This window comes from Cucurbita pepo, chromosome 19 (assembly GCF_057944985.1).
Source record: "Cucurbita pepo subsp. pepo isolate OVF chromosome 19, ASM5794498v1, whole genome shotgun sequence".
Taxonomy (NCBI): Eukaryota; Viridiplantae; Streptophyta; class Magnoliopsida; order Cucurbitales; family Cucurbitaceae; genus Cucurbita; species Cucurbita pepo.
The window spans coordinates 668148-733323 of record NC_141816.1 but is presented as its reverse complement, the minus strand read 5'-3'; the positions used below and the strand labels follow the sequence as shown (position 1 = coordinate 733323).

The window sequence follows — 65176 nt, the reverse complement described above, 5'->3', positions numbered from 1 at the left end:
TAAACTTTTTTAAAAAAATTAAAACATCTTTAAACTTTTTTAAAATTGCAAAAATACTTTGAACGGTTATCGGTACATCGTTTCAAAAATACTAATGAACTCTAAAAAAAAGAGATAATCTATGAACGGTCGATAGATGATTTTCATCCATACATTAAATAAAAATATTTCGAACTTTTTTACCAAGGTAATTTTTTAACTTTTAAATTTTCACGAGTAATTTTTAAATATAGTATTAACGACAATGGTATTTTTTAACTTCTTTACAAAGTTGAAGGGTATAAATTAAACTTTTTAAAATTCAAGGGTATTTTTGAAATACTATTAAAAGTTTAAGGATATTTTTGAAACAAAATATTAACCCTTGGGTAACATTTTTTAAAATTTTAAAAATATTATTGAAACTTTTGAAATATTAAGAGTATTTTTTTTATTTATTAATTTAATCATCGTATGTTTTAGAATAGCACAACCGACAATAATAATAACGACAATAGACGTTCAACGCGCATTGTCCTAAGAAGGAAACCTCGTCTAACTTGATATCTCTCTTTCTTTTTGTCACTTTCTGTCTCATTCAATTATATCTCTTTCAATGAACTTACGTGGTTCTCCCTACCCGAAGAACTTTGTATTACTAAGAAAAGACCTTAGTTCAAACATTCGAAGACTTTAACGATCTGAAAGGTTTGAAGACTAATCCGTCGTAAAAACGTTCAAAGCGTTTAAATATTCAAACACTGCAACTTTGTCCACTTAAGACGTACATTTAGAACACACATGCGGAAGGTCAAATTGGGATGGTTTGTAACCCTATTTCCGAGTAGGTCAAATTGACCTAAAGACAAAATATCAACTCGTAAACCTAATTGAGATTTATATAAACAATTTTTAAATTTATAAATCTATCGAACAAAAATATAAAAATTCAAAGACTAAACCGCAATATAACTTAACAAGATAAGAAGCGAGAAATTTCTTCAGAAATTTATGAACATACGTAATTGAGTTTATAAAAAATTTAATGCGTCACATTAGTCAACACCATATTTATGTACGATGGGTTTGAAATATAAATTATGCAATGTTTTTGTCGAAAGTAAATTAAAATCTTTAACTTTACTGAATCATTAATGGCTACTTCAACCGATTTAGTCTACACATACCTCGATTATTCAAAATATGAATTCAAATCTCTATGCTTCGGTTCAAAATGTTATTTATAAACGAGCGAATTTTTTATAAGGACGTGGCAACTTCTCCCTACAAGACGTGTTTTAAAGTTGTGAGACTGACTACAATACGTAACGGGTAAAAGCGAACAATATCTGCTAGCGGTGGAGTTGGGTTGTTACAAAATGGTGTCAGAGTCAGACATCGAACTATGTGCCAATGAGGAAGTTGGGCCTTCAAGGGGTGGATAAGATCTCACATCGGTTGGAGAGGGGAGGAAAGCATTCCTTTTAAGTGTGTAGAAACCTCTCCCTACCAGACGCGTTTTGAAGCCGTGAGGCTGATGACGAGACATAACGGGTCTGACGCGTTTTAGATATCGTTAAGCTTTTATTTGATCGATTTTCATAGATTAAGTTAGTTCATGTTTTCTGCTCAAATTAGATCACGTTGAACTTATCACCAATTTATTGTTAATTTTAAAATATACATATTTATTTACTGATGTAATTATATATTTTTATTTATTTAATTTAATAATTCTTTAAATTATTTTGTTCTCCGACAACTCTTCAAAATATATATTGAAATTGAGTTGCAGATTTTAATTAAACGTTTGAAAATAAGTAAATAGATGTTTCGAGAACTAACATTTTATTTTTACTAAAAACAAAAATTTGAATAAATGACCCAAACAACTCGAACCAACTCAACCCAAAAATTTGATGGTAGGGTTTGTTCCACGACACCTTAAGATATTGATGATACGAGAAATATTTCCTATAACTTAGTTGTAAACAGTCTAATATATTTCATGTTTTGTACGAGACTTAACATGTGTTATGTAGGACGCTATGTCCCGAAAGGCGATGCATTGTGAGATCCCACAGCGGTTAAGGAGGAAAATGAAACATTCTTTACAAGGGTATGAAAATCTCTTCTTAGCAGACGCATTTTACAAATGTTGAGGGGAAGCCGAAAAGAAAAGACTGAGAACGATATCTGCTGGCGGTAGGCTTGAACAATTACCAATGGTATCAGAGTTAGACAATGAGCGATGTGCTGGCGAGAAGGCTGAGTCTCAAAGGAGGTGGATACGAGGCAACTTGCCAGCAAAGACGATGGGCCCAAAAGAGATGAATTGGAGAAATTGGAGAAATGAAAATTACGAAAGTACCCTCAAGAGATTCTTGGACCTTGTCTTGTAAAACAAACAAGAAAACATACACAATTGCTAGATTCTCTGCATGTTTGGGCAATACAAGACAAATTTTATTTATTATTATTTTTATTTAAAAAAATTAACATTAAGACCTTCTAGAAGGTCAATCTTAACGTCTAAACCAACCAAATCACGCCACGTAATACATTCACCAGCCGGCTTTCCGGCTTCCCGCCATCCCAAGACGACTTGTCGACATTATCGTTGACCAAGACAAAGTCCGCTCTTCTTGTACCGAATATCTTTTATTTAATTACATTTTCGTCCACCATTTTTTAAAATTAATTTTCTAAAAATACTTTTAGGTAATAATAAAATTATTATTTCGGTTTATTTATTTGTCTTTTTATATATATTTATTTAAAAAAAATTAATGGACAATTTTCCTTTTTTAATATAAATTCTATTAAAAACCTATAAAACATTCTAATAAATCTATTTTAGAAAAAAAAAATATAATAATAATATAATGTATGATGTTTATTTCTAAAAATTTAAATTTAATAATTTTCACCTCTTAAAAAACATATATACATTTATTCATTTACTCAAAATATATTTATATATAAAAATCGGGTAACGATGAAATTAAGTCAAGCTAGAGAATATAATCTCGTTTCCACTCTCATCGGTTGACTATTATTATTAAACTTAATTATATTATAATTATAAGTATGAACGTATCTAGATTTGACATAATTTATATTTGTAAAACACTTGTATCAGTCATTTGACTTTTTATTTAGAAGTTACAATTTTCTCGTACACGGTTAATGATTTGCCTGAAACTCGTAAACTATATTGAACTAAGCTCAACTCAACTGATTAAAACGTCCTCGTTGGGATATCCCACTACTAATAAACACTAAAATCAGCAATATCACTAGGTCAATAACAGCTCATCGAGTAAAAATTTCAATGGTCGGTTGATTAAAATTAGGATCCCAAATTGCATCCGCCATAGATCTTACATGTAAAAGCTTCAAAAGTGTCTTTCGAAGCTAATATGAAATAGATTTCTCGAAGTCAACAGAAAAATTATTGTCTATTGCTAATATTATATCTTCGACCAAATGCTTAAACGTTCGATGAAAACGATCATTATAGACAATTTTAAATGGATTATAAAGAGAGCATGAGATCATTTCCTTAGTTTTATGATGATGCTTTAGAAATTTTTGACCCATGTGGAAATTGTGACCAAAATGATTGATAATTAAAACATATTTGACTAATAATTCAATATCAACACATACCTAAGTGAAGCATTACCTAAACGGTTACTAATTTGATGAAAAACTATAACAGCTCGAGCTCATCGCTAGTAGATATTGTTTGCTTTAGCCCATTATGTATTGTCGTTAGTCTCACGGTTTTAAAACACGTCTACTAGAGAGAGATTTTCATACTCTTATAAGGAATGTTTTGTTTCCCTCTCCAACCGCTAACAGATATTGTCTACTTTAGCCCGTTACGTATTGTCGTTAGTCTCACAGTTTTAAAACACGTTTGCTAAAGAGGGGTTTCCATACTTTTATAAGCAATGTTTTGTTTCCCTCTCCAACTGATCATGGCAGTTTTAAAATGTGTCTACTAGGGAGAGGCTTTCACATTCTTATAAAAAATGATTCGTTGTCCTCTCCAACTGATCCTCACCGTTTTAAAACTCATCTACCACGGAGAGATTTCCACACTCTTATAAGGAATGTTTCGTTTCCCTCCCAATCAATGTGAGAGCTCACAATTCACCTCGTTTAGGGGCCCAACATGACTCACCAAACAACAGTTGCTTGTTCCCCTCTCCAACCCACATGGGATCTCACAAAAACAAAAGAAAAAACTTCACGAAGCTTTTAAACAACGTACACTCAAAAGACATAAAATTTCTCAAAAAACTATACTTGTTGATAGTGATATTCCCGATCTTAAATATTAAACGAACAACATACCGGTAGAAGGTGTGGTAGGGCGAAAGGCCTATGCAGTGATGGTCCACTTTTGGTTTAACATTCTAACAACTTTTGTACGCTAATATTTTAATTTATTTTAAATAAAAGTGTAATTTTGGTGATGTTTATATATATATATAGATAATTTTTTTAGGTTATTTGAATGGTTAGGGAGGAGGAATAGGCCACTTTCCTTTCAAATTCCATCCATTGCTGTGGCTTTGATTACAAGCGGCAGGTTTGTGTTCCCTTTATCGTGTGTTTATTTCACGCCTGCCCTTATAAACAGCCTTCCTTCCCCTTCTTCCATTTGATCTCCTCAAAAAGCTAGAACAGAGAATCCTCTGCTCCTTCTTCTTCTTCTTCTTCTTCTTTTTCCCCCCATACCCATCTCGATTCAACCATTTCCGCTTTAATTCGACTCCTGATCTTCATTTCCCCAATACCCATTTCGTATTTTTCTCCAATTTGTTCATAAACTTCGCCCAATTTCAAGATCGTCGTTGATTCATGGGGAACTGTTGCGCTGCACCACCTCGGGACACTGAGGATCATCTCAAAGGGAAGAAGAAGAAGAAGCCGAATCCCTTTTCAATTGATTATGGCGTTAACCACTTCGCCTGCGGTAACGGCGGCACCCATAAGCTCACCGTCTTGACCAACCCCACCGGTCGTGAAATTGGGCTTCAATACGAACTGGGTCGGGAGCTTGGCCGAGGGGAGTTTGGGATTACGCACCTATGCACCGATAAGGTCACCGGAGAGAACTTTGCTTGTAAATCGATTTCGAAGAAGAAGCTTAGAACCGCTGTGGATGTTGAAGATGTTCGGCGGGAGGTTCAGATTATGAGGCATTTTCCGAAGCATCAGAACATTGTGAGTTTGAAGGATACGTATGAAGATGACAACGCTGTTCATTTGGTTATGGAGCTTTGTGAAGGCGGTGAGTTGTTTGATCGGATTGTGGCTCGAGGGCACTACACAGAACGCGCTGCTGCTGTTGTTACAAAGACCATTGTTGAAGTTGTTCAGGTAATGAATTAAACAAATGGTTTGGATTCTTTTTGGATCATTCTGGTTGTGATATTTTGTTTCTTTGTATGTAATTGGTTTTTGAAGAGTGTTTTGATCTGCAAAATATGATTTAAGGATCAGAATTGATTATCTTAATTTAGAAACGCTAGAGAAGCTAGAGGATATTGTCTGTTTTGGCCCGTTATGTATAGCCGCAACTTCACGGGTTTAAAACCCGTGTACTGTGGAGAGGGTCTAGCCCTACTCCGATCAGTGTCTTGCACCATCCGTAACATTTGTAACAGCCCAAGCTCACCGCTAATAGATATTGTCCTATTGGGCTTTCCCTTTTTGGGTTTCCCCGGAAGGTTTTTATAACGCGTCTACGATGGAGAGAGTCTAGTCCTACTCCGACTAGTGTCTCGCACCGTTTGGTAACTTGGCTCTGATACCATTTGTAACTGGCCAAGCCCATTGCAAATATGTTCTCTTTTGGATTTTCCTTTCAGGTTTCCCCTCAAGGTTTTTGACTAGTGTCTCACACCGTCCGATAACTTGGCTTTGATACCATTTGTAACAGCCCAAACCCACCGCTACCAAATATTGTCCTCTTTGGGCTTTCCCTTTCGGGATTCCCTTCAAAGTTTTTAAAACGTGTCTGCTAGGGAGAGGTTTCCACACCCTTATAAGGAATGATCCGTTGGTTGGTTGGTGTGTTACTTATTACTTCTCTTGTGGTTCAGATGTGTCACAAGCAGGGTGTTATGCATCGAGACTTGAAACCCGAGAACTTTTTGTTCGGAAACAAGAAGGAAAACGCACCGTTGAAGGCAATTGATTTTGGATTGTCAGTGTTCTTTAAACCTGGTATGCTTTCCAATGGCCCCTTTGCATGTTTTGGTGTATTTTGCTCTTCATTTGTAGCGTATGTTTTCTCTTGATCGTGAACGTGATCGTGATCGTGACCGACTCTTTCAGGTGAAAAATTCAATGAGATTGTTGGAAGTCCGTATTACATGGCTCCCGAGGTTCTAAAACGAAACTATGGCCCCGAAGTAGACGTCTGGAGTGCTGGTGTTGTACTCTACATTTTGCTTTGTGGTGTGCCACCATTTTGGGCTGGTAAGTATTGATCTAACATATACAAATGTTTTGTTGTATATGTTCTGCTTAACTTTTGGTCGTCTCGATGCAGAAACCGAACAAGGAGTTGCGCAAGCAATTATACGATCAGTTCTCGATTTCAGGAGAGACCCTTGGCCTAAAGTTTCGGATAATGCGAAAGACCTCGTGAGAAAGATGCTTGATCCTGACCCGAAACGGCGACTGACTGCACAAGAAGTGCTCGGTATCGACTTAGCCTTAAAAGAAATTCAGTTTCTGTCAAAATAAAGCTGCATTAGGTTGAGTGTTGTGTTTGTTGTTTGTACAATGTAGATCATCCATGGTTACAGAATGTGAAGAAAGCTCCTAATGTGTCCTTAGGAGAAACGGTGAAGGCAAGACTTAAGCAGTTCTCTGTGATGAACAAGCTGAAGAAAAGAGCTCTAAGGGTAAATTTGTTTTATGTTCAAATAATTTACGATGGCAAATCTGATATCATGTGAGATCCCACATCGGTTGGAGAGGAGAACGAACCATTCCTTATACTAACGGAGTGTTTTAAAACCTTGAGGGAAAGCTCGGGAAAAACCCAAAGAGGACAATATCTGCTAACAGTGGATTTGGGCGGTTACGAATGGTATCAGAGCCAGACACGGGTCAGTGTGCCAGCAAGGACACTGGGTCCACAAGGAGGTTGGAGAGGGGAACGAAGCATTTCTTATAAGGGTGTGGAAACTTCTCCCTAACGGACGCGTTTTAAATCCTTGAAGGGAAGCCCAGGAGGGAAAATCCCAAGAGGACAATATCTGCTAGCGGTGTGTTTGGGCTGTTACAAATAGTATTAGAGCCAAACACCGGGCGGTGTGCCAGCAAAAGCACTGGGCCCTCAAAAGGGGTTGCAGAAGGGAACGAAGCATTCCTTATAAGGGTGTGGAAACTTCTACCTAACGGACGCGTTTTAAATCCTTGAAGGGAAGCCCAGAAGGGAAAATCCTTGAAGGGAAGCCCAGAAGGGAAAATCCTTGAAGGGAAGCCCAGAAGGGAAAATCCCAAGAGGACAATATTTGCTAGCGGTGTGTTTGGGCTGTTACAAATAGTATCAGAGCCAAACACCGGGCAGTGTGCCAGCAAAAGCACTGGGCCCTCTAGAGGGGTAACGAAGCATTCCTTATAAGGGTGTGGAAACCTTCTCCTAACGGATGTGTTTTAAAATATTAAGGGGAAGCCTGGAAGGGAAAACCCCAAGAGGACAATATCTGCTAGCGGTGATCAACATCGTCATTATTGTTTCTTGCCATATTAAGACGTATTCTTCGGGTTACTTTCAACAGGTAATTGCTGAGCACTTGTCGGTCGAGGAAGTTGCTGGTATAAAGGAGGGGTTCGATAAGATGGATACTAGCAATAAAGGAAAAATTAATATAGACGAGTTACGAGTAGGTTTACATAAATTAGGCCATCAGATCCCGGATACCGATCTTCAAATTCTGATGGAAGCTGTAAGTTCATACCAAAACTCTCTCTTTTCTTTATCTCTATCTCAATACATTGAAGTAATTTGAGATTACATTCTTTCAGGGTGATATAAACAAGGATGGATATCTAGATTGTGGAGAATTTGTAGCCATTTCCGTTCACCTTAAGAAAATGGGCGATGACGAAGTGCATCTAAAGAAAGCGTTCGATTTCTTTGATCTAAACCAAAGCGGTTTCATAGAAATCGAGGAACTTCGAGTGACCTTAGCCGATGAGATCGAAGGAAATTGTGAAGAAGTCATTAATGCCATTATTAACGATGTTGATACAGATAAGGTCAGTAACATCTTCTCATTCAATATTTCGTTTTTTTGGTCAATAGAATGATGTGGACACATATAACTACCCCGGTCCCGGCCTGGCTTTTCAAACAAGAAGGAAAACGTTAGGAATTCTAGTTTGACTTCGATGACAACCTACGAATAATTTGATCTTTTATATAGCTAGATTTCGTCCTTTGTTAACACTTGAACGTGACCGAAACAATCAACAATAAATGTCATGATCGTGCAGGACGAGCGAATAAGCTATGATGAGTTTGCGTTGATGATGAAGGCGGGTACGGATTGGAGGAAAGCATCGAGACAGTACTCTCGAGAGCGGTTCAATAACTTGAGTGTGAACTTGATGAAAGATGGGTCATTGCAAGTAGAACAATGATGATTTCTTCACAAACAGCCCAAGTTGCTCAACAAATCTTTGGTTTACTTCATTATTCTTTGTTTCTTTCCATTTTTTTTCCATCCTTTTTTAAGGTGGAAGGTGTGGATAGGACTTACAATTCTCATTGTAAATATGTGAAATTTATTTATAGCATCCCACGGTACGGTCACGTTCTGTACTTCTCGCTTCTAAGAATGAAAACTATTCATTCATAAAGACAAACACGAGTCTTTTCAACATGTTTTATCCTCACTCACATGCATCTCAAGAAAATTTCTAAGACCACCGAACATAGAAAATTTCTAGGACCAACTAGTAACTGGGTTTAATTAGCTTACTTGTAGGTTCTTTATTCGTCCATGAGTCATATCATTTGCGTTCGTTGAATTGTTTGTGGAGAGGCTATTATCTAGGTTCAATCAGAGTCTGGGTTTTGGTCCCATAATTTCAAAGTTCCTCATTTTTCGACCCTATTAGGGTACTCATTGGTTCATCAGAACTAACCATCTAGTAAAGTAAACTAATCATGGAAGTCTATTCTTAACCAACCATTCGTCTTCTTTTTTTCTTTGGTCGACTTTCTTCGACAATCATCTCTCGTTGATTGTCATAATCCATCGTTGTCTATCATTCTCTTTCCATGAATTTATCCTCGTTGTATTGTCTTTCATCTTCATTGCACCGTTGATCATCTTCATCGTACTACTCTCATCTTCATCGCACTTCCGTTCAACGCCAGCCATTCATTTTTGTTACATTGGTGTTTGTTTTTTTTTCACGCATCGCATTCATTTATAACTTATAATTTTTTTTTTATAACAAAAACAAATAACATATGTCAATAATTCATGTCGGATGCTTAATAAAATAGACTCTCGAAGTTGGTGGAAAAATTGTAAGGAGGGAATTATTGAAGGCTAATTGTGTAATTGCACGTAATTTTTTTTAAAATAAATTTAAAAATAAAGAAATGTTAGAATATACTCGATCGTTCATGTTAATGAAAACTCGGTATAGTTTCTCTTTTTGTGTGCTTTTGAGGAATATTTGTTAACTTTCGATATGAAATAGATTGGTGAAAGGAAAAACCAACATGCCTTTTATTTATAAAAAGATGCTTTATTTCGTACCAAAATTAAAGGTTAAACAATATGTCTCTCGTAACCTTAACAAAGATGTCTCTTTATTGGTACGTTGTGATATTAAGTTTAAGGGAATCTCGATATACCTTTTTATCTTGTTTGATCGTTTAAGGTATCAAATTTAAGATGTGTTTGTAATGCCTCATGTTTAAGATTCGAGTCAGAATTTGAAATTTGGATATGACACCAAATGGGTCTGGCATTACCCTATATTCTCTATGATATGACTGTATTACCTACTCGATTTTAAGGTTTTTATGATTGAGTCATCGGAAATTAAGATGCATCTTATTGGTATAGGTAGTTACTATCAATTCTTTTGTAATGACTCATGCCCAGGATTTGGAATCCGGATTCGACACCTAATCGCCTCGGGATTCCCTTGTGACATGGTTACGTTACCTACTACTCGCTTATTAAGAGTGAAGATTATCTCCACTGACCAACACGAGACCTTCTAGAATACTGTCCTCACTCACAAGTATCCTACGAAAATTTATAGGAGGTTACCGACATAAAATTGCTCCAAGTAAAGTACGCTTGACTGTATGGCTTCTATGATTGAGCCATTGAAAATGAAGGTCCACTTTGTTAGTATAGTTAATGACTTTCGATTCTTTTATGTCTTTCTTCACTATTTTATCCTCAGCATCTCTCTCTTTCTCGTTACAAAAATTCATTAATTCAGATTCAGATTTTCAATCTAAATCATTTACGGTATATTGAGTTAGATTTTTTTCGATTTAGGTTCAGTTGAATTTTTGAAAAACCGAAAATTTAGGTTAGTTCGCAAGTTGACATTATTTTGGTCAGGTCAACTCTTCCAACTGAAAAATACGGCTGCATTTAATCTTGCCCTACTTCTAAGATTATTATGAAAATTAAGAATATTTGAAGTGTATAATCGATGTTAGTGATGCGTTGTGACGGGTGAACATTTAATATTTGAGATTTATGAAATTTGACTGATTAATGTAACATGGATTATAGATAAATGACTTTTTTAATAATTAAAAAAAAAACTCGACAACCCAACCTAATCCAAAAATTGGATTGAGTTTAGTTGAGTTGTAAACTCTATTCGGATTGTTCGGGTCATCCGTCTAACCAACCCGAAATTTTGAGTTGGTCCAAAATATTTCTCGGATCCAACTCGTGTAAACTCCTATTATTTATTATCATTATTTAGCAATATCTTAATTAATTGTTAATAAGTTAAAACAATTTAAAATTATTTGACTTTGAAAGCGAAAAGGCTGATTTGGACTACAATTTTCATTACATCCACTAATTTTCTAAGAGATTTGAGATAAGTTTGAAAACATTAAATGTTGCAAAAAGTGGCAGATTCCACGTGGCTAAACCAAGAACATGCCACGTGGAATACCTGTTTTTTATTAGAGGGAACAAACAAATTATATCGCCAACTGGCAAATGATGCACAATCCAATGGCCACTTGAGTGAAAACACTATGATTTATTGTGTGTCAGAGCTGACAAGGAAAGTGATGACGTGGTATATATTTATCTTTCTCTCTGCCACGTGGCTTCAACTTAACGGCCCTAAATAAATAAATAAAAATGGGAAGGGATCCTCTGTGGCTTACCCTACAGTGAACCCTCATGTGGTTTGTTTTTCTTTTTTTCTTTTTTTGTGAAGTTAATTCCAAAATTAGATTATATTTGTTAGTGAGAATTTGGAAATTAAAACTTTATGTTTGGTTTATTATTATTATTATTATTATATTAATTTAATACTATTGTATGTTAAGAATTAGAAATAGAAATAGAATTGGGATCGAAAGTATGTTCTTGATATTCATAAACTTTAAATAGGATACAAGCTACCAACAAATACCTACCAATAAAGAAAATATAAATTAATTAAATATTGAGAATAAAATAAAATATACTATAAATAAAATCATAAAAGAAAAAATATTAAAATATAATATTTAAAATATATTTCATAACTAAATATATCTCACCTGATACAAAATTAATGTTGGATAATGGTTTTTTATTTTTTTAAAATACTACATAAATCCTAGCCAAATTTAAAAAGTAAAATATATATATATATATATATATATATCCTTGTTTTTTTATTTGAAAATGGCCATCTCGAGAAATTAAATTGTAAAAAAGAAATTAAATTGGATTTTTTAGTCGGCCCTATGCTTAGTAAATAAGGAAATGATTAAACGACAAAGATTTTAGTTTAATAAATAACATCATAGTACACAACAGCCGTAGAATATTAATTAAATATGATAATATAATATAATATTATATTATATGATTTAATTAGTATTAAATAATTAAATCATTATTGAATTAAATAATTGTTCTACCACCGCCTAAGAAATATCTTGCCAGCTCTTCGAGTTTTGTGCCACGTTTTGTTTCTTTCCACTCTTTTCTAAAAATTAACCTTTTTTTCTTAATTGATGAACTTGATAGGTCAACCTCCCCTTGGAATTTGGTTCGGGTCGATACGGGTAACCGATGGCTATCTTTAATGACACGAACCCTTTTACGTAATCAAAACTAAAATCGCTAATTTCGTCAAACGAGAGTATCACTTGCAGATATACTATGTTTTGAATGTAGGACGAGACCTATTACTCTACAAAAGTTCTTAAAGACTTTTTGTTTCAGCTTTCCCGCTTATTGTTTCGAACCCTTTTATGGAATCAAATATAAAATCATTAGCTTCATCGACCGAGAGCATTCATTGCAGACAATGTTTTGAATGTTAAACAAGAATTATTATTATACAAAAAAAAAAAAAAAAATTAAAGACTTCTTCCTCCGCTTTCCTGTTTTTTAATGTTGGATGAAAGTCCCACATTGACTAATTTAGGTAATGATCATGAGTTTATAATCAATGAATAGTCTCTCTATTAGTGTGAGACATTATGGTTAGAGTGGAGAATATCATACTATTGTGCAGACCTAAAATTGTAATTTAGAGAGGTTTTTTTATTTATTTTTATTTTATTATTTAAAATTAGATGACGTCAGATTTGAACCGTCATAGTTGACGATATTTGGAATTTTAATTTTAATTTTTTTTTTGTATAATTGTGAAGTTCATGTATAATTTTAAATGTGTAGTAGACATAGTGATAAAAGTATTTTACATTTTTTAATAATTAGAATTAATTCCATTCAAAAGATTCATGATTAGTGCAATGGTCAATTAATGAAAAGGTTATTAATATTTGATTAATAATAAGATTATTATTAAATTAAATAAATAAATAAAAAGCTAAAGTAGCTAAACACATCGTGTGAGTTGTAACAAAAGCAAATAATAACTTTTAAGATATGTTTTTAGAATATTATTTAAATATTAAAGTGGGAATTTAAATAACTAAACTATAGTTAGATACGAGCATACACAGGTTGAGTTGAGTTGACAGATTATTTTTTAATTATTTTTTAAAAAATACTTATCTACCATACATATTATATTAATAACTAAATTTTCGTAAAATTCAAATATCAAACATTTATAAATCGCAATAAATATAAAAGTAATTTTTACGAAATAAACTAATTATCGAAAAATAATAATAAAATAAAAAAGTAATTTTTAAATTTTTTCCCAAAGAGAAATAAAGGATTATCCTATAAAATATATTTATCTCCAAACAAATATAAAAGACACTTCAAAGTGGCCCTTGACTCTTCGATTTCCCATGTGCCGCATCTCATACCCTCCCTTTTAATTTTTTTTTTATAAAAAATATTTTTCAATCATTTAATATTTACTCGTATCGTTATATATTAATATTTACTCAACTCAGCTTAACTCATGTACCTTCTTTCGGCTTTCGGGCTTCCTCTTAAAGTTTTTAAAATTTAGGTTTCCATATTCTTATAATTCATGGTTCATTCTCTTCTCCAACTGATGTGGGATATTGCACATTTCGAAGTGAGTTGGACATCTGATTATGGACTTATAAGATAAGAGAAAGTCGCAGGACTAGAGTTTTCCTTACCGAGTCCGCACATGTTTTTTACGAATTTGGCACTGAACCTATAAGATAAGAGAAAGTCGCGCAACCAAAGTTCTCCCTACTGAATCCACACATTCTTCGACCCGACACATGAAGCTGAAGTAGCTCGAGATTGCGAGCACGTAAGATTTTTTCCCGACAATATCATACACTTGGTATCAATCTTCTAGGGACAAAACTAAAAAATGGAAGGGTATCAACGATCAGAAGTGGTTTAAGGCCCTCAACTAATAAAGGAAACACAAATTTCCACGTGTCGTGATCTGGTGCGTCTGGCAGAGGAACTTGCTCGACCTCTCACCCTATAAATACCGACTTCTTCTTCTTCCCCAACTCACTCGATCGTGTTTTCTGTGTGAGAACAACTTCATTTACAAGAGCGCGTTACGTGCTTCTTGTTCGTTTGTTTTGGATTTTTTTTTTTTCCATTTTCCATTGTTTCTTCTTCCTCTCTTACAAGCATTCCTTTCAGAGGAACGCTCTTTTCTTGTTCTTGTTCTTCTTCTGTTTCCGGCGAGGAGACTTGACGCAGCTTCCTAAGGGCTAATCGGTGAGTTATTGAGTTTTTCTGCTGGAGGTTTTGGTTGTGATTTTTTTTTTTTTTCCCTCTTTTTCGAGTTTGTGCGTCTCTGTGGCGTTGATTGGGGACAATACTCGGAACTTAGTTGGCGGTTTTGTGAAGAATTTCGTAGTTTACACTCTGTTGAGGTTTTGGGGGATTTGATAATTTCTGGACGTGATTTTTTTGGAGATTTTGTTTCTGTGAAGTAACGTTTCTGTTCTGAGTTCATGTACATCCGAATCGAGCTTCAGGCGGCCGGAGTTATGAGTTTGAACTCTACGCGATGATTCTGTTATTGGATCTTGTCTCAGTTCTTACCTCTCTTTGTGACTCTTGAGCGTTTTCCCCTAATTCCTTGCGGTCGCGACGAGTTTTGGACTTCAATCTGATTATTCATGGACTGAACCGAACAAGTTAGAATTGAACAGAAACGAATTTGAGGTTTTAATGGCGGTGATATTAATTTCAAATCTAGCAGAAAAATAATTCAAAAGAACAATTCAATTATAATTTGGTCTGAAATCGATGAGTTGGAGAGATTCAATCTCCTATGAGGTTCAATCTTCTTTGATTCTCTTTCGCGTCACTTCCTGCCAAAGGTGAATTTTATTGTTTTTCCCCACAATCAATTGCTTGTTTGAACGAACATCTCGTTTTTTCTTTTTTGTTTTTCTTTTCTTCCCGCCCGGGGAACTTGAGAAAGCAAGCCTTTAGTCGGTTTCCCTTTACACGGCGGTGAAGAGAAAACATGAAAACCGTGTCTTATTTGTGGTCCGTTTTTCTTCTTCTTCTTTTTGACCTTTTTTCTCTCATGGATTCCTTTCATATATATTCTTTTTGCCTCCTTAGACCATCTTATTTCAAATATAATATACCCTTATATTCTTTAATCTTTCAACTAATTAAGAATTATTTATCCTCCGCCGTTGATGTAACCAAGTGGGAATCCAGCTTGATTCGACAGAAGGGAGAAGATGCTAAATTAAACCCAAAACCCTCAGTCAGTCTTGAACTGAATCCGATGTCTTTGTTTCCTGCAATCTGTAGTCTTCTTAATTTTCCTCGCCTCCGGCTAGGTCCTCGTCTCGGAGATGCTAAGGGCAGCTTCGTTATTGCAATTGAGGTGGATTTCTGCTCCCCCATGGGAGTCTTATGCCTCTCTTCGTCCGACAATCATAGGATTTCGCCGTAATCGTAGAAACTTAGGTTTTCTTCTAAATTTCAAACCCTTAGGTTGGTGTTAGCGATGTCCAAGGAAGATTGCATCGTGTTCTTCTCTTCCGATCTTGTTTCTGATAGTTCTTAATTTATTTTGGGTATTTTTGTGTTTCTAAGTCGCTGATTTCAACTTGGTTCTATTTTATTTTCATGATTTCTGATTGGCTGGTGATGGTTTTTCTATTGTAATCTCGTGCAGAATCTGTTCGGTGCTCAACAATGACGATCACCCCGAAGATTTCCGTTAACGATGGCAACTTGGTGGTTCACGGAAAGACCATACTGACTGGAGTGCCTGACAACATTGTGCTGACCCCAGGATCAGGCCCTGGACTTGTTGCTGGTGCATTCATTGGTGCCACTGCCTCACACAGTAAAAGTCTGCACGTTTTCCCCATCGGTATCTTAGAGTAAGTACACAAACCCCTTAATGGTTCTTCCAAGTTTACAGATGAACTTAGACTCAACAATCAATGGCTATAATTTCAGTTTACTGTACTGTATAGAAGCTAGTGAATGTTTAGTGATTGGATTCTCTTTGATTCCTTAGCTGGGTAGATTTTAGCTAATATGATTTGAGTATTGGATTTGGAAGAACAAGAAAATAGTAATGGTACGAAATATGAATCGTTCTGATTTATTTCAACCTCATAACAGGGGTCAGCGCTTCCTGTGTTGTTTCCGTTTCAAGTTATGGTGGATGACTCAGAGAATGGGAACGTCTGGGAAAGACATCCCTTTTGAGACCCAGTTCCTGCTCATGGAGAGCAAGGGTGTTGATGGGGAGGATCCTGATAATTCTTCAACCATCTACACTGTCTTCCTTCCTCTCCTTGAAGGCCAGTTCCGTGCTGCACTGCAGGGCAATGACAAGAACGAGATGGAGATTTGCCTCGAGAGTGGTGAGTAGATCATGATCACCAGACAATTAATCTGCTGTAGGAGACACACACACCCTGCTGTCCTATTTATTTAGTTCCATCCTGGTGGTCGGTAGTGAAGAAGATATAACATTCTGTTGGGTGGAGCTGTGATTAATGAGAGCCAACCTTGCTGGAGAAATCATTTAATTATCATCAATGAATGAATCGAATTAATGGAGTTTTATAGCTCTTGGAGGAGAATATAGGAAGGATCAAGTTCCAAAGAAACGAAACGACTTGTTTTTGTTGGTGTTTGAATTGGTTTTGCAGGAGATAATACTGTTGAGACCAACCAAGGACTCTCTCTGGTCTATATGCATGCTGGGACAAATCCCTTTGAAGTTATCAATCAAGCAGTGAAGTAAGTTTCCAAATGAAGTTTAACATTTTTTGCCTTTTTTTCATACACATATAATGCTAACCAAACTTCATAATGATTACAGGGCTGTTGAAAATCATATGCAAACATTTCTACACAGAGAGAAGAAGAAGGTCGAGAAATCTTCGTTTTGGCATTTTGGCGTTTTGGCATATATAATTTTAACTAAGCTTCTTCTCTGTTTTAAGAGTCTCAACTGTGTTGTATTGTCTTTTCGCAGTTACCTTCCTTCCTCGACTGGTTTGGTTGGTGTACTTGGGATGCCTTTTACACCGATGTCACTGCTGAGGGTGTTGACGAGGGTCTCAGAAGGTAATAGAAATTGTTGTTGAGAAGTGAAATATGGTTGTTGCGTCTTGTAATGTTTCACAAAATTAAATTGTTAAATTGTGGTGTGTTGCAGCCTATCAGGCGGAGGGGCACCTCCAAAATTTTTAATCATAGATGATGGTTGGCAACAGATAGAGAGCAAACCAAAGGATGCTACTGATTGTGTTGTACAAGAAGGAGCACAGTAAGACATTTGCCTCTTTTTAACTCTCTGTCTCATCTCCTTTTATATTAGACTTTTGTGGATATGCTCATCTGCTGTTAGAAAGCTGCTTATTATTGCTATCGCCTTAGCAGCTTTCGAGCTTATTATTTGGAGCCCTTTTTATGGAATCAAAACTAAAACCACTAGGTCAATCGACTGATAGTGTCCGTCACAGAAATACTACAATTTGAATGCAGGATGAGAACTGTTATTATACAGAAGTTATTTTGAGAGCTTCTTGCTTTAATCATCTCAATAGCTTTCGATCTGCTTACTTAAGAACTGAAGTTCAAATCGTACGATCTTATTATAGGTTTGCGAGTAGGCTGTCTGGAATAAAAGAGAACCAAAAGTTTCAGAAAAATGGGAAAAACAATGTACAGGTCCCTGGCCTGAAGGTGGTTGTTGATGATGCCAAGCAACAACACAATGTGAAGTAAGTGTTCGATGCTGTGATATCTCATTTTTTTCCCCATGCCATAGCTTTTTACGTTGGGCCACGAACGTTAGTTTCTGATTCATGTCATATCTAATGCAGATTTGTGTATGCTTGGCATGCTTTAGCTGGTTATTGGGGTGGAGTGAAACCAGCAGGTCCAGGCATGGAGCACTACGAGTCTGCTTTGGCATACCCGGTCCAGTCACCGGGTATGTTGGGCAACCAACCAGACATAGTTGTAGACAGTTTGGCTGTTCACGGCATTGGCCTTGTGCATCCAAAAAAAGTCTTTAATTTCTATAATGAGCTTCATTCCTACTTGGCTTCATGTGGAGTGGATGGTGTCAAGGTTGATGTGCAAAACATTATCGAGACCCTCGGTGCTGGCTATGGTGGCAGGGTTCAACTCACTCGTAGCTACCATCAGGCCCTCGAAGCTTCTATTGCTCGAAACTTTACCGACAATGGATGTATTTCCTGTATGTGCCACAACACTGATGGTCTCTACAGTGCCAAACAGACTGCGGTTGTGAGAGCTTCTGATGACTATTACCCTCACGATCCTGCCTCCCACACCATTCATATTTCCTCTGTGGCTTACAATTCTCTTTTCCTTGGAGAATTCATGCAGCCTGACTGGGATATGTTCCATGTAAGAAACGTTCTGCACCCGTATCAGTCATCACGACGCCTTTAACCTGTAATAGTTACACTGATGTGTACATCTCTGCTTTGTTTTTCAGAGTTTACATCCCACAGCTGAGTATCACGGAGCTGCTCGTGCGATTGGTGGAGGTGCAATCTATGTCAGGTAACTTATGTCCATGGCATGTTTGTTAGCTTTGAATTTCAAGTATTATAGTAAGAGATGGTCTAATCTTGTGCAACTTATCACAGTGACAAGCCAGGCAACCACAACTTTGAGCTGTTGAGGAAGCTAGTTCTGCCCGACGGATCAGTTCTTCGTGCCCAGTTACCTGGACGACCAACAAGTGATTCTCTGTTCAACGATCCAGCTCGAGATGGAACCAGGTTTGCTGCTTTTTCACTTTCTTCCTACTGTCTATCAACCTCTCATTAGAGACAACTATTGATAATCAGTTGTGTTTACCTCCCTTTTGCAGTCTGCTCAAAATTTGGAATATGAACAAGTGCTCCGGTGTTGTTGGAGTATTCAATTGCCAAGGAGCTGGCTGGTGCAGGATCACAAAGAAGACTCGCGTTCACGACGAGTCTCCTGGTACCCTCACCGCCTCTGTCCGTGCAGCCGATGTCGATGCTATTTCGCAAATTGCTGGTGCCGATTGGAAGGGAGATACTATCATTTACGCCTATCGATCTGGGGAGGTAATTCGATTGCCAAAAGGCGCCTCGGTTCCAGTTACACTCAAAGTATTGGAATATGATCTTTTCCATATTTCCCCTCTAAAGGTGCGCAACTCTTTTCCCCTCTGCTTCTTTATTTATCAACTCATTTAGTGATTCATCAAAGTGATCTTGATTTTTCAGGACATCACCTCGAACATCTCTTTCGCACCCATTGGCCTGCTCGACATGTTCAACACTGGTGGTGCTATTGAGCAAGTCGATGTCCAATTGGTCGAACCAACGCCCGAGTTCAACGGTGAAGTTGCCTCCGAGCTGACAGGTTCTCTCCCCAACGATCGACGCCCGACAGCTACAATTACTCTAAAAGCCCGAGGATGTGGAAGGTTCGGCATTTACTCATCTCAACGACCTTTGAAATGTAGTGTAGACAAGGCCAATACTGACTTTGCCTACGATGAGGCAACAGGGTTAGTCACATTTGCGCTCCCTATCCCGACAGTAGAAATGTATAGATGGAGCATTGAAATTAAGGTTTAAGCATGAACGTTGTATGCTTGATTTGCATAGATTACATGTTGCCATATCATTTAATGGCATAGCATAGAGAGAAAGAGAGAGTAGAGAGAGGAGGAAATTGGGATGAGTGTATGTCAATGTAGTGATATATTATCATCATATATTATATATGATGTAATGATTGAAGGGTGTAATGGGTCGAGTGTATTTTCATTATTGTAATAATAATAATTATTGCTCATTGGCCTTTTATGTTACTCTTATTTTGCGGTTTCAGCCTAATTGAAATCGAAATCGACGATATAGTTGGTCAACTAGTATCGCAGAAAATCTGATCATAGAAATGTTTATAGTAGTTTTTAGTATCGATTTGAGCCAAGAATTGATGTTAACAATTCGATGAATATTCTACCCTGAAAGACTCTTCTCTAAGGCACAAAGGACCCTCGACAACACATCTAGTTAGAAGGTTAGGAATTAATTATTTATATAAATTATTTTATGAGGATTTACGAGGTTGGAGAATTAAGATAGATTAACTAATTGGTGACTCTCGTGAAGGACCCGATGGACATGGAGGTGCAAGAAACTATGATAATAGAAATGGTGCAAATTATGAAAGGTAAGTTAGACAACTTTTCTTTATCTCGAGGAAAAGGAGACATAAGAGGAAAATGTTTTAGTAGAAACCGTTAGTCGTCGAGATAATGTTCTCACCTTCAATGTTTTAGCCATAAAATTTATTATCACTTCAATCAAATTGTTCGACTTCTACAATTGATAATTTTGCCATAATGAATTAAAAGGAGAAAACCGATGGTCGCATTTCAATTAACGAATTATACTTATTGATAACTTTATATATATATACATACATATATATGTACGTACGTATGTATACATACATACATATGTATGCATGCATATATATATATATATATATATATATATATTAAATCACTAATAGTAATTAAAATGAATCTCATAAATATTGGAAGGTTATAAATAGTAAAATTGAAAATATCTAATTCCATAAAAAAGTATATAATTCAATAATAATTGAGCAATTACCAACAACTAAATAAATTTTGAATTTGAATAATTATATATAAATATATATATTTGTAATAGCTATTTCCAACTCATGACCGACACTAACTGACAAATATCAAATTATTCACATGCTATTTTGTCTTTTTATTTTTATATTTCTTTAAGATTTCCCTTTCTTTTTCCAAATTTCTCTCTCCAGTTGGTGACCAAAACCACCAATCAATCTCCACATCCCAACTCACAAAGTGGTTCCCACGCGCGTCGCCTCACGATTACAATGCCAGTGGCATTTACGTAATTTTGACAAAACGTACGATCGGGCGTTCAGAAACGCGAGTACCAAATTTAATCTTCGCAACCGCGTTGTTGATTTTTGTTGTTCATGTCGTGTCGGTCACAGCTCTTTATAGGTTCTTGTCCATTTTTCTGAACTCTGCTACAAAGCAACCATTCATGTTCTTCCACGTCATCGTTTACATTGTCAAAAAAATTCATGCCACGTGGCAGCACCGTTAAAAAAAATTCTCTCGATCCATTGGTGACCCGAACATGTTTCACAACTCTTTTCAATTAGGTTTGGTGATTCAAACTATCCAAATATTAATAATAGCGAAGATATGATAATTAATAAGACTTAAAAAAAATTAAAAAATATTTAAAAAAATAGAGAAAAAAAAATTATATATATATTTTATAAAAATCTACGAAAAAAATCCAAATATCCTTAAAAAAAAAAAAAAAAAAAAAAACATTTAAATTTTAGTAAAATTTATCCAAAAAAATAAAAAATAATAATTAATTTTGAAGTTCATCTTGGAGCGAAGAGTGTAGAAGTGTAAAAGCTCCAATCGAAATCAGAGATTCAGAAGGAGAGAAAATTTCAGTGGAAAAAAGTAAAAGAAGGAAAGAAAAATTCACCAAGAAGACGAAGCATGGATTGGATCCGTGTTGTCGGTGGCTTTTCCTGAAATCTCTGCCCCTTAAATTCCCTTCCATCTTCTTCTTCCATCGCTTTCTTCTTCACACATCTCACCATTTCACTTTGCTCCCTCACAACTCAAGATCTTAGTTTCCATGGAGTAAACGAGAGTTGTTCCTTTCACTTCTGCTTGTTTTACTTAGGATCGAGCAGGATCTTCGAGTGGACCAGCTGCCATGGAGGTCGACGCTAATTCAGGGGTAATTGCATTGTTTTCTCATCTTGTAGATTTGTTAAATCCGTTCTGTTTCCAGCGGTGTTTGTGATTTGGTTTTCGTTTCGATCTTTAGAAATCGTCGAAACAGATTGGGAGTGGTCAGGTTTGTCAGATCTGTAGCGATTCCGTCGGCACCACGGCCGATGGCGAGCCGTTTGTTGCGTGTGATGTTTGTGCATTTCCGGTTTGCCGTCCTTGTTACGAGTACGAGAGAAAAGATGGGAATCAGTCTTGCCCTCAGTGCAAGACCAAATACAAGTGGCATAAAGGTTTTGATTCGATTCTATTAACTATTTTTAGTTAGATTTGTGTAGTTCTTGAACAATATACATCGATGGTAATGAGATCGGTTTAATCTTGGCGTTTAGGAAGTCCTCCGGTTAATGGAGAAGCAGTGGAAGATGGGGATGGTAATGGAGTGACAGGGGCTCAAGAAAGGCACCATAAGTTACCTGAGCGCACTCTTAGCTGGGATACCAACTATGATAAGGAGGGATCCTTTAATCATATTCCTTTGCTTACCACTGGACGATCTGTAAGTGGATCTAGAAGCTTACTTTGTTTGATTCAATTTTGTTTGTTTTTTATGAACTTGGAGCTGAATTGGGCGGTTTTAATGGTATTTAATAAGGTTTCTGGAGAACTATCAGCTGCATCTCCCGAGCGGCTCTCCATGGCGTCTCCTGAAAGTGGGAGCAGGGGTAAGTTCATACATTCAGTGTCTCGTGTGATAGAATTAAGGGGTTAAGCGATTTTATGTTGAGATGTTTTTATGATATTTGGCAGCTAACTATAGAATCATGGATCAATCGAGAGATTCGGGATCGGCTAGGTTTGGCAATGTGGCTTGGAAAGAGAGAATTGATAGTTGGAAGGTGAAGCAGGACAAGAGTGTGCCGCCAATGAGTGTTAGTCATGCACCTTCTGAAGGTCGGGGTGGTGCAGATTTCGATGCCAGCACCGATGTCATGATCGATGATTCTTTACTGTAAGTGTTTCACTTAGTCTCTTGTGTTGAATATATTTTAGCCATTTCTTAACTTATCTACTGTCAATTGAACTTGGTAGAACAAAAGGATTTTGTGAACTAAACCAGAAAAACCATGTTTTGAACTATCATATTGCTTTCATGAAAGTTCCTGTTTACGTTCTATGTATCTCAAAGTTTCAACATAGCGAATGGACGTTCTGAGTTCAACTAAGGTAGCAGTAATTTCTGTTAATTTGAGTGATTTTCTAAATGAACAGAAGACATGACTTTTGCTACTTGTCGAAATTTTACATTACACAAAGTGAAAATTTCTTGCCTCTAGCCGAAGTCATTGGAGTTCACCTAATCAACCTTTACATGATACTGTCATCGTTCTTTCTAATCGCTTTTCTCATTTGTTGGCATTGCAGAAACGATGAAGCCCGCCAGCCTCTTTCGAGGAAGGTTTCTATTCCGTCCTCTAGGATTAACCCTTATAGGATGGTCATAGTTCTGCGACTTGTTATTCTTTGCATCTTCTTGCACTACCGGATTACAAATCCAGTTCCGAATGCCTTTGCTCTGTGGTTAATATCAGTGATTTGTGAAATATGGTTTGCTGTATCTTGGATTTTGGATCAGTTCCCCAAATGGCTTCCAGTCAATCGTGAGACATATCTTGATCGACTTGCTCTACGGTAGCGTTTTAGCTTTCATTATGAGCAATTTTCATCTTAGAAGTTTGTCGTACTGTAAAATTTTTAATTTCGAATATTTTACGGTTTGCAGATATGATCGTGAAGGAGAGCCCTCTCAGTTGGCTGCTGTTGACATATTTGTCAGTACTGTCGACCCTCTGAAAGAGCCTCCCCTTGTCACAGCTAATACGGTCCTATCAATTCTTGCTGTGGACTATCCAGTCGATAAAGTTTCTTGCTATGTATCAGATGATGGAGCTGCTATGTTAACATTTGAAGCATTGTCTGAAACGTCAGAATTTGCAAGAAAATGGGTTCCTTTCTGCAAGAAGTACAGCATTGAGCCACGAGCACCAGAGTGGTATTTTGCTCAGAAGATCGATTACTTAAAGGACAAGGTTCACCCATCGTTTGTGAAGGAGCGGCGAGCAATGAAGGTGATAGCTCCGCATTATTACTCGTCGTTTTCTTTATAATTCCTTTATCATCTCCATATTTGACTGTGCTTTTGTATTGCAGAGAGAATATGAGGAGTTTAAAATTCGTGTCAATGGACTTGTTGCTAAGGCACAGAAAGTTCCTGATGAAGGGTGGGTCATGCAAGATGGTACACCATGGCCTGGAAACAACACTAGAGATCATCCAGGAATGATTCAGGTCTGTACATCAGGATTTTGAAATAAAACTGCTTGTCTCAATGCTCGTTGTTCTTCATTGTCGTGCTCGATTTTGTTGCCTCATTTTGCTTTCTTTATAAATTTGCAGGTTTTCTTAGGGCATAGTGGAGGACTTGATACTGAGGGTAATGAGCTTCCTCGTTTAGTTTATGTTTCTCGTGAGAAGCGTCCTGGTTTCCAACATCACAAAAAGGCTGGTGCTATGAATGCACTTGTGAGTAGATGGTCTTAGAAAATTTCTCAAGTTCTTTAGACTTTTTTATATTTCTTTGAATGATTGAACGCCTCTATGCAGGTTCGTGTTTCTGCTGTTCTTACCAATGGACCTTTCTTGTTAAATCTTGATTGTGATCACTACATAAACAACAGTAAAGCGTTACGGGAAGCTATGTGCTTTATGATGGATCCTAATCTTGGAAAATCAGTGTGCTACGTTCAGTTTCCTCAGAGGTTTGATGGGATTGATAGAAACGATCGATACGCCAATCGTAACACTGTTTTCTTTGATGTAAGTTCAGTGGCATTGTAAGCTTTCATTTCCTTGTGTCCTTTCTGGCCTCCTCTTTTTAATTTTCCGAAAATTATATGGTTTATAGATCAATCTTCGAGGCTTGGATGGCATCCAAGGTCCGGTTTATGTGGGAACGGGATGTGTCTTCAATCGAACTGCATTGTACGGCTATGAACCCCCCCTCAAGCCTAAGCACAAAAAACCAGGGGTCTTCTCCAGTTGCTTTGGGAAATCAAAAAAGAAAAGTTCTAAATCTAAAAGGAAGGATTCTGATAAAAAGCAATCAAATAAAAACGTTGATCCGACTGTGCCAATATTCAACCTCGAGGATATCGAGGAAGGTGTCGAAGGTAAAGTTTTCATCTATATGTTCATTTATATGCTTTAGCAGTATCTTGAAATGGGGTGTTAATTTTCATACGTCATTCGATGCAGGTGCTGGATTTGACGATGAGAAGTCGCTACTAATGTCACAAATGAGCCTGGAGAAGAGGTTTGGTCAATCAGCTGTATTTGTTGCTTCCACACTGATGGAGAACGGTGGCGTGCCGCAGTCTGCCACCCCGGAATCTCTTCTTAAGGAAGCAATTCACGTCATCAGTTGCGGATACGAGGATAAAACAGACTGGGGAAGTGAAGTATGAATCTATCTCTCTCTAAGGCAAACTTAAGCATAAGAATTTTCAGTTACTTTGAGATGTTTAACATTTCATGATGCAGATTGGATGGATCTATGGTTCTGTCACAGAAGATATTTTGACAGGGTTCAAAATGCACGCCCGTGGTTGGAGATCGATCTATTGCATACCTGACCGTCCTGCATTTAAAGGTTCTGCTCCTATTAATCTTTCCGATCGTCTAAACCAAGTGCTTCGATGGGCGTTAGGTTCGGTTGAAATTCTTTTCAGTCGGCATTGTCCGATGTGGTACGGTTACAGTGGACGCCTGAAATGGCTCGAGAGATTTGCTTATGTTAACACCACTATTTACCCAATTACATCCATTCCTCTCCTTGCCTATTGTACCTTGCCTGCAATATGTCTGCTCACCGGAAAGTTCATCATTCCTCAGGTAAAAATGATTACATTTAGCGTAACAAAATCATGCTACAAACATATTATCGTCTTGATTTCTTTCGCTCGGGAATCACTGAATCATATATTGTTCGTGTTGTTTCATTACAGATTAGTAATCTTGCCAGTATTTGGTTCATTTCTCTCTTTCTTTCCATCTTTGCCACTGGTATTCTGGAAATGAGATGGAGTGGCGTCGGAATCGATGAATGGTGGAGAAACGAGCAGTTTTGGGTTATCGGAGGTGTGTCGGCCCATCTGTTTGCCGTGTTCCAAGGTCTGCTTAAAGTTCTTGCTGGAATTGATACGAACTTCACGGTTACTTCGAAAGCATCCGACGAAGATGGAGATTTTGCTGAGCTCTACATGTTCAAATGGACCACTCTTCTCATTCCCCCAACTACTCTCCTCATTATCAACATAGTTGGTGTTGTTGCTGGAATTTCTTACGCCATTAACAGTGGCTATCAATCCTGGGGTCCCCTTTTCGGCAAGCTGTTCTTCGCTTTCTGGGTGATTATTCATCTGTATCCCTTCCTCAAGGGTCTGATGGGTCGCCAGAACCGAACTCCGACGATCGTGGTTGTATGGTCCATCCTCCTTGCCTCAATCTTCTCCCTTTTATGGGTTCGGATTGATCCCTTCACAACCCGAGTAACTGGCCCCGACGTCGAACAGTGTGGAATCAACTGCTAAAGGGAATACATTTATACATATGAATGAAGATAGAACAACAGTAGTCTCAAACAAAAACTTGATCCAGATCATGCGGCTTCTCTTGTGTTTTCATCCCCTGAACTGGAATCTCAAAGCTCATAAAGGTACAAATCTAGCTTATCTATCCACAACAGAATTTAAATTAATTTATTTGGTGCTGTGTTTCTGAGTTTGAAGTTATGGAAGAGATTCATTGCAGAAGTTGATGATGATCTTCAAATTTTTTCCCCCCTCCCACTCAGTGTTCCTTCTTGTATGTACAAATAAAAACTGATAGACACATGATGCTTATTATTTTTTCTTCTCATGTATTGAGTATAAACTATGATGTTGGTTCTTTATTTAAGGCTTCTTCACTTCATATCCATTTTTGCAATCTTGATTTCGAAAGAAATGTTAAAGAAAGTGTAAGAAAAAGCTCGAAAGTTCAAGTCGAGAGAGTTTGAATTTGGTTGCTTAATCACTTAGGTCGGGCAAGACAATCACATACAACTTATATTATGAACGTGGGATCTAAAGTCATAACTATTCTTGAGATCTACTTCATATTCGTGTAAGGTTTGATGCATAATACTTCTCTACACACGATTCACGCACATGCACATGGACCCATTAGACAAGCTCGTTATAACATGCCTCCTTGGTGCGTGTATGCGTCCATACAATACATAACTAGAGAAACAACCCATAATCACATGAACATACAATATGCATGAGGTCCCACATCTTAAATTATCGGTTTACTGTGCATAAATATTCTCATATATTTGATGGCTTTACCCTTTTTCACAATGCTCTCTAGTTCATGGTGTCTTGTATAACATATATAAGAAGTTAACTTACCTTTAAAATCTTGATCCGACTTTTCTCTACTTCCATGAGTTAACCAAAACTTAAGTCAAACTTAACGGAGTTTAATTCCACCTATGACATTTGAAGTATACGAGAAATCGATCTTAGAATTCATCTATAGAGTAACAACTATCTAATTATCCTAAAACCAGCATTACACAGTGAAAAAACGTTATTGAACATAGTTGGTTATGATTGCATGAATTCAAATTATTACACAATAGGTTTTGTTTAAACGGTAGACGATGTGTTTTAGTTCATATAAACTTGTGTTTTAAAATATATCGAGTAAATTGAAAATGGTTAGGTTGAGCATATATTACCAATGAACCAACCCAATTAATTTGAATGGGTCATTTTAATTTAAGTAATATATTTTCAAGTTTAATATCTTAATTTTTAAATTTGATATATCTTTTAACTTAAAATTTGGTATTCAATAAAAATTTTAAAATATCTAATAATTTTCTTAATTTTTATAGGTAAAATATATATATATATATATATTTTAAAAGAAAAACACACAATTTAGTTGGGCCTAATCCAACTGGATCGGATTATCAAGCTGGGCCTGAGATAGATTTGGTCCAGTTCATTATAAACCTGTATCCAAACACCCCCAAATGCAGACCCATCAAAACCCTAGCTCCCAATAACTCCATATATAAATTCCTTCTTTAGGGTTGTTTCTCCCACTCTCTTTCAAGCTTCAATCTTTCCTTAGTTCTCTCGAGCCGCATTTTTTAATCTTAATCATGGCTGAAAGAGGAGGAGGAGACCGCGGCGGCTTCGGCAGAGGATTTGGCGGCAGAGGTCGTGGTGGCGACCGTGGCCGTGGCCGTCGTCGTGCTGGCCGCCGTGACGAAGAGGAGAAGTGGGTTCCAGTCACCAAGCTTGGCCGGCTCGTTAAGGAAGGTAAGATTCAGTCACTTGAACAGATTTACCTCCACTCTCTCCCAATCAAGGAGCACCAAATCGTTGATACTCTCATTGGACCTAGCCTCAAGGATGAGGTTATGAAGATCATGCCGGTGCAGAAACAGACCCGGGCTGGACAGAGGACCCGTTTTAAGGCCTTCGTTGTCGTCGGTGACGGCAATGGTCATGTTGGATTGGGAGTGAAGTGCAGCAAGGAGGTTGCTACTGCTATTCGTGGTTCGATTATATTGGCCAAGTTGTCGGTGATCCCTGTGAGGAGGGGTTACTGGGGTAACAAGATCGGTAAGCCTCATACTGTGCCTTGCAAGGTTACTGGAAAGTGTGGCTCTGTTACAGTCCGTATGGTTCCTGCTCCTCGTGGTGCTGGTATCGTCGCGGCTAGGGTTCCCAAGAAGGTGCTTCAATTCGCTGGAATTGATGATGTTTTCACTTCTTCCAGGGGATCAACTAAGACACTTGGAAACTTTGTGAAGGTATATTATCTTTGATGCAATGTCTATATCATCCGTTCTGTTATGTCTATATGGCTGGAATTTAAGGTGTCCATTGTAGTAGCTTGTATGTCTTGATTCTGCTGCTTCGTGAAATTATACATCTATTAAGTAGTTTATTCTGGTTGATTATGGATATATTAGTGATCTGGGTTGTTCTCCAATCTTTGCATAACATTTATGATAATGAAGTGGAATTAACTATGTTTTGGTTTTAAATATGCCACTTCTATGATTGTTGTAAGTATAGATTATCCGAGTACTGGATTGACTTGATAAAATTAGAGTGTGGAGTGATATTTTTAAACGCCCGAGTAATATCGAGTAATTGGTTTGGATTCATGTGCGGGCTTAATTTTCCAACTTTTTAATCTTTTCTTTGTTTGTCATGCTAGAAAACTTCAAATATTTCTTGTGATTAGATTACGTGGATTGAATTTCTCGTGAAATTGTGCCATATATACTGTGCGTGAAGGTGGAAGATTTCTGTTCTAAACTGGGTTTTAGTTAATTGAACAAATTCTTTAATTGTATGGCCATTTTCTGATGTTTGTTGTAAGTTTTTGAGTTGATTTCTTCTGTCTATACTAATGCTTCCATTTTGGCAGGCTACCTTTGATTGCCTATTGAAAACCTATGGTTTCCTGACACCCGAGTTCTGGAAGGAGACTCGCTTCACAAAATCTCCATTCCAAGAGCACACGGATCTGTTGGCTAAACCTACTGTTAAGGCATTGTTGTTGGATGATGCCGAGAGGGTTAATGCTTAAGGGGCGCATAGATTTGGTATGGTTTCGAGAAAAGAATGTTTTTGTTAGGAACTCTTATAGTATATGCTCTCCAGTTGAGTTCATTTACTTTCAAGGATAGTGTGTTATTTATTTCCTAATGCTACTTGACTTTGTTTTTGTTTTTGTTTCTGAATCCTATGGCATAAAGCTTGATTTTGATTAATGCACTAATTTTTCTTACAAGAACATAACACCAAAATGAGTTTTATTTTATTTTATATATTCTATTCATATATATGCTCCAAGCAAGCTAATATGAAGTGGTGAAATAATCGTATTGTCAATTCGTCAACTTTACCATTTTAAAATGTGTCGGTTAGAAAAATGTTTTAATACCCTTAATGTTTCGTTTCAATCTTTCCTACCTATAGTGTTGAAGCATGAATTCCTATTTATTTAAGGATGATTGAACGTATTTATTTTTATAACATCCCTGGAGTGGAGGATGATATCTCATTATGAGATCACTCAAAAGAATAATATACCATCCATGCTTTTGCTACCCAAGCTTATGCTAAAGTATATGATTCTCCTATGATAAATATAAATTTTCTTTTCAACATTCATTCTTAAATTAATATTTGAGAAGAAAATATATTTATTAGATTTGATAGGGTTCATATTCATTCAATAATGTAATATTTTTATTTAAATATGATTTAAATAAAATATATATGTTTTAAATATGAGGAATATTCTCTCTAGTTCAGGACCATGGGGTTGAGGCGTAATTCTTCTATTCTTCAAAAAACAATATATCCAAGTCATAATAAGAAAACTTATTAGATTTCTTCGACGAAACTAACATTATTTATGACATCATCTACATAATCAATTTTCACATATAAGCTAATATGTCAATTTACGTAATAACTCGAGAACCCATTGCTGAATGTCCAATAGTTTAATATATATTAAAAAAAAAAATTGGAAAGTTGGGCATCTTCTTTTTGCTAGGATCATGTTTTTCCTTTGTGGAGACCTCGTGCAGTAAACTCATTATGTCGCTAGAGAGGAATTCAGAATCTGAGAAAGCATCATGTTTTTCCTCTGTGGAGACCTAACTCGTTATGTCGTTAGAGAGGAATTCAGAATCTGAGAAAGCAATGGGAAGGGATGTAATTCAGAATTTGAGAAAGCAATGGGAAGGGATGTAATTCAGAATCTGAGAAAGCAATGGGAAGGGATGTATAGAGAGGAATTCAGAATCTAAGAAAGCAACGGGTAAGGGATGTATTTTGGCATTTGGTCCCATTGATGATGGTATTCCTAATCCCTATTCCGAGCAACATAACGATTATGTTATAGAGAAAAAAACATGTTGTGTGGGTGACTAGAATCTTCTAAAGTCAACTAAACAAGTTGATAATTAGCTAAAGATCACTCCTAACCCAACTCGAGAATGAACTCTGATGGAGGGAAGTTTTAAAGAATAATATCCAAATCCATCCAATTAAGTAAATAAAGTAACTCTGAATTGAACGGAAAGTGTTGGACTAAAGTTGGGGGAGATTTTTGTTCACCCAATAAGAAAAAAGTGGGGCTCGTCCTGATCATACACTCAATTTCTGAAATCCGAACCCGAAATTGGGGGAAAGGGTCAAATTAATCCCCAGTGGACTTTTCTAAGACTATTCCTCTGAAGCTTTTCGTTTTCGCCTTCAGACCCATTTCAATTTCATTTCCGATTCCCAGTTTCAGGCATCTTCTTCTCCTTCTTCTGTTTATAATCTTGTTTTTCAGCCCATAACTTCACAATCTCGTATCCAAAATCTGCTTCGTTTTGATTTGGGTATGGGAACTCCGGAATTCCCTAATCTTGGAAAGCATTGCAGCTTTGAAGATTGTAAGCAGATCGATTTCTTGCCCTTTACTTGCGATTGTTGTCACCAGGTTCTCCATCTTTCTGTCTCTTTCTAGATATTTGATTTGAATCTATGTTCGATCACTGTGTAATTTTGATTCTGTGTTAGTGATTTGTTTGAATTGGATCTTAGGCTGGTTTCTCTTGTTATTGGAAATTTATGTTTGCTTTGACTTGGTTTGATGAACAAATGGTCGGCTCTATGATATACAAAATTTTAGCTATGCGAAGAATGGAAGTTTTTATGCTTCTCTGGTTCTCCTAGGGTTTCATTCTTCACAGTTTTTATGTTTCTCTGGTTCTCCTCGGGTTTCATTTTCAAGCCTAATCTTAGTTTCTAATGATATGGTTTGATTGTTGCAAATGTGATAGAATCACGGATCTCCACAATGGTATGATATTATCCACTTTGAGCATAAGCTCTCATGGCTTTACTTTAGGCTTCCCAACGAGTAGAGATGTATTCATCAATCCCTAAATTAGGCTAATGTGGAACTCCCTCCCAACAATCCTCCCTTCGAACAAATTACACCATAGAACCTTCCCTATGGCCTATGGGGTCCTCGAACAGCCTCTATCCCCTTAATCGAGGCTTGACTCCTTTCTCTGGAGCCCTCGAACAAAGTACATCATTTGTTCCACACTTCAGTCACGTTTGAGTGTAGCTTACAACTTCTTTGTTTGACATTTGAGGATTCTATTGACATAGCTAAGTTAAGGGCAGGACTCTAATACCATGTTAGGAATCACGGATCTTCGCAATGGTGTGATATTGTCCACTTTGAGCATAATCTCTCGTAACTTTACTTTGAGCTTCCCAAGGGGCCTCATACCAACAAAGATGTATTCCTTACTTATAAACCTATGATCGTTCCCTAAATTAGCTAACATGACTCCCTCCCAACAATGCTCAACAAAATGAACCCTGAATTCCATGTGTTCGTAACAAAAGAAACCCTCTGTGAGAGAACTGAACACTTATGGTCTGGTTTGTGTTAGTTATTGATCATAAAGCCTTTTTACAGGTCTTCTGTTTGGAGCATCGTAGCTACAATAGGCATAGTTGTCCAAAAACTGATAGGCGTGATGTTACTGTTGTCATTTGTCCGCTCTGTGCCAAAGGAGTTCGTCTCATTCCCAATCAAGACCCGAACATTACGTGGGAGATTCACGTAAACACTGAATGTGATCCTTCAAATTATGATAAAGTCACAAAGAAGAAAAAGTGCCCAGTACCTGGCTGCAGGGAGTTGTTAACGTTTTCAAACACGATCAAGTGCCGGGATTGCTTGGTAGACCATTGTTTGAAGCACCGTTTTGGACCCGACCATAAGTGTTCGGGACCGAAAAAACCAGAACCAGCTGGTTTTCCATTTGTTGGTCTTCTAAGTCGAGGTAGAAAAGAAGAGAAAGGCCCTAAGAAAGCATTGCCCCCCACAACATCTTCCTCTAGTTGGACTACATCCCTCTTTAATGCAGCCTCATCTGTTAAAGCCTCAGCCGAGGCGAGCATGACGAAGTTGTCGAATGAAATCAATCCCGCTTGGAAAACAAAAAGCAGCAGCAGCAGCAGCAACGGAAGTGCAAATGGACAAGTCGAGCAATGTCCACAATGTGGTGCTAAGTTTTCGTCAGTTTCATCGTTAATAGACCATGTCGAAAAAGTCCACGAAAAGGGTGGCAATCGACCTGGGGCGAAGAAGGTAGTAATCGATGCTTGTCCGAAGTGTAGTAGAGGATTTGTTGATCCTGTTGCGCTCGTGGAGCATATCGAGAGGGAGCATGGTGGTACTTCAAGAGCTTGAGCAGCATACATATGAATGCAGGAAATCTTGCCAGTTGAGTCAGCTACACATCACGAGGTACGAACGCCCGTTCACTCTCGAGTTTAATTGTTTAAACAAACCATCTCGTGAACGAATAGATCATTGTGTCTGCCCTCTGTAAACTTGATTTATTTTGGGATGAAGAAATCTGAGAAGTTCCCATTGTAGAATACTTGAGTTATTGAATTCATTGCCTGCTGGAAGACTACCCATTTATCTTCTTTGGTCATTAGTTATCTTCTTTGTTTCGTTTTGCAAGTGTTTTGGAGTCGCCATTTATGCAATCATTTGGTTGATTTGTACAACTCTTTTAAGTTTCAGTTCCTCATTTTTCTGGGTTTCTCTATGCATGTATGTGAGAGACGGGAGAATATAATCCCATCCTTGACTCCATTTATCTAACGGGGAACGTTCTTCAACCCCCCTCCCCTATTCCTCGTCTAAACGGAGAAGCCATATCTTGTTTGGGGCAGGTCCTTGCAAAGCTAGACATCTCTATTCGTACTTGGATCTTTTGCTTTTACTTGGAAAATAGTTAATAATAAAAAGGATGAGTATTTAAAAATCCTTAGTAAGTGAACCCAGGTTGGAGTCGAAAATGCAAACACATATAACTATGGTTTCGTATTTTATGAGACCTAAAATCATGTCAGTTTAAATTTTTATTTTCGGGTGGGCTTGGATTCATAGTACTTTTCTACATATGACTCGTGAACATACATGTAGACCGACTATGTGAATATCTTGTTTTTGTAGATCGAAGACCTATATATAGGCTTACGTACTCTCGATTAGTCTAACCACAAAAACAAATAGGACCTAAAATCATTGTTATAGATATATACAACATGTACGAGGTTTTGCATAAAAAAAACATGATTTCATATGATAATGCATAACATGTTATCATGTCATACATTTCCTACGATGTTAACATACATTATCATGACATTGTAAACATTCTTAATTCACGGCGATTGCGCCTTGAGAATCATACACATGATCATAAATAAGTCATAACATTATCAAATAACACGTAATAATCATACAACACAACAAATTTAGATATGTATTAAATTTTTTACAAAAATGGAACGATTTTTATAATATTTTATTTAAATTATGTGAAAGATTACGGTTCCATTAATCGAAGCCCTAACCCATGTCATAAGTTGGGCCATGTGAAATGGGCCGAAATTTGGGCCTCACTGCTGAAATCCGAATCCTTTGTATAAACAGAAAAACCTCAGATAAGCGAAAAACCACAGATTTGTCCGCCGCTTCATAAACTCTGCCCGTGAGATTTCGAATCCGAACTCTGCAAAATCCTTCGCCGCCGGTTTGTTTTCTTAATATCTCTGTCTTTTCGTTTCAATCTGTTCTGTTTTTCAATTATATGGGGTAAAAGAAGAAGAAGAAGGAGAAGAACTTGGCTTTTTATGTTTTTCCTTTTCCTTTTGTGATTCGTTATCATTATGAGTTTCCATTTAATGTATGGTTGCTTAGTTTGTTGTTGTTTTAAATGTTGACTGTTGATTCTCGTTTTCTGGATGTTGGATTCGTTCTTTCTTTGGTACTGAAAGATCGTTGTCGTTATCCTATGTTAGAATTTGACTCGGAGGTTCTTAGTATTGAATCATTCATGAACTTGTAGATTGTATGTTGTTGCTGGTTATGAGCGAGAGAGACATTGGGGCATGACTATATTAGGCTTTTATCGTGCATGTCAACGTGAATATGTGCAGTTTGGGGTTAAATTTGTATGAAATTATTGAAGAAAAGAGCGAAGCGAAGCCAAGGTCTCGGTGAAACTTCCTTAGAAATCTCAGGAAAGAGTTTGGAAAGTTACTAGATTAGGTTTTTGCATGCATCAGGTTGATTTTGAGACATTGTTAGACTGTTAATAGAATGAAGAAGAAATCTCAAGTTTCAATATTGTAGACTAGAAATTTGATGAACTTTGATGAACTTTGATATAATATATGAAAAAACAATATTATTCATTGAAATGATGAGAATCATGATTGAGAGGGGATGTCATGAAGCCCTAGAGATAATAGGATCTTCTTAAATGACTCGAAATGAAATTTATAAAAAGCGATAATAAATATCGTTCAGAATTGCCTTTTAGGCATTCTACATTCTGCCATTAAATCTTTGTTTCTCTTCGAATAAAAGTTACGTACCTTTAGAACTAAGAATTTGAGAAGGTTTCTCTCAACACTTTGATTTCATCTAACCATTTACCTATACAAAATGTACACCAGTTGGGTAAAGGGATATTGAGGTCTATTTCACTTTCCAAGAACATCGTTCCTCATTCATATGGAGAATTTGACTCCTTTCAGAAATTTGTGCCCCAAGATGGCCCTCATAGGAGTCGTCATGGGCACCTCCTAGAATATCTCTGATTAATTTTAAGGCACTACTGGGCGATGATGCTTATTTTTCATCTATGATTTTCCATTGAAGTTCAATCTCAGAGCATATGAATTTTGTTCTCTGATTATATGGCAATATACTTCTTGAAATTGATTTGAATTTTATGATTTAAGCATTTGAGAACCATCCTTCTGGCATGCGTTTGGACAAATGCACACTCTGTTGTTTCCTTCCGGTGTAGCTTTTAAGAAAGTTTTATGTGGCTTGCTGTTTTTGTTGGGTTTTCTTCACATTCTTTTTTTTTTTTCAACCTCATCCATGGCACAGTTGCTACATAAGTTATAAACTGAAAACAACATCATATCTCCTTGTTGATCGTTGAAATGCCTGTAATTTCCAGGTTCCTCTCCAATCTCATCACCTCTATTCATTTAAGAAATGGAATCCCAAATCAAACACGCTGTGGTGGTCAAAGTAATGGGTAGAACTGGATCAAGAGGGCAAGTGACACAAGTGAGAGTTAAGTTTCTCGACGATCAGAATCGATACATCATGAGGAATGTCAAGGGACCTGTGAGGGAAGGTGACATTCTTACTCTACTAGAGTCTGAGAGAGAAGCCAGGAGGTTGCGTTGATGATGCCATGTTCCCGGTTCTCGTGTTACAGTTACCGATGATTTTCCTTCTCATCATAATACAACTCGAATGATGTTTGCTATCCATTTTCGCATGTTTTCAGAAATCTGGTTTTTGGTTACTGGCATGTTGTCTCAAACCTTAGATGTTAAGGTAGAATGTTTGAACTGGATGAGATAATTTATTTGAATAGTCAAATGATTTAATTATTCTATCTCTATTTTCTGCCTAAAGGGATTATTTTTTGTTTTGAGCGTGAAGAATTTTGGGGCGTACAATAAATTTGGTAATTTAAAAATTCAATATGACATAATTTTAAAAATTAAGAAAAATAGTTACAAAATTTACAATGAATTATGTTAAAGCTAAAAATAAAGTGCAAATTAAAAATATAAATTTATTTTATTTTAAATTTAATTTATCAAAGTTTTGTTTCTTATTTAATATTTTATTTTTTAAAGGTTATTTTTTTTCTTTAAGAAAAACAAAAGTCAGCCCACTTTGTAAAATAAAATAAAAACAATTTATGGATGTACAGACCGACCGAACCGAACCGGTTCGGTTCGATTTTAACCTAACCAATTCAGGAGTGGGTATCCCGAAGTCTCACACGCGTCTTTCTTAACACGCGAAGTTTCTCTCTGCTCTTCCAATTTGCCTCTCTCTCTCTCTCTCGCCTTCCTCACCGCCGCCCGCAGCCCTTCTCCCATCGACGTCGGTCCCTTTTCAGGCGACATTAAATCAGGTACTGATGAAGAATAGTCCGGGAGGAATTTTCGGATCTGATTTTTCTTTTCTCCTCCTTATTTATTATATCTTCTAATTTTCTTTTCTTTTCTGTGTTTGTTTGTTTTTGATTTTCTTCGATCCACTTTTGTTCTGTTATGAGCTTTAGATTTTCTGTATGGCAAGGTGAAGAAAAGAGACCCCTTTTTGTGGATCTATTCATGTTTTCTTGTTCTATTTTCAAATTATTTGTATGATTTTTTTTCACCTATCTTTGATCACGATTCTGAAACAACCGTCTTCAATTTCATTCTAAAGATAAATAGAAGTTACTAAGAGGTTCTTAGTAATCCCCAATCTCAGGCTATATGTATTTGATTCTTAGCTGTTGGGATTTATTCTGATTCAACTCAATCTTCCGGGTATTGTTTGCTATTTTTCTACATTGGCAAACTTTTATTCAGATTCTTTGTTCCTTCTTTCTTCCTGTTTGTGATCTTTTCTGGATTTTCCCTTTTGATTATTAGGGAGGAGAGATATGAAGGTGAACCACAGATTTTTTAGTGCTTCTAAATTGAAAACAGATGGTTGAGACTGATATTAATCTTTCACAAAAGAGAGAAGAAAAAGAGTATTGGTTGGGTCTGTGTATCATGTCATTTGAATTAAGAAGGTAGTTGGGTTTGGAATGATGTCTTAGAATAAAAATCTTTGAGTGGCTTTAGGGTTTTTATTGGGATTTGATAATTTTGGATGAGAGAGGAGAGAGTAGATGGAAGCAGAAACTCACAAGTCTCTGCAAATAGGGAGTTCATTTCCTTGTCAAGTTTGTGTTGTGGGTTTCCTTTGTGGAGTTTGTATTGCTTCTCTGTTTCTTGGTGCTTTTACTTTATTTGGTGTCCCTTTGGAATTCACTTTGGAACTCAACTTCTGAAAATATTAGTAAAAGTTGTCATCATCATAGGAACTATTAAGCTTCAGTCGTACTATTTTTCATCCGGATATTGTTTATGTTTCTGTTTCTTTTTTTCTAAACGTAAATGGTTACGGTCATGCTACGAAAAACTTCATTATGACTTTCTTTTGAAATCTAAGAAAAGAAAGAAATCAAAGAGTATTCTTGGAGGTGTACAAAGCTTTTCAACGATGTTGTTTACTGCGCTATATCTTGGTGTAAATTGTCTAATACTTTTGTTTCCTGGAGTCACACCTCCCTTGTAGTAAATTGGGGAGGTTTTTTCTATAATTATCATGGACAACACATGCCGTTTGTATATGAAATCGAGAAACAGGAAATTAGAAACAAAAATGTTCGTAAATGAGATTGAGAAACAGGAAATTAGAAACAAAAATGTTATCTATTGGGGCCATTACTTAACTTAATAAAGTTCACATAGATAGATGTAGCTGGTGGAGTTTGGTGCAGTTTGATGTAATCCTGTGTATAATATGGTTCATCTGACTTGGGAACGTATCGATCCATTGCAGTTAGACGATGGCAGCGAAGTACGTGACAGCTTCTCTAGTCGGAACATTTGCAATTGCGTATATTGCTGATTACCTTGTTTCTGACAAGAAAATATTTGGAGGTAATGATAGTTTCTTTGGACTGCGGCCATTGCTTGGCTTTCAGTTTCTTTGATGTGCTACCATTGCTCTGTTGTGTTGATTTAATTTGTTTCCAGGAACAACCCCAAGTACTGTTTCGAACAGCGAGTGGTGGGAAGAAACTGACAAGAAATTCCAAGCATGGCCTCGTACTGCCGGTCCACCTGTGGTGATGAACCCGATCAGTCGCCAGAATTTCATCGTCAAAACCCGCCCTGAAGCTTAAATGTTACTTTAGTTGTGAATCTATACACTTTTGATTGGATGGATCATTCTGGTTTGAAACAACTGCCTAGTCATTAAGCAGTTCTAATCTGCCTAGCCTTCATGTTTTGAGTTGGGAACTTGAAGCAATTCTTGTTGTTCTGATAGTCATTCTTATTTCCTCTTTAAAAGTTGCATCGTTGGTTTGTTATGATGATGATGTCATGATGTTGAATCTTAAATAATGCAGTGGAAAATTTCCCACCTCCTTCAGACAACGAAGAATCACCATCTTTCTTATTTACTTTGATTTATGAGATCCCCAAGTTCTTCATAGGTGTCTGGTTTGCTTGTTTATGATTTCTTTGTTGCTGTAATTTTGGGTTAATAGTTTAAACCCACTATGAGCTGGCTTGGGTTTTCTCTCCCAGGTTTTTAATTGTTTGGGTTTTCCCTCGAGACTTGAGGAGATTTTCACACCCTTGTAAAGAATGTGATTCGTTCTCCTCCTCAACTGATGTCGGATCTCACAACCCACCTCATTTAGGGTTCAGCGTCCTCGTTGGCACTTTCCCTTCTTCAATTGATGTGGGACCCCCCAATTCACTTCCTTTAGGGCTCGGCGTCTTTGTTGGCATACCACCTTGTGCCCGGAGTCCACCTACCTCCTTTTGGGGCTGAGCCTCCTTGCTAGCATATCATTTTGTGTCCACCCCTTTTGTGGCCCAGCTTCTCTGTTGGCACACTGCCTTCTCTGTTGGCACACTGCCTTCTCTGTTGGCACACTGCCTTCTCTGTTGGCACACTGCCTGGTGTTTAGCTCTGATACCATTTGTAGTAGCTTAAATCTACCGCTAGAAGATATTGTCCTTTCTGAGGTTTCCCTTTCAAGCTTTTCCTCGAGATTTTTAAAATGGATTTGCTAAAGAAAAGTTTTCGAACCCTTTCGTTCTTTTCAATTTTCAACCGATGTGCAATCTCACATTAGGAATGGGAGTGGGATCTCAACGCATACTTTGTTAGTTCTTTGGAAAAAGAATGGCTTTTGTAATAGATTGAGATTTTGAATTTAATCTTGTGGTCTTTCTATATGGTATTGTAACATCATGAAGAGCCCTAAGCTCATTAGAGCAACTCACAACTCTGTATTCAACTCAAACAAGATTACATCGTTAACCATTATGTAATATACAAATCTGGTTGGTTGATGATCAGAAAACAACGACCAGACTGTACAATAATGTATGGACACTCAGTTCCACCTGAAAACAATTACTTTCTTGAAGGATTCAAATTCAATCTTCATATCCAACGTCGTCGTTTGCATCTAGCACGACATCGGAAGTTCGGGGAAGTCGGGAGCCCATCAATTTTGCTTGATCTCCATAAGCATTTCCACCACCACCTTCATTTTTGGCCTTTTGGCCGGAATGCTATCAGTGCATAGCAATGCAATCTTGAGAGCTGCAAGCATCTCCTTCCTCCATCCAAACGACACCGTGCTCAGCTGGGAATCAAGTATCTGTTCAGGTGTTTCGCCTCTCGACGAAGCACCGTGCACCCACTTCACCAAGTCTACTCCTTCACCAAACTCCTCATCGACTGGAAGCCTGGTAGTGAGAATCTCAAGCAAGATAACACCGTAGCTATAAACGTTTCCAGGTGCCGTAACTTGCATCGTGTACGCATATTCTAAACCGAACAACAAACCGTTAGAATTTCCATTTCAGTTATAGCATTTCAGTTCACAATGAAGATTCAAGCAAGTTACCTGGTGGAATGTAGCCAAATGAACCAGCCACTGCACTAATACTAGCAGTTCCTCTTGATGGATCAAGAAGCTTTGAGATCTCAACCTCTCCAACCAAAGGTTTGAAGTTTGCATCTAAAAGAACATTAGATGATGAAATATCAAGATGAATTATAGCCACATGATGAAGAAAAGCAAGCCCTTCTGCTGCTCCAATGGCTATCGAAAATCTCGTAGGCCAATCAGGTTGATACTCAGGTTGTTTTGTGGACTCATGAAGCAGCTGAGCCAATGTCCCATTGGGTAGATAATGATGAAGCAACAGAGCCACATCTTCATATATTACATATCCAATGAGCTGCAAAAGATTAGCATGACTCAGTTTACCAAGCCTTTCAAGCTCTCTGATCATCTTGCTTTGATGATGAATGATTGTCTTATCCATGGATTTTAGTCTCTTAACTGATATGATCATACCCGAAGGCATAACCGCCTTGTAAACCGTGCTGAAAGTGCCAAAGATGAGCTTGTTTGAATCCTTCAACGTGGCTTTAACGACTGCATCGAGATCGATTTCCTGTCGGAGATTATCGTCGAAGACGTTTCCTGATATTATAATTGGTTGATCGTCGACGGTTGCATCATCTGCAGTCCCTGAAGATTTAGCTGTCTTTTCCTGCTTTTCTTTCATTACGAAAAGTAAAACAACTATAGTTACTGATACGAAGACTGCCAGCCCGGAACCGATGACAGCCAGTATGATCTTGTAAGAGACCTTGTGATGGTAATCTTGATTATATGACCCGATCGAGTTTCTACACGAAATGCTTAATGGCGCCCCGCAAAGGCCATCGTTCCCTAGAAAACTAGAATTTGCACTTTTCTGGAATGGAACAAAAAAAGGAATCGAACCAGTAAGCAGATTATTCGAAAAATTCACCTCTATCAAGCTTAACATGCCCTTGAGTTCGGAAGGGATATCGCCCGAGAGATGATTGTTCGACAAATCTAACGAGACCAGTTTATCCAGCTTCCCCAACTCAGGAGGCACTGGTCCATTTAAATGGTTGAAACTCAAGTTCAAAGCTATCTGTAAATTCTTAATCCGACCGATCTCCGAAGGGATGCTTCCAGTTAAGTAGTTACTCCCGAGTCGGAGGTCGAGAAGCTTTGTACATTTTCCGATCTCGTTAGGTATCTCTCCTTTGATTGAATTCTGTTCCAAAAGCAAGTATTGCAATCTTGAGACATTGCAGATATCTGAAGGAATAGTACCATTAAATCTATTGTTGCTCAAATCAAGCTTGTTGAGATTCTTACACTTGAGCATTGATCTTGGAATATCACCATACAGATTGTTACCAGAAAGAATAAGTTCCTGCAGATTCATCAGTTCTCCAAGCTCGGAAGGAATCGTCCCGGTGAATCCATTCGAGGCTAGATTCAGCAAAGTAAGATTAGAGCACAGCGATATCCGAGATGTTATATCGCCCGATAGGTGATTGTTATTCACTTCAAAGTAAGCAAGGCTACTAACATTTCCAATGGCAGGAGGAACGACACCAACAAGGTCGTTGTTCCCGATTCGAACGCTAGTAAGGCTTTTACAGTTCCCAATCTCTTCAGGAAGATTCCCATTCAATCTGTTTTGTGTTAGAACCAAAATCTCGAGCTTCCCCGAAGCGAAAACGCTTTGAGGAATCGGGCCTTCAAGCTTATTAGTATGCAGATTCAACACTTGAAGTTCAGAAACCAAGCCTAGATTATCAGGGATTACACCATCAAATGCATTCTCATAAGCTGTAAAAACTCTAAGATGAGTGAAATTCCCAACCCACATTGGGATTGAACCATTCAATCTGTTGCTAGAAACTTGAAAATCCCTCAAATTCTCTAAGCCTTGAAGCTCATCTGGAATCTCTCCCACCAGAAGATTATTGGAGAGATTCAATGACTTGAGGTTCTTCAAACCACCAAGCTCGGGCGGGATCGAGCCATCGAACTTGTTCAAAGACAAATCGAGGAATTCGAGCTCGAATAAGTTAGCAAAACTCGACGGAATCTTTCCATGGAAGTCATTGAAGGAAAGATCCAGCCATTTCAAAGCCTTGAGCTGAGAAATCACAGTTAGATTACCTCTAAGAGAGTGACCAGAAAGATCAAGAGATTCAACCATGGAATGATTCAAACCACAACGAACACCTTTCCAAGAACAGTAATCTGAGATGTTTGAGCTCCAGCCAAGAACTTGAAGGTCCTCTCTAATGGAGGACATGATGATTTGATCATCAAGCTCAGCTCCCAGAAACAGGGAACTTGAAAGAAACCCAACAAGAAAAATGAAGAGATAACAACACAAAGAGGCCATAAGAGATTGAAATGATTCACAAAAACCCCTTTAGAAATTGAAGCTGCCAGACCAGATCTTTCTCAAACTTCCCTTTCTCTAAGAGAAACACATTTCAGGGCAAAACCCCATAATAGACCAAAAGAAACCAAAGCAAAAATCAATCCCACTTTCCCACATTACCCATTTCAAGAAACAGGAAATTTCCAAGAAAACCCATCAAAGAGGGAAGTCGGAAGAACTGAATTCAAACCCACAAAAACCCATCTAAGAAACAGAGCAATCCCAAGAACATTCCAGTTTCCAGACAAGAAAACATCAAAAAAGAGAGCCAAGAAACCCCAAAACCATAGATTCAACAAAAAAACAAGTGAAGAAAAGCTAAAACCCAAAAGGGCAAACAATCAACCAACAAGAAACAACAGACAAAAAAGGGAAAAAAGTAGAAAACATCACAGAAAAACCTGAAGAAGCAATGGAGAAAACACTATTCCCAGATGAAATTGACGAAGAAGAAGAAGAAAAACAGTGAAGAACATGAGATTAGAAGGAAGAGGGGTTTTTGATTCCAGAGTTTAGAAGGGTTTTGGTGGGAAAGGGATTTGTGGGTCTGAGAGAGAAAGAAGAGAGAGAGGAATGGATCAAAGTATCACGAGAAATGAAAGACGAATTGATTTGGGTTAGGAGCATAAAAGAAAAGGGAAAGGGAAAAGGAGAAAAGGGGAAAGGAGTATGAGTAGGAAGTGTTGCAGAAGGGGGCAGAGAGTGGTGGTGTGTAATGTATGCATCATTCATGGGACAACATGCTTTATTAGTAATATATTTCTTCAGTTTCCAGTTTCTGCCTCTTACATTTTCCCAATTAAATTTCTCAAATCTTTTTTACAAAATTTTGGGGAATGTATGATTATGGCATAAGTTGCTCAGTTTTTAGCTACATTTCATCATTTACTACACAATTTTTCTCAAATCTATTTATAGAAGTGTTTACATCAACGTAGAACTTGGGTGGGGTTATATACAACCGGATCCCACCGTACCCTATGACTTGACGTTTATAACAGATGTTAGTGATGCATATGTAACTCGTGAATGCTTGATATTTGAGTTTTATGAGATTTTAGTTATTAATCCAACGGTGCATAAGTGGTATTTTTTAAAAAAAATAACTCAACAATTCAGCTCAACACAACAAAGAAATAGAGGTTAGATTAAGTTGTTAACTTTTTCGAGTTGCTCGAGTCACCGACCATTGAAAAAAATTTCAACCCAAGTAATATATATTATTATTTCTATCTATGAAGACGGAATTTTAACTTTTAAGACGAAAAAGGTAAGTTTTTTTAACTCGGTTAAAATTCGAGAAATTAAATTAAATTTATTTTATATGAAGAAGACATTGATGTCATCTCCAACATCATGATGAGTTTGGTGTTATATCCATCCCATCCTTTTGAAAATATATATGGTAAATTGTTGTCATGCTTGGATTGGTATCAATTGCTCAAATATTGCTATTGATGGGATGTATTTTTATTTTCAATACCTCTTCAAAAACTTTATAATATAATACATTTTAAACCAAGATTTTAAGTTGTTTCGTATGACTCTGATGTCGTTTTTCTTTTGAAAAATCTTCCTTCGTTCCAAATGTGTCATGTCTCGAGCGTAATTCATGATCATTCCTTGAATTAGTCAATGTGGGACTCTCGAGGCCTATGGAGTCCTCGAGCAACCTCCCCCTAAGCAAGACTGGTATGATATTGTCAACTTTGAGTATAAGCTCTCATGACTTTACGCTTCCCCAAAAGGGCTCGTACCAATGCAGATGTATTTTTTACTTATAAACTCATGATCATTCTCTAAAGTAGTCAATGTGGGCTCCCTCCGAACAATCCTCAACATTCCCTTGTAATTTTTATGTTCGTCTGTTCTTTTCGTTACGTTATTATTATACTTAGAAAACATCAAATTTGCTTTTGAATCCATTTTCAAACAAATCTTTTAAGATGGGTCCTTTCTTTTCTTTCTCTTTTCTTGTTGTGTCACTTTTTCTCTTTTCCTTTTCTTAGTTTCCAAATCATGTAAGAGTTACCAAAAATTCCTTTATTGCCAAAACGGCTATATAGTAAAGGTGTACACGGTTTAGATTAGGTTGTGTCGGAGAAAATCTTTGGATTAACTTGAAATTTTAGGTTGGTTGAGTTGGTGACCCGAACAACCATAATAGAGTTCATAACCCAACCCAACACAATCCAAAAACAGAGGGTTGAGTTGTCGGGCTGTATTTTTTTAAAAAAAAATATTACTTATCAACCATACATGTTATATTAATAACTAAAATCTCATAAAACTCAAATACCAAACATTCACAAGTCACAATACATTACTATCATCAATTTTATACGTCAAATGTTCTTAATTTTCATAATGATCTTAAAAGTAAGGTTGGGTTGTAACTCTACTTTCGAGTTCGGTGGGTTGACCTGACTAAAGAATGTCAACTCGCATAACGACCCAAATCTTCGATTTTCCAAAAATTCGACCGAACCCCCTCCCTCCCCTCCAAAGAAAGACTAACCAGATCCAACTTTTATGGTTTGAGTTGGATAGTCTAGGTTAGTCCGGTTCTCGAGTCACATGAACAACCCTACCATATAGTTTTCTTTCCCCTTATACACATAAAATAAAATACTAATAGGAATTAGTGTTATTTTTAGCAATTATTTTTCTAAAAAAACACTATCAATTAAAACCCAAAAAAGAGAATATATGATTTTTTATTTATTTTTTAATTATTATTACATAAATATCTTGAATTGCTGAAAGACTATTCTCCCAACCATGGTCAAACTTCTCAAAAATATAATACCTTTTAATTTATAATATATGCATGTGTATTTATTTTGATTAGAAAAAAAAAATAAAATAGGGAAGATAGAATGCCAGAGCTGTGATGTAAGAAAACAGCACAGTCAGGGGTGAGGAAGATTTGATTGGGTGGTCAAAGTCAGTGACAGAATATTTGTGTTATTTTAGATTTGCTAAAGTTTCACTTTTGATTAGAAAGGAAACTTTGTCATTTAATTGTACTAATCATTATGTCTTCAATATTTTATGTTGTAAATTAAATATCAAATTACAAATCCCAAATTTTAAATTTTTTTTTTCTATTTAATTTCTAAATTTTTAATACCATATTTATTAGTTATAAATTAAAAGTTGAAAACGGTTCTAATTAAGAGGAAGATCATGAATATATAAGTAAACGATACTATCTCTATTCGTACGAGACATTTTAGGAGAACCAAAAGCAAATTCATTAGAGTTCATACTCAACCCGAGCAATATCATACTAATATGTTGAGTCGTTGTTCCTATCCAGCTCCAATTCAGTTCTCTACGAAGAACTGTTCGCTTCATTCCAGCTTTGGCCTCAACCAGGGTTCTCCATTGCTTCTTCCATTCGATGACACCTCTACAGGTTTGTTTCTTCAATGACGGAAAGATTCTTTGTCTCGACCTTGACGTCGATGAAGGTTTTTTGTTGCTTCTTTTCTCCCGTTACACTTTTTCAACGTGCCTCTTTACTACATTGGTTCAAAACTAGGTTTGCTCCTCCCATCGTTCTAAACCTTGACCTCGACCTCAGTAAATGAGTCAAATTCCAGGTAGAGTTAAGATGTAGGGTTGCAATATATAATTGAAATGTAACAAAATAAAATGAATAACAACTCCAAGGAAGCACAACCAAAGAAAGGCAAACAAGAACTCCTTTCATTAAATTATTGGAGGGAAGTCACATTAATTATTCATATCATAAAGTTTTTTTAAAAAAAATATATATGTATCAAATCAAATGGGGGATGTGGGACCAAATGATGGGCATTCGGGTTGAAATATGAACTCATTTCACGAACATAATAGGTAGTAGAGTACCCGAAACATGTTTTTCCATGTTATAAAAATCGAACCTCTGATCTATTGGTTGAAAACACACGCTTTATGTCAATAACTTCGATTAAATTTACAAATTAGAATAGTTTAGGCGTTTCGATTGGTGGGTTTTGCTTCCCGTCACCTACAATTGTTGTCGTTGACACTCCTCTAGTCTGTCTCCAGTACTTCTCTCTCTTAAACGAATAGTAGGTTGTCGGTGAATTTTTCTTCCTCTTCCTATGACCCAATTAGGCTTCCTCACCACTCTCATGGAGGTCGACGCTTTGTTCAATCAGGTTTAGGAGCGAGAATTTCGAGGACTTAAATCTCTCTATCTCTCAGCGTTTTCTCGTAGTAATTTTTTTTTTATTGCGTCTCTCTTTGCTGATTTTCAAAGTTTCCAGATCAGTAGACGTAGGGTTGGATTAAGGTTGAGTAGGTTAAAGGTGAATTGTTGTGCTTGCTAAAAATTCTTCGAGAAATGAGACTTTCCTATGGGACAAACGTTTTATTTTTCAAATTTGTTAGATATGTATGCACATGGCGTGCTTTGTGCATTGTATGATTATGATGTATGGCAAACCATGATTGAAAACTATGATGGGACCTATTTGATGAATGATATAATAGTTATGATGACAATGACTTTTGTTGTGGTAAATATTCATTATGTGATCCCGTAGTTAGCCACCCGAGTCACCGTATGGACTGAACTTTTACTTTGTTGTGTTGCTCATAACGGGATTTAGGCATTACGTATAATCAATATTTTTTTTGAACTGACCACGAGCGTACGAGTTGAGTGGTTAGTTTCTCAGTGTATCGTTAGGATCGAGTTAGACGATCCTGATCTAGAACAAGTAATGATCTTGGTTTATTTGTCATACTAGATTGAATTTTTTTTTTTTTTTTTGAAGCATACAAATTTAAAAATTTTGAAATATATACGTGAGATCTGAGAGGAACGAAACATTCGTTGTAAAGGTATGAAAACCTCTCCTTAACATATACGTTTTTAAATCGTGAGGTTGACGATGATACGTAACGGGCCAAAGTGGACAATATATATTAGCGGAGGACTTGGATTATTACAATATGGTCAGGTAGTGTGTCAGCGAGAATGCTAACCCTTAAGGAGAGTGAATTGGGAGAAGTCACATCGGTTGTAGATGAAAACGAAATATTCCCACAAACGTATTGGACAATGTAACTAAATTTTCTCTTCATTTTAATATTTTATAATATAATATTTCTACTCACATATTAATAATTATTATAAATTTTTTAAAAATAATTTGATTAATACACAGATTAATAATTTAACAAAACCCTAAAAAAATCACAAATTTTAAAATGAAAATAGGCAGAAAGGGGAAAGAATTAAAGAATGTTATGAGAAGTATAAAATAGTTTTAAGTTCATCATGATTGATTTAAAATTAAATATATTAATAAAGAAAAGCTAACCTTTTAAAATAATAATAATAATAATAATAATTTATTAAGTTCTTTTTGGTTAGTCAAAAAATTGAATAAAAAAAAGGGAAAGGGACATTGGGGCAGGAATCAAGGGGCTAGGACCTGGTTGGTGCACCCTCATCATATCCAATCATTTCTCTTAATTTCCCATTCTTTTATAATTTCATGTCCTTTTTTTAAAAAACAAAAATATTTAAATTATTCTTATTATATTCAATAACATACCAACATGTTTATTCTCAATTTTTAATTATTTTCTAGCTTTTTTTTTTCTTTAATATTTTTTTTACCTCGAGATAAATTGCACAATTTTTTTATTTTTAAATTGAACTAGATATATAAAAATTAAATTAAATATTGACGGAGCTTCTCAAATAAAAAAAAAGTTGGAATAGACTTGAACAAAATGAATTGTTAATTTATTGAAGTTATAAATGCACTTTTTTTTTTAATGTTACTGAGAGATTATCATGGCTCTAAGTTCTAAATAAATTTGTGTGATTACCATGTCTGGATTATAAAACTTTCCCAATGTCTTGCCCCTAATTAATTAATTTGTGTGATTAGTATTATGTCTAAATCATAGAAACCGAACTTAAACTTGTAAGAAGCTAAACGGAAAGTTTTAAAACGAGCACTATGCTCAAACTATAGAAACCTAACTTAAATTTGTAAAAATGATATTCTTATCTCATCTAACCGACTTTAAAAAATAAACATATTCATGTTGAACATAACTATTTGTGGGAAATCCTCGCACTCTTTATTGACACTAATCGATAAGAGATTATAAGACATTCTATATAATATTACTGCACTTTACTATTTGAGTCTGCTTAGACTTTCTTGAGATTTTATGAGAGGAAAACGTTAGTAGAGACAATTTATTCATAAAATATATGACAATTTATTACTAAGATATCTAAATCATTTTCCTAAACTATATCACTAGATATCTTTGTTCTTAAAATATTAGATATTTATTTCTAAATTATACAGACAATTGGCTCATACAATTATTAGATTAAGAATTCAATAAATGACTCGAGTTCTTAAATAAAAGAAACAAGGCGAAAACATAAAAGGGAAATGGATAGACAAAATGCCAATGGGTTTGTTAGGGAACAAAGTTGATGAAAAAAGGGCTTTTTTTTCTCCTTGTCTCAAAGGACAAAGAGTGCCCAATTTCATCTCCCACCTTTCTACCAATGTCATGTGGAGGGGTGATGGGTGTGGGGATGAACCCCACTTTATAACTCATAATTCTCAGCAAAAATATACCATTTTTTTAAATACAAAAAATTAAAAAATTAAAAAATTAAAAAATTAAAAGCTATTGGGATTCAGCCCTCACTTTAGAAGACATGTATCATGAACCTTGTATCATGGATTGTCTCACCTATTTCTTTCTCTCTCTAGCCTCCTGTTTCTTTCTCTCTCTAAACACTATGAAAAAGTTTTTTTTTTTTTTTTTTTTTTTTTTTTTTAATAATTTGTAAAGTTGTCAAATATAAAATCGAATTAAAAAGGGCAATTTTAGATTTTTTTAATCAATTTCAAAATGAAACCTTTTATTTTATTGAATATATGGAGAAATTTATTATACCTTTTAAAAAAGGGCTTTTGTAGCTAAATTTTATGCGTTTTATTGTTTAGATTTTTCAAAATTGATTGATTAGTTTTTAATATTTTTTTTAAGATGAGTATTAAATTTACTATAGCTTCAAGCTCGAGATTCAATAAATAATTTAAAAACTACAATTAAGGCTTACAAGAGAGTAAAAATGATTTTTTTTTCCTTGAAAAATAATGATAATTACCTTATGGAGGTGCAATGAAGCCACGTATTTCTGAGTTTGCGTCCTTCATGGGCCTAAGCTCGGAAGAAAAGAGCCCAAAGCGTAGCCCAAATTGCGTCTTATTCTGGGCCAAGATTAAGACTATGATAGTTTTGGGCCAGGCCCATCATGGTTTAGAGTAAAACCTTGCAGTGCCATAAGATACCAATAGAACATTTTGTTTTACAATTCCCATTAATTTGGTTGTGTGCATCCCTTTAAAAATAATGTAGGATCATCAATATAAAATAATTTTTTTTATGAAATATATTTTTTTCTATATAAAAAAAATAACGTGAGATCCATCACCATTAAATAATTATTTAAGAAATAATTTCTCTCAAGTCAACATTATAGTTTTAAAAAAAACATAACCTTCTTCAATTCTTAAAAAGTTTTTCAATCTCACCTTCACCATTGGAGACGATGCCAGAAATGGCTGCCATGGATCCATGGATGGCCAAGCTTTCGCTGCCCATCAAACCACAAAGTTGGCTTCATTTCTAGAGGGCTTGGAAGATCCAAAACTGCAAGTTTGAAGTTCCAAGCAGGCACAATTAGCACAAGGGTTACATTTTACGGTGCTTATTATCACATCAAACTCCCATGACTTTGGCCATTTATGTGGCCTTGTCTTGGACTATGTTGTAGTTGTTCCAGCCTAGATGATCTTGGTACCAACATATATTTCTTATTGATGAAAAACATGCTTGGGTTTCTATAGAAATTGTGTCCTCTTTGATATCATGGATGATTTGTTTCTATATAAAACTGAGAATTTGTTCATCTGATAATCATAGATATTAAAGGATTATATAATATAAATATATGGTGAAAGTTCTTAGCAAAAGGCTTGCAAGTAAATACTATTCACAAGATTAAATTGTACACATGTTTAAGAACATATTCTAAAATCTTAAAATCGATCAATAAGAAAATAACCCATAATCACAAGTGGGTCAAGAGGCATATTCCCATTCTTATTATTGTTCAAGATTATAGTGTCACAGAGCTGAATTCAGTTGATTCTCCCCCTAAAGGACAAAATATATTGAGGAGATTTCAAAATGGAGAAACAATGATGCATACTTCAAAGCTCTATGTTTCCTATCAAGCTTTAATCAATTCTGGTATACTACTCTATGATATTTAATTTGCTTACAAATCTGGCTCGATCAGAACTTCCCAGAGACTGTCTACGGCAGAGTTAGGACCAGGCTATAAATGAACGAATCTACTCGGAGTTTGTCAAGCAATCTGCAAAAAAAGACATCAAAGCTGTAAAAAATAATATGTTTTGTTGGACTTGCTTGCTTTGAAGACATCAAGTAGAGAGGAAGCTGGGAGTTGAGAGTGTCTAGTACCGTGTAAATATAGGGATCTTGGCGCCCACCTGTTCCGGATCTTTTGATCTCTTCCAGTTTCAACAGGCTGCCAAGGAAGGGGAAACAGAGAGCAAACAATTTCATGAATATAAAATTGATCCTAATCAATCCATAAGCTTGAAATTTTGGATCTACGTGTTGCCTAATATTTGAACTCACATAAGAAAGAATAGAGTTCATTCCCAACAGTGATGTTATAAATTATCATCAAAGGTGAAAGTAATCCGAGGGCATAGATGATCCGACCGTGTACAGTGAATGTGTGAATTGGAAGCTCTGGTTAAAAGCATACGGTGGGATCATAGACTTTACAGCCAACGTGGTGAGATGTGAGAGAGAGAAGAATGAATTACATTCTGAGAGCCTTGCTTGTGTCAGGGCTGTCGCCAAGCACTTGGCGTATCTTCACCTCAGAGGAACAGCCACCAGAGAGGTAACTCAAAATGGCTTCGGCCCGCCGGCGCATATGAGCCGTTGCGACGTGCCTTTTCCTCCATACGTGACGAATCATTTCTAACTTCTTCTCTGCTCTGGTAACCAGGCGATGGATTGGAGCGCTTGTGACCACGCTTGAGCTGCTTGACAAACAAGACGACTCCGAGGACACGGAGCCTGAAGACAGGGTAACGTCGTCTGTCGAAGTGAGATTCCGGTTCTCGGATATCCGTATTAGCTTCGAACGACTCTTTCTCACGACCTGTGGGGAAGTTGTTAGACTTCAGAGTTTCATATTCAAAATTATCAAATTAATTAGCAATTAAACGCTTCTTCGATCGAAGTATTAAGACTTGGAATGCATCTAATTGAAATTAAACCGGTTGAAATTCATTTGACAGATAGGTAAGTAGTCTGGAGGAAGTGAAATTCTAACATTCGGATCAAATTGACGTTGATATCGAAGAAGAAACAACAACAATGATTGGATAGCCAAGCATCGATAATAAAGCGTACGATAAGCCAAGCACTATTGAACACGAACTAAATTCAGATACCAGCAGAAGATTTCCCGATCGTATTGAGCTCATCCAGAAACTAATTCAAATAAAAAAAAAAAAAAATCATAAACGCCAATCCAAATCAATATTTCTTTTACTTCAACCAAAACACAGGATAACACACAACAGAAAATGAGCAAACGAAAACAGAGCCTAAGGTACCACATCAAACAATATACAAGAAGAACAAACTCAAAGACGCAGAAATCAGCTAAAACAGATGAGAAGTAAAGAAAATTACATGAAGCTTGAGATCGTCGCGATAAGCCGGAGTAGATAACAACAACGGCTCCTCAGCTCGAGTCTCGGATGATTCATCTGATCTAGTGAGTACCGAAGAGCAAGACTTCGAATAGTCATAAAGCACCGTTATCTCTCTCAAGAAACTTCCTCCGATAGTGTCCTCCTCAGACAACCACTCGTCTTGACAAACCGATCTACAGAGAGTCAACAAAACACAGAAACAGAGAATGATAAAAGTGAAAGAAACGGATGATCAAATAGAACAGAACAGAGCAAATTAACAGAGAAAACAGAAATTGAAATAAGATCCGAAATCTTACACAGGCGGAGACGGGGGAGGAGGCGGCGAAGTGGAGAGGAGGAGCAGAGCAGAAGCGACTGTGCGTTCCAGAGAGCAAGGGAACTCTGCCATTGATTCTATCAGTAACGACTTTGTGGCGGGTGATTCTCAATTATTTGAAATTTTTACTCTCTTTCATTTGTATGGTTCATTTTTTATATATATATTTTTTCTTTTGAAAAATTTGAAAAAAAAAAAAAAATGATTGATTATTACTATTTTTTTTATTATGTTTTAGAAAAAAATTAATTAATTATACGAAGAATTGGGAAACACCATACGTTTTAGGATAAATTACAAAAACTAATGCAACTATAATAGTCATTATAATTTTACTCTCAAACTTTCATATTATAAAGTGATTATAATATTTATTTAACTCAATATTAATTATATATATTTTTTTTAAATTTCTAGACGATGTTGAGCTGGCATTTCAATTTTCAAAAATAAAAAATTTTTTTATTGTAAAAATTGTATACAGTGAGGATTTGCACTAAGTAAAAGAGAGATACATAAATAAACAGAGATCACATAAGAGCGATTATGAGGATAGGATGACTAAAAAATACTTAAAAGAATTAAAATCTCAGTCTATTCCAACAATGTGCACCTTCCTTTTTGGTAGCTCAATCATAAGAACGTTAAGCGTAGTTTACTTGAAACAATTCTATATTGGGTGATTAAAACAATACTTTACGTGACAAACGTTAAGCGTAGTTTGATTAAAACAATACTTTACGTGGCACTCGAGTAAAGGAGGGATACATGAATAAACCGAGATCACAGTCGAATGAGAGCGATCATGAGGATAGTATGACTAAGAAAGACTTAAAAGAATTAAAGTCACTGTCAATTCCAATAATGTGCTCCTTCCTTTTCGATAGCTCAATCATAGGAACGTTAAGCGTAGTTTACTTGAAACAATTTTATGTTGGGTGACCTCCTAGGAAAATTTTCTTGGGAAGTATTCGAAGGAGAATAAAACATGCTAGAAGGACTAGTATTGGTCTTGTGAGAATAGTCTTCACTCTCAAATGCCATAAACTACTATCCTTCTCATGGTAAAGACTCGGTCACCTCGTAGCTCATCTATATCAAACAATTTACGTCTCAGATTAACATGCATACAAAAGGTCTTAGTTTCAAAAGGTCAATTTTAGGCATGCATAACATCATAGCAACTTTAGGCATGTCTCGAGTTTTGATGAGTCTCAGAAGTCCAACTTCGTACCTTTCCGGCATAAACCGTTTATCTTGTCTTGACTTTTATTCTAGAATTGTAAAGGAGAAAGACACTCTATTTTTTTCTAAACATAACTCCTGGCTAGTTCCGAGCCTTTCCGTCACAAGAGATCACTCTTCGAGGTATAGCTCAGGAGAGTGTATGATGTCGATGGCCCAAGGTAGAGCACGTGTGATGTCCCACATTGGTTGGGGAGGAGAACAAACCACCATTTATAAGGGTGTGGAAACCTTCCCCTAGTAGACACGTTTTAAAGCCTTGAGGGGAAGCCCGAAAGGGAAAGCCCAAAGAGGACAATATCTACTAGCAGTGGATTTGGGTCGTTATAGATGGTATCAGAGCCAGACATCGGACGACGTGTCAACCTTCTCGCTGTTCCCCGAAGGGGGGTAGACACGAGGCGGTGTGCCAGTAAGAACGCTGGCTCGAAAGGAGGGTGGATTTGGGGGTGGTCCCACATTGATTGGAGGAAGGAAAGAGTGCCAACGAGGACGCTGGGCCCCGAAAGGGGGGTGGATTGTGATGTCTCACATTGGTTGGGGAGGAGAACAAACCACCCTTTATATTATAAGGGTGTGGAAACTTTCTCCTAGCATATGCGTTTTAAAGCTTTGAGGGGAAGCGCGAAAGGGAAAGCACAAAGAAGACAATATCTGCTAGCGGAGCTTTGAGGGGAAGCCCGAAAGAGAAAGCCCAAAGAGGACAATATCTGCTAGCGAGATCGTACTTGAGCAGCTATTGAACCTCGCTAAGCGAGTGATATTTCATCTCGTTCCCGTTCTTCATTTGAGATCGTACTTGAGCAGCTATTGAACCTCGCTAAGCGAGTGATATTTCGTCTCGTTCCCGTTCTTCATTTTCTTAGGTTCGGAGAGTGTCTTACTAGTTAATACAGCTCCAATCCTACTCAAACCGACATATTTCATGTAATTTTCTATCAAAACACCCTAAATCAACCTTGATTCTAAGAATCTCATGGCAAACGAATCTAAAAAATGTTGTTTTTTTAAAAAAAAGAAATTATAAATAAATAAAAAAACGATAAGTGAACCGAATCCGACACCTATTTAATCTCAACATTCGTGTAACATGAACTGAATCCGACACCTATTTGATCTTTGAACGAAACATCTTTGGAATGACCTTTTATCTTTAGGGGATATATGTCCCACCATTAAGAAAAGTTGATATTTAAGAATTGTGAAGTGGACAAGGGCAATTGCTTGAGGCTTCCAAACACACAAGATTTCCAACCCATACAAAATGGTGTGGTCAATCTTGGATAGCATATGGGGGCCAACTCCATGAGGAAGAAAACAACCCTTGCTTTGACATATAACAATCAACACTCAACCCTACCCTTCAACCTTTTTCCTTTATTTGACACACGATTCGAGTAAAATCGAAAACAAAAAATATTCCTTGAACCGTTCGAGTGCCAAATAAAATATCGGTTTTGATTCTGATATGAATATTTACGGTTTAATATGACCATAAATATTAGAGATAATGAGCTTAATACTCTTAATTAGTTAAAAAAAATATATTGAATTTAGTATGTTTTACGGGGAGTAATTCTATGCTAGGTGACCTCCTGAAAATTATCCGAGAATGCATGTGAGTGAAGACAAATCATCCTAGAATGACTCGTGTTGGTATGCGAAGATGGTCTTCACTCTTAGTAATCTGGCTATGTCGTAGGGGATGCAGTGGAATGTTGTTGTCTAATAGATTTCAAAAGTTCTAAAATATTTAGTATATCCATGGGATTTTTATTTTATGTCTAACAATTCAGATCATATTCGGTTATCAAACAGTTACAAATCACGAGGTATCACTGGCATCGGTACAAACTTTAAAATTTATAATATTTTTAATGTAACGCAGGGTCGAGTTAGGTTGTAATCCTATTTTTGGGTCCCGACAAAAAAAAAAAAAAGTCAACCAGCAAATCGAACCAAATCTTTTTTCAGTTTTCCAAAAATTCAACCCAACCCAAACCGAAAAAATCTAACCCAACCTAACCTAACTTTATAACTAGGTTAAGTAATCTAGATTCGTTAGATTATCGAATCATATGAATATCCCTATAGAAACTTGAAAAATCAGAAATTGATTAGACGCTTTTATCGTATAGGGACCTATTAAACATCGAGGGACTAACCGAAAATTAATTATTTTAAGTAGATTATTATAGTATAGGCTAGTTTTGATAACATTTAGATTGATAAGATAAAATAATCATGAGTCAAATTTGGAAATCAAGGTGCCAATATTTTATTTGATAAAGTAAAGTTATGCTCATTTGATTTATTTAAAGTTAAATGATATTTTATATTAGAAGACGTGGGGCTATGAATTTGAATAATCAGCTTCGGTTTCACGGTTCTCCTTTTCAATTGATGTGAGATCTCATCATTCGGAGAAGTTTCCATACTCTTATAAGAAATGTTTCGTTCCCCTTTCCACCCGATGTGGGATCTCACAACCTATCCCCTTCGGAGCCAGCGTCCTGGCATACCATTGGGTGTCTGGTTCTGATATCATTTTGTAACAGCTCAAACCCACCGCTAGCAGATATTGTCCGCTTTAGCCCGTTACGTATCGTCGCTAGCCTCACGGTTTTAAAACACTTCTATTATAAAAAGTTTCCACATCCTTATAAGAAATGTTTCGTTCCCCTCTCAAACCGATGCAAGATCTCATAAAATGCTTCTAAAAGTGACGATTACTTCACATGCAAACATGAGTACATGTCCTAACTCACATACTTCTTGAGACCGAATCCTCAGCATGACGTGTTATAAAATTCAATCGACTGAGTGAATAGAAAATTATTTAATGTGATTGACTCTTCTAAATTTTTAAATCTACCGTTAAATTATAGGGTCAAAATTGTAAGACATGTTTCGACAAGTTTTTAATGAATTTTATAGCTCGTGTTTTTATATATATTTTAATTTTCTATTAATAAATGAAGATTAAAATCCAAAATTTAACTTATTTTATTTTCCTTCCAATATATTTACAATAATTTCTTTGGTTATTTTCAATCTAAAAACTATAAACAATTGAATAAATAATCATTTGATAATGACACATCAACAAGAACTCACACTAATGAACATAATAACAATAATAGTAATAATAGTAATAATAATAGTTTATTATTAAAATTAACTCACACTATAATTATGCATCTTATAACAAAACATTACTCTATAATAATGCATCATAATAGGAAGAAATTTAACTCCTATAATAATGTAAATATTATAAACTTATTGATGCAAGTTTTATTTTGGAAATAACTTATTCACTAAATTATTAATTAACCATAAATGCTATAATTGACATTTATTTTTTATTAATTAAGTTTTTTTTTTAATATAGTTTTAACGAGCGAAAAATTCAAACATCTAACGTTTCAGTCGAATTTGTGACACTTGAGTAAAGGAAGAGTACATGAATGAATAGAGACCACATCTAAATGAGAGTGATACTAAAGATACGATGTTATCTATACAAACAAGTTGCACATTCTTTGGTGGTGGTTCATTCGTATGAACTTCATGGCTAAGCGAGTTTTGCTTGGAGCAATTTTAAGTTGAGTGACCTCTTGAAAATTTTTCTTAGATGCACGTGAGTGAAGATAAATTATGCTGGAATAACGCTATTAGTTTGTAGGGATAGTTTTCACTCTTAAGAAACAAGGAGTAGGTAACCTGACCATGTCGCAAGGATTAGGAGTATGTCGGAGCCATCAGAGGCCGATAGAATGACTAAGAAAGACTTAACAGAATTGAAAGTGAGATTCTGAATCCTGGGTATGAGGCGTTACAACCAATCAAATGTAAATAGTTAGAGAATCCTTGCCTCGCTTCATAGAAGTGAAAGCTATCCCCACGGACCAACCCGAGTCCTTTCAGCTTGCTTTTTCTTCACTCGCATGCATCTTAGAAAAATTTCTAAGAGGTCACTCGAGCAAGAGCCTAATTCTCTCAACCTAAAATTCTATCTAACCCAACCATTATAATTCGGGTTGGTCCTTTCAGCTTGCTTTTTCATCACTCACATACATCTTAGGAAAATTTCTAAGAGGTCACCCGAGCAAGGGCCTAATTCTCTCAACCTAAAATTCTATCTAATCAAACCCTTATAATTCGGGTTGAGTCCGTTCGAATTTTTAGGTTCAATGTATACCCCTACTCAAAGCTAATTTTGAAATTTTAAATGACAATTATTATAAAATTAAAATGTAAAGATTAAATCATTATTCACAAAAGTTAAAATGACCAAAATAGAAAATTAAATAGCTACAAATCAAAATTAAAACACTAAATTATTATTTTCAAGACCATTAGAAATCAAAAGTATTTAATAAAAAAAATTATTATTGATATATTGGAACATAATTCACTAAATAAGTACTAATAAAAAAGTCAACCCTACCAATAAAAAAACAAAAAAAACTTAAAATTCACTCGATCACATTTAATTATTTAATTTTCTTAAATAAAAAAATTTGAGGTTTATTTTCGCTTGAGAAAAAGTGGAAAAAAAAAAAAAAAAAAACTAATCTTTACGAGTTTTCCGTTCCATAGAAGATGCAGAGAGAGGCAACACAGCAGGTGACATCGTCACCACTTTCTTCGCCTTAAATAGCCATTGTCTCTTCCATTTTTTTCTGCACTTTCTCTCTCTTACCACTCTCTCTCTCTCTCATCATCGTCATCCATCTCCTTCCTCTTCTTGTTCTTCATAATTCCTTCATACCCCTCCCCGCCCTGTACTTCACCACCTATCTAAATTTTCATTTCATTTGAACTCTGATTCGAACAAAGCTGGTGAGAGATACTCCTTTGCACCAATTTAGCAATAATTGACTCACTTTCTTCCTTTATTGTTGTCTTTTTGGCTTTCCCTTTTATCTCATCATCGCCGGAGTTGAAACAGTTCAGAGATCTCAGGTATTGGAATGAATTTATTTCCCCCTTCCTTTTCTCCATTATTTTCAATTCGGTTTTGGATCTCTTCCTAATTTAGTACTCTTCTTCTGTTGATTTACTGTTCTTCTTGTTGTTTTTTTCTTTGTTTTTGATGATGATTATTATTGTTTCTTCTTGTTTTGGAAATCATTTCGAATTGGAAACGGATTGGAGCTTTGGTTTTATGTGTTCTTGTGATGAGGTCTTTATGTTTGTTTGGAGCGCTTTTGGAATACATCTGAAAGTTCTATTTCCTTCACCCTTTCTATTTGGTGTGTTTGTGTGTGTGTGCGTTTTGATGGCCTCTTCAGTTTGGGATATCGCTGTTTGTCTCCTTTTGAAGGCATCTATTACTTTTTATGGAACGTAATACAATTTTGAGTCGTTGGTTGTGTAAAGGTATCTATAATTTTGAAATAAATGAAAATTCATGAACTGTGCTCTTGAGGCTACTTGAAAGCTTTTTTTTACCTTCCTCTATCAACCATGGATCTTCACGTGGGGATTTCACAGAGCACATATTGATTCTTCTTAGAGCACATGCAATGTGTTCTTGAGGCGTATTATTCTATTTGAATCCGGAGGATTTATTGACACCACTAAGTTTGGGACGTGTCTCGGGTTGACTGGTGCCAGTTGCTAGGACAAAGGACCGTTACATGTTTTCACTACGGTATGTTATTGTCCATATGAGTAGATGAATTTGATTTTAGTTTCGCTGAAAATACTTCATCTAGTGGAGATGTTGTCGCCCTACTTATTTACTCATGATATTCCATTCCCTATGTCTTGCCCATTTGAGACTGGTGCGTTTTCAACGTGCCTCGAATAGTCATTGACCCGTCTATCTCTTATTGAGATCATTTTTTTTTTCCAGAGCATACTGCATAGATCTCCACTTGACTATGTTATTGACCTCACCACCTCTTCCTTTGACGCTCGAGGATTCTACAAATACGATTAAGTTTAGGGCGTGACTTGATATAATTTAATAGGACTTCCGATACTAGACCTCTTCGCATTTCAAAATGGTATGATATTATCCACTTTAAGCTAAGCCGTCATGCCTTACTTTTGGATTCACCTAAAAGCCCTCACATAAATGTAGATCTTGTCCCTCACTTATATTCCCACGATATTCCCTTTGATTAGCCAAAGTGGGTCTTTGGTTGCATTCCTAACCCTGGAGAGATTGAATTGAGTTTTCTAGCCTGTGACATAGAGAAAAGGACACCAATTTCACTTGCACAACTTTTTTTAAACTACTGCAATTTTCACTGATGAAGAGTGATGCATTAGTTTATTAGATGGGGTAGTGGTCAATTAACGAGACCATAGATGTGTAGCATGCATACGCTGCATCCTTTTAGTTGCTTTTGTAGACATCCGTTTTAGCTTATTAGCTTAGAAGCACGGATTTAGATACAAGACATAGACAAGTTGACATGACCTTTTTTTAAAATCTAGGACACACACGAAAATGCGTTACAATAGAATTTTTTGTATTTCACCTTCAAATTTTATTAGTTTTAACCTATACTATCATGTATTTATTTCGCAAGTGTTTGATATGTGTCTAAAAATTGTTGGGATCCATATTGACTTTGTACAATTTGGATCTGACATATGTCTATTGTGCCAGTAAGTGTCCGATACATTCCAACAAGTGTCAGAGTGTTCAAGTGTCGGATCTGGACACATTAGTCAAACTAAAGTGTATGTGCTTCTTAGCTTATTGGTATTGTTCGCTTATGATATTTTTAAAGAATATTGGTCTTATGTCTTATTTTTGGGGTTATTATTCAACTCCTGAAGCGAGTTCTTTGTAACTTTTCACTTCTTTAACGAACAATTATCTTTCTTATGGAAAAAAAGTTTCGTGAACAGCGGCACAGAGTAACTTGAATGTTTCTGTGGACTCTATGACATTAGTATAATTCAGCTGCAGTCCAGTACAGTACAGTTGCCTTATATACATGCATTCTAAGGAGAAAAATTTGCACGCTGCACTGTGGAAAAGATTATTCAAATCCAAGGGATCTTTTTACTGTGTAATATATTAGCAGAGGAAAATGGCACTTTTTCTCCGTTTGTTTGACGGGCAACTTTGCTCTGTTTAGTTATTTTTTTGTCTAGTCAGAAATATGGTATTTTGCCGTGTTCCACAGCCAAATTGTGGGAGGCATCCATGTATCAACTGTTTTATTGATTTATTTTTATCTTTTCTGAAGTTTTGAATGCTTAAAAGATTGCAACTGTATTTGGATTTTTGTAACTTCCCGTTCTCTATTTTATTGTTCCCTAGTTACGACCAAAGGTACCCTGTTGTGAAATCTGATTTATAGATTATCCAAGTAATGAATGAAAGAATTTATAATTTGCCAAGATGGAAGTAAAATGATGCAGGTTTTACAGTCATTTCAATTACAATTCATTGATTAAGTTCTAATTCTTAGTTTTTGCTATAAATTTATCCCTAGTCCCTGACTACTTTCTCTCATGCAGGGTTTTGTAGCATTCTTGGGTGATAGATAAAGGCCTTTAAGAGCCTATCATTAAAACTTCGTTACGATACCCAGTTATACGAAAGGAACTAAACATGTCTGTTCCAGCAAAAGTTTTTGATCCTGCTTTTCAAGGAGTAGGGCAGAGAGCGTATCCTTTGTTCTACTAGCATTGAGCATTATTTCTCCTTTCTTCTTTTTTCCTTTTTTGGATAAGAGAATTTACTACATTCACTGTATATCTAACAAATTAAAATCGTGTTGTTCATTTTCATTTTTATTTTATTTATACTTGCTTGTTTCTTTTTTTTTTTTTTTTTTTTTTTTTTTTTTGTCAATATTGAACATGCTGTTTCTAATTTTACTTGTTGAGCTTAACATCTTTTAGTGGCACTGAAATTTGGCGAATTGAGAATTTTCAGCCTGTTCCATTGCCGAAGTCAGATATTGGAAAATTCTATATGGGGGATAGCTACATAGTTTTGCAGGTTGCTTTCAACTTTCTATTATTAGTACTACTCTAGTGTCTATTTGAAACGTCTTAGATTATTTTTCGTTATCATATGAGTAAAAAGATAACTATGGTTATATAAACCGTGGCAGTGCTTCCCATTTTGAAGTTTTAATTGATGTAAGCTTTGTGGGATGTTTGAAGCTGCTAGATAGAAGTCCAAGTTCTTAGATTATTTTTCTTCTTTGGTTGTCTTATTCTTTTTTCTTCTTTGAGAAAGAATGAGTCGCTCATGCCAAGAGCTAACAGATAAACTGTATTAATGGGAGGTGGCTTTGAAGAAAATGCTTGTGCAATCACTTTGTGAAAATGGTCTCTTTCATGTACTGTATTTTGATAAATATTTCCTATTGCAGACAACACAAAGCAAAAGTGGCTCTTTCTTGTTCGACATACATTTCTGGATTGGAAGGGATACAAGTCAGGTGTTCTTTCTTATCTTGTACCCTGCTCTTTCAAACCTCAGTGACTCTCCTCGATTTATAGAAATTTTCTCAGATCATGGCTACTGTACTGCAGATGTTACATGCTCAATTAGGCTATCAAAGACTGTTTACTAACATTAATTTTTTAACAATCCCTGGTGAAACCTTGAGAGTCACTCACCAATATTTGTTGGAAATTGGAACATCCACAACATTAGAGCTTGGATCTAAAAATTGTATACAAAATTTTCTTTAATTTTTTTAGACTTTTAGAAATCACTGTTGCAATACTCAAAGTTAGTAATTATGATTTTTCCATGAATGCCAATTGGGCACCCTTTTTCTGCTCACTTGGCCTCTGCGAGTGCCTGGATCTAAAAGAAATTAAAAGATATTTTTCTTTTATTTTGTGAGAATTTAAAGAATGACAGTTGCAATGCTCAAGATCTATGGTTATGAACTTTTTTCCATGAATACGGTATTGGACGCCACTTTTATGCTCATTTGGCCTCAGCGGGTGCCTTGACCCCACTTGAATGAAGTTTTTATTATCATTGAAAAATAAAATAACTCAATCTTTGTTAATGTGTTTTCAGGGGACCACAATTGAATCCCCGCGAGACCTTGCTTTTCATTTTCATTTCTTTTTTTCTTTTAAAGGATTAATACCTAAATTTCTGGACCTTTTGACCTAGGACGAATCTGGGACTGCTGCAATAAAGTCTGTAGAGTTAGATGCAGCTCTTGGAGGACGTGCAGTGCAGCATAGAGAGCTTCAAGGCCATGAATCTGACAAATTTTTATCATACTTCAAACCTTGTATCCTTCCACTTGAAGGAGGTGTTGCATCTGGATTTAAAAAAGTTGAGGAAGAAGAATTTGAAACACGGTTATATACCTGCAAAGGAAAACGAGTTGTTAGAATGAAACAGGCATGTGATTCTATTCATATGAACTCCCATATATTTGGATTTCATTTAATTTGATTTTTCTAGGATCAAAATTTACATTTTGATAATGCAGGTTCCTTTTGCTCGGTCTACTCTCAATCATGATGATGTCTTCATCCTAGACACTGAAAAGAAGATATATCAATTCAATGGTGCTAATTCCAATATTCAAGAAAGAGCCAAGGCTTTGGAGGTGGTTCAATTTTTGAAGGAAAAGTATCACAATGGAGTCTGTGATGTTGCGGTAGTGGGTATGCGGAAATGCTTCTAGTCTTTCACTCTGCTACCTGTCCCCCTATCTTTCCCCCCTTAATAAGAAACACTTCTTCATTGAAAGTAAAGGAGTGACCAGAGAAATTAAGGAGAAAAAAAAAAAAAGATCGAAGGAGTAATAGTTGGCAGAAAGGAATTTAGTACCTCACATGGCTAATTAATCTATCACTAGTTTCCTTAAGTTCCTCACTTATTGCTGTTAGTTACTCCTAGTTTTTTAATCGTGTAATTTTGTTTGCTGCTTCAGATGATGGGAAGTTAGATACAGAGTCAGACTCAGGGGAGTTCTGGGTCCTCTTTGGTGGTTTTGCACCTATTGGGAAGAAGGTTAGCACTGATGATGACGTGATTGCGGAAGCCACGCCTGCTAAACTTTATAGGTATCTGTCTATTTATCACCCTCACCAAACGCAAATGAGAAATTTAAATAGGTATTCAAATCTACAAATTCTTAGAGGAGGTAAAGAAGCCATAACTGCTGAGTTAAACTCATATTGACAATAAGTGGTCTTGCTTTTCTTAAGTTAACAGAACCAGCTTGTTAAATATATTGCTATTTTTCTTCCAGACAAAACAATATTGAATTATAACAGTTTTTGTGAGAATCTCATATGCTTTTCTAGATTAATGTTCAATTTAATTTAAGGATGTCTTACTCGCTTTTTCATTGGTATGATGTTGGAAACCTTGATGCTTGACACACAATGCTACAGGATTATTTTTTCCCTTCTTCAGAAACACACTCAAGTTTGTTTTTTTTTTTTTTTGGATGCATGCAGCATAGCTGGTGGCGAAGTGGGGATCATTGACGGTGAACTATCCAAATCATTGTTAGAAAACAACAAATGCTATCTACTGGACTGTGGTTCTCAGGTATTTGTTTGGGTTGGACGGATAACCCAAGTGGAGGAAAGAAAAACGGCCATTCAAGTCGCTGAGGTAATAGAGTGGCAATGTAGGACCCAAGATAGTATGTTCCTAAATTTGGATCTAAATGTATCTGTTCGTCCCTACCTGT

The 65176-nt window shown here is 36.2% G+C and overlaps 10 protein-coding genes across 11 annotated transcripts in view; 8 read left to right on the top strand and 2 right to left on the bottom strand.

Moving 5' to 3' along the window:
• Positions 1-4515: 4515 nt before the first annotated feature.
• LOC111780951 (calcium-dependent protein kinase 32) lies at positions 4516-8839 on the top strand. The gene is made up of 8 exons (XM_023661319.2): positions 4516-5376; positions 6102-6225; positions 6337-6480; positions 6554-6706; positions 6796-6911; positions 7794-7961; positions 8041-8274; positions 8512-8839. Exons 1-8 carry the CDS (start codon positions 4855-4857, stop codon positions 8656-8658), a joined length of 1608 nt encoding a protein of 535 aa, XP_023517087.2. The 5' UTR covers positions 4516-4854; the 3' UTR covers positions 8659-8839.
• Positions 8840-14157: 5318 nt separating this feature from the next.
• LOC111781297 (putative galactinol--sucrose galactosyltransferase 2) lies at positions 14158-19984 on the top strand. 2 transcript variants are annotated; one of them, XM_023661809.2, is made up of 13 exons: positions 14158-14381; positions 15811-16021; positions 16269-16513; positions 16805-16895; positions 16978-17026; positions 17134-17225; positions 17317-17427; positions 17762-17884; positions 17987-18539; positions 18631-18698; positions 18785-18919; positions 19012-19318; positions 19397-19984. In XM_023661809.2, the coding sequence occupies exons 2-13, from the start codon at positions 15831-15833 to the stop codon at positions 19751-19753; spliced, it is 2322 nt and encodes a 773-aa protein (XP_023517577.2). In that variant the 5' UTR covers positions 14158-14381; positions 15811-15830; the 3' UTR covers positions 19754-19984. The 2 variants fall into 2 exon arrangements, with proteins under 2 accessions (XP_023517577.2, XP_086976256.1); XM_087120130.1 differs by lacking the exon at positions 14158-14381 and adding an exon at positions 15605-15626.
• A 1628-nt stretch (positions 19985-21612) lies between these two features.
• On the top strand, positions 21613-26968 carry LOC111781168 (cellulose synthase A catalytic subunit 3 [UDP-forming]). The gene is made up of 14 exons (XM_023661622.2): positions 21613-21964; positions 22055-22250; positions 22350-22516; positions 22613-22682; positions 22768-22969; positions 23383-23649; positions 23741-24086; positions 24169-24306; positions 24415-24540; positions 24622-24834; positions 24923-25187; positions 25273-25475; positions 25558-25908; positions 26022-26968. The coding sequence occupies exons 1-14, from the start codon at positions 21941-21943 to the stop codon at positions 26604-26606; spliced, it is 3153 nt and encodes a 1050-aa protein (XP_023517390.2). The 5' UTR covers positions 21613-21940; the 3' UTR covers positions 26607-26968.
• A 1192-nt stretch (positions 26969-28160) lies between these two features.
• On the top strand, positions 28161-29863 carry LOC111781894 (uncharacterized). Its single transcript, XM_023662626.2, has 2 exons — positions 28161-28891; positions 29518-29863. The coding sequence occupies exons 1-2, from the start codon at positions 28235-28237 to the stop codon at positions 29677-29679; spliced, it is 819 nt and encodes a 272-aa protein (XP_023518394.2). The 5' UTR covers positions 28161-28234; the 3' UTR covers positions 29680-29863.
• A 1366-nt stretch (positions 29864-31229) lies between these two features.
• LOC111781050 (zinc finger AN1 and C2H2 domain-containing stress-associated protein 13) lies at positions 31230-33648 on the top strand. Its single transcript, XM_023661452.2, has 2 exons — positions 31230-31593; positions 32590-33648. The coding sequence occupies exons 1-2, from the start codon at positions 31495-31497 to the stop codon at positions 33367-33369; spliced, it is 879 nt and encodes a 292-aa protein (XP_023517220.2). The 5' UTR covers positions 31230-31494; the 3' UTR covers positions 33370-33648.
• Positions 33649-34600: 952 nt separating this feature from the next.
• LOC111781135 (small ribosomal subunit protein eS28z/eS28y) lies at positions 34601-36617 on the top strand. The gene is made up of 2 exons (XM_023661582.2): positions 34601-34729; positions 36173-36617. Exon 2 carries the CDS (start codon positions 36211-36213, stop codon positions 36406-36408), a length of 198 nt encoding a protein of 65 aa, XP_023517350.2. The 5' UTR covers positions 34601-34729; positions 36173-36210; the 3' UTR covers positions 36409-36617.
• A 377-nt stretch (positions 36618-36994) lies between these two features.
• LOC111781016 (uncharacterized) lies at positions 36995-39224 on the top strand. Its single transcript, XM_023661411.2, has 3 exons — positions 36995-37153; positions 38623-38723; positions 38820-39224. Exons 2-3 carry the CDS (start codon positions 38630-38632, stop codon positions 38966-38968), a joined length of 243 nt encoding a protein of 80 aa, XP_023517179.1. The 5' UTR covers positions 36995-37153; positions 38623-38629; the 3' UTR covers positions 38969-39224.
• Positions 39225-40058: 834 nt separating this feature from the next.
• LOC111781631 (leucine-rich repeat receptor-like tyrosine-protein kinase PXC3) lies at positions 40059-43668 on the bottom strand. Its single transcript, XM_023662319.2, has 2 exons — positions 40718-43668; positions 40059-40638 (listed from the first exon to the last, which is right to left on the bottom strand). The coding sequence occupies exons 1-2, from the start codon at positions 43062-43064 to the stop codon at positions 40313-40315; spliced, it is 2673 nt and encodes an 890-aa protein (XP_023518087.2). The 5' UTR covers positions 43065-43668; the 3' UTR covers positions 40059-40312.
• Positions 43669-51546: 7878 nt separating this feature from the next.
• LOC111781591 (uncharacterized) lies at positions 51547-53379 on the bottom strand. The gene is made up of 5 exons (XM_023662276.2): positions 53242-53379; positions 52920-53115; positions 52037-52380; positions 51663-51729; positions 51547-51555 (listed from the first exon to the last, which is right to left on the bottom strand). The coding sequence occupies exons 1-5, from the start codon at positions 53331-53333 to the stop codon at positions 51547-51549; spliced, it is 708 nt and encodes a 235-aa protein (XP_023518044.2). The 5' UTR covers positions 53334-53379.
• A 5756-nt stretch (positions 53380-59135) lies between these two features.
• Positions 59136-65176, top strand: part of LOC111781340 (villin-3) — a 12135-nt gene continuing 6094 nt past the window's right edge. Inside the window, exons 1-8 of the mRNA XM_087120054.1 lie at positions 59136-59477; positions 62001-62150; positions 62388-62487; positions 62867-62935; positions 63631-63867; positions 63959-64136; positions 64406-64538; positions 64938-65097. Coding sequence (XP_086976180.1) covers positions 62095-62150; positions 62388-62487; positions 62867-62935; positions 63631-63867; positions 63959-64136; positions 64406-64538; positions 64938-65097 — 933 coding nt within the window. The 5' untranslated portion in view covers positions 59136-59477; positions 62001-62094. The remainder of the gene's footprint in view (positions 59478-62000; positions 62151-62387; positions 62488-62866; positions 62936-63630; positions 63868-63958; positions 64137-64405; positions 64539-64937; positions 65098-65176) is intronic.

What these genes read in the sequence shown, in the direction of transcription:
- LOC111781591 (XM_023662276.2), bottom strand. Translation starts at nt 53,333, where the DNA reads ATGGCAGAGTTCCCTTGCTCTCTGGAACGCACAGTCGCTTCTGCTCTG. An exon ending in CCTCCCCCGTCTCCGCCTGT is followed by an intron (nt 53,116 to 53,241) that starts GTAAGATTTCGG and finishes GACTCTCTGTAG; the next exon opens with ATCGGTTTGTCAAGACGAGT. An exon ending in ACAAGCAAGGCTCTCAGAAT is followed by an intron (nt 51,730 to 52,036) that starts GTAATTCATTCT and finishes CTTCCTTGGCAG; the next exon opens with CCTGTTGAAACTGGAAGAGA.
- LOC111781016 (XM_023661411.2), top strand. Translation starts at nt 38,630, where the DNA reads ATGGCAGCGAAGTACGTGACAGCTTCTCTAGTCGGAACATTTGCAATT. An exon ending in TGACAAGAAAATATTTGGAG is followed by an intron (nt 38,724 to 38,819) that starts GTAATGATAGTT and finishes ATTTGTTTCCAG; the next exon opens with GAACAACCCCAAGTACTGTT.
- LOC111780951 (XM_023661319.2), top strand. Translation starts at nt 4,855, where the DNA reads ATGGGGAACTGTTGCGCTGCACCACCTCGGGACACTGAGGATCATCTC. An exon ending in TGAAGAAAAGAGCTCTAAGG is followed by an intron (nt 6,912 to 7,793) that starts GTAAATTTGTTT and finishes TACTTTCAACAG; the next exon opens with GTAATTGCTGAGCACTTGTC. An exon ending in TTCAAATTCTGATGGAAGCT is followed by an intron (nt 7,962 to 8,040) that starts GTAAGTTCATAC and finishes ACATTCTTTCAG; the next exon opens with GGTGATATAAACAAGGATGG.
- LOC111781135 (XM_023661582.2), top strand. Translation starts at nt 36,211, where the DNA reads ATGGAATCCCAAATCAAACACGCTGTGGTGGTCAAAGTAATGGGTAGA.
- LOC111781050 (XM_023661452.2), top strand. Translation starts at nt 31,495, where the DNA reads ATGGGAACTCCGGAATTCCCTAATCTTGGAAAGCATTGCAGCTTTGAA. An exon ending in CTTGCGATTGTTGTCACCAG is followed by an intron (nt 31,594 to 32,589) that starts GTTCTCCATCTT and finishes GCCTTTTTACAG; the next exon opens with GTCTTCTGTTTGGAGCATCG.
- LOC111781631 (XM_023662319.2), bottom strand. Translation starts at nt 43,064, where the DNA reads ATGGCCTCTTTGTGTTGTTATCTCTTCATTTTTCTTGTTGGGTTTCTT. An exon ending in ATTTGGCTACATTCCACCAG is followed by an intron (nt 40,639 to 40,717) that starts GTAACTTGCTTG and finishes TGTTCGGTTTAG; the next exon opens with AATATGCGTACACGATGCAA.
- LOC111781297 (XM_023661809.2), top strand. Translation starts at nt 15,831, where the DNA reads ATGACGATCACCCCGAAGATTTCCGTTAACGATGGCAACTTGGTGGTT. An exon ending in GTTATCAATCAAGCAGTGAA is followed by an intron (nt 16,896 to 16,977) that starts GTAAGTTTCCAA and finishes TAATGATTACAG; the next exon opens with GGCTGTTGAAAATCATATGC. An exon ending in TCCATATTTCCCCTCTAAAG is followed by an intron (nt 19,319 to 19,396) that starts GTGCGCAACTCT and finishes TTGATTTTTCAG; the next exon opens with GACATCACCTCGAACATCTC.
- LOC111781168 (XM_023661622.2), top strand. Translation starts at nt 21,941, where the DNA reads ATGGAGGTCGACGCTAATTCAGGG. An exon ending in TCCTGAAAGTGGGAGCAGGG is followed by an intron (nt 22,683 to 22,767) that starts GTAAGTTCATAC and finishes GATATTTGGCAG; the next exon opens with CTAACTATAGAATCATGGAT. An exon ending in AAACAGACTGGGGAAGTGAA is followed by an intron (nt 25,476 to 25,557) that starts GTATGAATCTAT and finishes TTCATGATGCAG; the next exon opens with ATTGGATGGATCTATGGTTC.
- LOC111781894 (XM_023662626.2), top strand. Translation starts at nt 28,235, where the DNA reads ATGGCTGAAAGAGGAGGAGGAGACCGCGGCGGCTTCGGCAGAGGATTT. An exon ending in CACTTGGAAACTTTGTGAAG is followed by an intron (nt 28,892 to 29,517) that starts GTATATTATCTT and finishes CCATTTTGGCAG; the next exon opens with GCTACCTTTGATTGCCTATT.